We start from the raw sequence: 72089 nt of genomic DNA, 5'->3' as shown, positions 1-72089 counted from the left end.
GTGGATCCCAACCTTTAGCTCAAGGTGATGAGGGATACAAGTGACAAAGTTGGGTTACCTTAGACAATGCTGTGTCAGAGGGATAACTTTGGTGAGATTGGTTGATTGGTAGGATTGATTGGATAGCAAATTTTGGCAGAGTGACAACAACTCTTTAAAAGCTTGGGTGAGATTTTGGATTGGGTTGCTAGTTGGCTGGGGGGGGATGATCTGGATGGACTTTGGATTTGGGATTGTTCTAAGGCAAAGAACTAAGGGAGCTTGGATGATCTTCTAATGAGGCAGTGACTACGCTAAGTATGCCTTGAGTTGGGAGATTTTTGCTTTTTTGAGATTTTGACCAAAGTTGGCAAACATTCATTCAAAGGCTATGAACAAACAAACAGACAAAATTTTGGAGCAAGCATGTCAAACACACCAACATCCTAGGAAGCTTTCTACAGGGATGAAATTTGGTTTAGCTAGGGAGTCCTCGTTATACGCAAGGTACGTGAGGTCCATATCCGTAGATGAAACCAAAAAGATGTCACACAGCCGAGAGGAGCGGTAACCCACTTCTCTTCTTTCACTTCTCAAGGGTATAAAGTTCCTTGAGGCTTAGCCCGAGTGACAAAATCTTGATCCCAAGAGAGGTGTCTTTCGATTCACCTCCTGATCTTTATACTCCGCCGGAACGCTGGAGTTGAGGTCGTCCAAGGGGTGATGAAATCCCTAAGCAGGCCTCCTAAAAAAAAGAAAAACAAGGTTTTGGATCCTAATCTTATGCACCCAAAATGGCCTTGAAAGACAACAAGGGGAGAGAAGACTTGGATGACCTTGGGCTAAAAAGCAGAGTTCTTTTCCAATTGATGATTTAGATTTTGTAAGCTATGATTGAAGACACTCGTGATTATGGCATACAATGTTCATTCCAACTTGACAGCGTTGTCAACATCATGGAAATCGAGAATTCGTCAACATAAGAAAAGCGAGCGTCATTGAGATGCATCAAAACCATGCAATATTCATTGATTGTTAGGCATTCAAGATTGTGTTAGAGTGTTTTAAGCCCAAATTGGAAGTGTGAGATATTGCAATGATTAGTTGATTTTTGGCATTCAAGATTGGATTTGTTGTTTTAAGCATGCATTCCAAGGAAAATTGATTTTAATCGATGGCATTCAAGAGTGTGTTTTGAGCAACATTCATTCAATGGAAAATGCTTAAACATTCAAGTTCATTCCAATGAAAACCTAAGAAACATGATTAAGTTTGTTGCTCCAACCTGCAATAAGACAAAAAAGCAATTTGATTAGTTACCCAAAATCTTCCAAAATGAAAGCTTAACTATGGAAAAAAAAAAATTTAACTTTTTTTGTTGTTTTTCCTACGCGTAAAAATGCTTAAAATGGTCTAAATCCTACGGAACCACTAAAAGTCAATTTTTGATTTATACTCCTTTTTTTTTCTTAGTGATTTTTGGTGTTCTTAAACATACATGTTCATTTGTTAGAGTTTTGAAAGCATGCAAAGACAATGACTTGGACAAGACAACCAAAAACTAGGCGACAAATCCTAGAAAACAATACAACAGGCAAAGACGCCAATCTGCGTAGATGCTAATCTGCGCAGACGCTGATCTACGCAGATGACAGTCTGATGAAGAAAGTAGCTAGCGGCATCGGAGATGACAGTTGGCGGATTGCGGTGACGGAGACGACAGTTTGACAGGCGGAGATGCCAAAATTCGCGGACGACACTTGGGCTTTCAGAGATGGCGGTTGAGCTCACGCAGATGACAGTTGTGCAGGCACAGAAGACGGTTTAACTTGCGGAGATGATGGTTGGGTTTGCGCAGACGACAGTTGAGATGGTGGAGACGACGGTTGAGTTTGCGCAAACGACAGCTGAGATGGCGGAGACGACGGTTGAGTTTGTGCAGACGACATTTTGCAGAGACGATAGGCAGAGACGCCAAACTGCAGAGACGACACTGCGTGAAGTGAACCGACAAACACAAATTTTTTGTTTTCTTGGTTATTTTCGGATTTTAAAAGGTACATCCTTCTCTTTAGTGCATTCTTCAACCTGCAAAAATAAGCAAACACACCTTGCAACAACTCAAACAACAATAAACCATTAGATTGTTAGTTTGTAAAAGCAAATTTTAGATTGAAATAGATGAAAAAATGACCCATAGCGGGGTCCCACCGGGCGTGCCAAAATGTAGAACAAGATCTAGTGTGCAAGGAACATTAGCAATAAGAGAAACATTCACAAACTAAAACTAAATTCACACATAAGCTTAGACAAAGAAAGCAAACAAGAAGTGCAAAACCTCAAAGGAGAAAACACTCCATGCTTCCTTGATTTTGTAGATGTGTCCTTTGATGTGGATGTATGCTCAATTGCCCAATTGCTTCAATGGTGGAGATGGGTAATGACAAATTGGTAGCTTTGTGAGCTCTCAATTTGACATTATAAGGGTAAGATTAATGACTTTGGTTCTCAAAATAGCATGGTAACTTTAGCTCAAAAATTGTTGATGAAATGGCTTGGGATGGGATTCAATTTATAGGCCAAGGGGTAGAGGGATAGAGGGCTTAGATGCAAGGATGGGGAGATGGTTAAGGAGGGCTAAGATGCGCTCAAAGGGGAGCACATGGATTGTGCTTGTTTAGCACCAATGGGAAGGTGACACTTGTCACAAGGAGGATGAGTGTGAAAGGGTAGGGTAAAGGGTTGGTTAAAGGCATGATGAGTGGGGTTGAGTATGTAAGAGGGATGTAAGAGGAATGAGTGTGGAAGAGGGAAGAGTGTGGAAGATGGATGTAAGAGTCATGCGTGGGCTTGTAAGAGTCTTTTATGGTTTGTAAGAGCACTCATGACTTGGTGGTTGGGATTTTTGAGGGGAGACTTTGATTTGGTTTAGGAAAGTCTTAAACTTGTTTAGGGAATGTGATAACATTAGGGAGTGGATTAGGCTTGGGTTTAGGATTAGACTAGGAATGTTAGAGATGTGCAAGTGGATGGCATTAATGAGGGTGGGTGAGTTAGTGGCTAAGCTAGTTTAGTCTGGGTGGATGGGGTGGATTAGGCTAAATGGAGGATTGGGGATAGGTTAGGGGTTTTTGGATTTGAAGATTTTATTTATCAAATAGATTTATTTAATAAATGGGGATTTTTGGAATTAGATAGAAGAATAGGATTTAATTGATAAATAATAGGTTATTTGATTTATCAATTAGGACTATAGATGATTAATTAAATTAATCAACTAGGGATGGAAAAGGAATAATTAAATAAGAATTTAATTAATGATGCCTTTAGAGATAACTAAATAGGATTACCAAAGCGGTGTAATCAGATTTAGGTGTCTACACCCTCAACATCCAATTTTACACTAATCTTAGCTAGTTTAGATGCACACTCTAGTAGAAACCTCTAAGGAAAATCTCAACTTGTGCTCGCAAGCCCACTAAGCAATCTCCTTGTTTTCCAAGCCTCAACTACTAGCCCTTCTCAAAGTTCACTCCTACACTTCATCCTCTTCTCCAAGCTAGATGATCTAATGATTCACTCCTCTGAATGAATGAATGCCTAAAGGCTCCATACGACCCCCTACTTATACCCAACTAAGCCACAAGTCGGCCTAGCCCAATTAAAATAAACCATTACATTAAATGCTTGTGCAAGCCACAAGTTGGTTGCAACACAAATTAAATACCCCTACATAAATTAAATGCCATGGTTGGCTTACACTTTAGACAACTCAGGCACCATAGAGGCCAAAACCAAACCAAGTGCTAGAGAAACTAGGCCGAACATTGGCAACTTCACAAAGCATAATGAAGCCCCTTATTGACTGAGTCAACTCGATCAAAATTGCAACCAAACCATGCAGACCAAACTGAGCTCACTAGTATATGTCGAGTCCCTTCAAAATCGAGCAACTTGGGCAACATTGCATCCAAGCTACACCAAGATCCTAGTGTGTGCTAAGTTCTCGCAAGAATTGTTGAGTTCCTTCGATAACCAAGTTCCCCCAAGCTATGCCAAGCTCCTTTGACAACTGAGCACCTCTAGGATCATTGAGTCCATTCATCCACCAAATTCTCGACTAAGAAATGCTAAGAGATGACTAAGCAACCTTTACCAAGCACCTCTTCATCAACCGAGTATTAGTCCAAGCACGTTCCAAAGAAACTACTAAGCCTCCTTCCATGAACTCCAAAGTAGCCCCCAAGCAAACCCAAGATGCTCCTACATCAAACTGCCTAGATAAATAGAAAAGTGTTTCCCACACTATGGTGCTCAAACAAAGATCAACAACCATATTCATCTTCACCAAAGGTTTCCACTCCAATAGGGACAAGAAAACCAACATGAAAATCATCCACATCTGCATCCATATATGTCAAACACCACGATCTCAACCATCTAATTCACATGCTCACTCCCAGGAACAAATTGAACATAATGCTTCATCAGCAAAATCTCATTCACATCAGCAACTAGTGAATCCACACCAGTAGCAACAAACTCCATATCAACAACAATATGTAGATCCTCATCAATACATACCAAACTCACAACACCAACAATCTTATTGCTCATAGCAAGATGCTTTGTAACACATAACTCATCACCAACAACAACCAGACCATTTGTGACCAAGTGGTCTACAATCTCTATGTCAAAATCAATCGAATGATCATCAAAACCAATCTCAACCTCAACATCAACAAGGTTAGGAATATCCTCAAAAATATCCTCAAGTTGCTCTGCATGTCCTGCATTGGAATCTACAAACTAATCAACAAAAACAATCTCTTCCACCTCGACCCTGCTATGTCATCTTCTCTCATAGACAAGTCTTCTAACTAGCCAAATAAATCTCTTCCAGATTAGTAGACTCTAACTCCACAAACATCTATAGAATGCCTTCCCCATCTCGTCCTTGACTCAATCAGCCAAACTAGCTTCAAACCGAGTAGACACCTCAGAAAGCCTCCTCTCCACCACATCACAGAGATTTGTAATCATCTTAGGGTCTAATCCTCTTGGAGCCATCTTCTAGGATCTTCACAAACTATCTAAAACAAATCAATCTTTCCCAACAAGATCAACCTTCCATCTTCGCATCCATCAATCCATTTGCTAGTCCTCTACAATTGCAAGTCAAAACCATGATCTACCACATCACAACCAAGAGATCTAGGACTCCAAAAAGAACAATCCACCACTAGATCAAGATCTTCTCAGATCAACTCCTCTCAACCCAAGGTCCTGGTGTAAACTACCTCAGGGTAAAAGCACAACCTGTGCCACCCTTTTGTAAAGGAAAAGGCTAACAAAATTATAACTAGTCACCTTCAATGACATAAAATTGCTATGATTATTTTGAATTTGAAAATGAAGTAAACTAATTAAATGTGTAGAAATGGATGAAGTTTAGGATTATAATTTATAATAATTATTTGGAATAAGAATTGATATATTTTTCCTAATTATTATAGATAATATTTTAGTTGTTGAAAAACGCTGAAAATTAGGGGTCTAGTTCCCACCACAAAACTATATGGAAATAAACTTATTTCCCTTTGATCTTAGATTATGTTATAGATAACATATATATCTAGAATAATCAAAAATAAAAATTGGCTTTAGACCTATATTTTCTCTTTTATAATGATTGAAATTTCAATTCACCTGAAATCGATAATTTTCATCTCCCACCACATTTTTCAAAATAAATCTATTCTAACCAGGAGAATAATTATACATTCTAGAAGAGGACTTTCTCCTCTAGAATGTCATATAATTTTTATATTTTTTTGATCTAACTTAATATTTTTTCTTTCTCAAAATTGACATCTTTTCAAGTGTTAAAATATGCTCTTGTAGAAATTTTTTAATTACAATATACTATATCTAATTAAAACACTATAAAATCTATATGAGAATATTCTTGACTCTGAGCTCTATAAAATAGTGTTTATATGTTATTAAAAAAATATCATAAAAATTAGCAAGAGTTATTGAAATGCCACTTTTCTGAAATAATTTTATTTCTTTAGTAATTGGATACAAACTAGTATAAAACATGCATTTAATAGATATTTCCAATCAGAAAAGTGAGACAATATATAACTTATTTACAATGAATTTATATAGATCATATGTTTAAAAAAATGATTTTTAGATAGAAATACTCAAATTTAGTTATTCTGATAAGTCAGCCTAAAAGGTGACACAACTTTGTACTTTTGCTCCTCAACTTTGGCAATCAATCTACACACTCAGGAACAATTATGCTCTGATACCACTTGATGCAACAAGAATCTGAGGGTATCCCTACTAGAGATAATCTAGATCCCTAGAAATAAACACATAGTAGAAACATAACAACAATGCAAGATCTGATACCAATTCTCAATACTTGATTCATATAACAACTGTTTACATGCAATATGCCTGACTATAAAGCCTTATGGGTTAGGGCCAGATACAAAAAAAGTAATTACAAAATAGTTCTACAAGATTCCTCAAGATCCAACTCCACACTAATCCCAACTACTCCAGATCCACACTCTAGTAGAAACCTCCAAGGAAAATATGAACTTGTGCTTGCAAGCCCACCAAGCAATTTCCTTCTTTCTCAAGCCTTAGCTACTAGCTCTTCTCAAGGTTTGCTCCTACACTTTGTCCTCTTCTCCAAGCTAGATGATCTAATGATTCACTACTCTAAATTAATGAATGCCTAAAGAGTCCACAAGACCCCCTACTTATACCCAACTAAGCCACGAGTCGGCCTAGCCCAATTAAAATAAACCCTTACATTAAATGCACGTGCAAGCCACAAGTCAGATACAATACAAATTAAATACCCATACATAAATTAAATGCTAAGGTCAGCTCACACTTTAGACAAATTGGGCACCATAGAGGCAAAGACCAATTCAAGTGCCAAAGAAACCACGTCGAGCATCAACAACTTCACCAAGCATAACCAAGCCCCTTATTGATCAAGCCAACTTGGTCAACATTGTAACCAAACCGTGTAGACTAAACTAAGCTTGCCAGTATATGCCGAGTCCCTTCAATAACCGAGCAACTTGAGAAACACTGCATCCAAGCTATACTAGGCTCCTAGTGTGTCTCGAGTTCCTACAAGCATCGTCGAGTCCCTTTGACAACAAAGTGCCCCCAAGCTATGTCGAGCTCCTTCGACAACTAAGCACCTCCAGGATCGTCGAATCCATTCATCCACCAAATTCTCGACTAAGAACTGCCAAGAGATGACCAAGTAACCTCTACCAAGCACCTCTTCATCAACCAAGTATCAGTCCAAGCACCCTCCAAAGCAACTACTAAGCCTCCTTCCATGAACGCCAAAGTAGCCCCCGAGCAAACCCAAGATACTCCTGCATCAGGATTAAATGATGTTATGGATGTGCAAGAACAACCAGACATGGTATGATGCATGTAGGCACGATGGACACCAGACCGTTCGGTAGGCACTAAAACTTTACTTTGTCAAGTTTGTATTTTACATTTATAGTATTCTCAAAATTTCAAATTTGCAGTCCTGCGAGCATGAGTCTAGCAGGATTGCGATCCTGCAAAAGGGTCGAGGGTAAAAGGTAAAAAAGGGGGCTCGTGGCTATACAGACACAAAAATGCACTCACTTTACATTGTTTTTTCTAACATTTCAAAAAAAATTCTAAGTCCTCTCCTTCGCAAGGAAGTGCATTTTTGTGGTTGTATAGACGTTGCCAAAAAGGGGGGCCAAGATCTTTTTGCAAGAAAGTGAATCCATCTTGTAGGTCATGCAAGATAGTGGTTTTGGTAGCAGGAATGCGTTCTTGCAAAATTTTTCCCTCAAACTCACGGTTGCGAGTTCGTAATTTTTTTTGTTTTTAGGTCTTGTTGTTAGAAAAATGGATAAGATGGCCGGAAGCACGTTGCATGTATTGCGATTGATATACCTACAAACAAGGTTAAAAACCTAATAATCAAAGTAAGAGTCACAATATATTAGATTTTAGATTAGTAAGCATAAGTGCAAATTGATTAGATAATGACTCAAATGCGGGGTCCCACCGAGCGTGCCAAAAATGTATGTAGTAATATCCTAGTGTTTAAAGAACATTAAAATGAATCTAACATTCACAATTAAAGAAATACAACAAACTTTATGAGAGGACAAAGGAGACAACACAAGGAGAAAGCAAACCAAGTATGGTGAGCTCCCCAAGTGTGACCTTGGTACTTTGATGTGTCCAAATGATGTTGGGTGTGTTCTCAATACAATCCGAAGCTTCAAATGATGGATTAAGGTCAATTATGTGGGTGAGTGAAGGTTTTAATAATGGGAACATGGAGGGATTTTGCCATTACAGATAATATTTTGATAGTTTGTGAACTCTCAAAGCAGCATTATAATTGCATGGGAAGTGGATATATTAGAAGAGGGGAAGGGTCCAATTTATAGCATAAGGGGTGGTGAGATGGATGGCTAGAATGCAAGGATGGAAAAAGGATGAGGAATGGCTAGGATATGAGGAAGGGGAAGCACATGGATTGTGCTTCTTCAAACCCATAGCCTTGTGACAAGTGTCACAAGGGGATTGGATGAGGGAAGAGGGTCAAAATGAAGGGTCAGAGGGAGTTAAGAGGGAGAAGGAGTGTGGAAGAGGAATGTAAGAGGCCTTAAAGGCATGTAAGAGCCTTAAAGTCCTTTGGATAGGAATGTAAGAAAGATGGGATAAGACTTTGACTTTGGTTTGGGTTAGAAAGTCTTAACCTTTGTTTAAAGGTTGTGCACATGTTTAGGAGGGGGATTAGGCTTAGCTTAGGAGGAGATTAGGATGCAAGTGGGTTAACATTAATGAGACAGGTTAATTAGCTAACTAAGCAAGGTTAGCATGGGTGAATGGGTTGGATTTGGATAATGATAGGGTTTAGGAATGGTTAGGGGTTGGGAATTGATTTATTTAATAAAAGGGGGTGTGGGATTAAATTAAACAGGTATAGTGAAATTATCTAATTTAATGGAAGAATAGGGATTTAATTAATAATTGACTTTGGATTGTCATTTGATTTTATCAATTGGACTATAGTTAATTAAATAAATTAATTAATTAGGGGCAACAATTAATTAATTAAATATTACATATTTAATCAATAATGTCCTAGAAGATGACTAAATAAGATTACCTAATGATGTAATCAGATTTAGGTGTCTACGCTTCTGTCTTTCCTTCAACTCCTAACATAGTTGGCACAACTCCTAACGGGGTTAGAATCTCCTGACAAGGATTGGTATCTATTGAATGCATTTCATTTAATCCTAACATGGTTCATACTTTTACAAGGAAATTTTTTATTAGCACATCATCTTGTGGACATCATTCCCATAGGGGTTTTTGGTGCAGGAGCACGTCTGCGATAGGAAGTTTGGTGGCGACAGGAAGACAACTTGCAATATGACTAAAACGCAGGGTACAAAGCAAATATCAGAAAGTTTTGATTTTAAAATCTAAAATTTGAAATGTTTGTGTGTGTGAGTTTAGAGTTTTATGTTTTAAAATAATGTCCTATGATGTGGTGGCATAAATGGAGGAGTGAAATGATAAACTCTCCAAATATAGCCACTTAGGACCATGTGTGTTTGTTTTAGTGGAGTTAGTAGTGTGCAATGATTTAAGAATCTAATCATATCCTAAAAAAGGACAGATAGTTGGCAGCAGGAATATTCATAATTTTTGAAATAGTATCCTATTCTTGGATATGGACGTTTCATATTCCTTATTTAGGGAGCCAGTTTTTAGAGAGGAAGAGAGAGGAAGAAGACAAGTTTTTATTTTTGGGTTGAATTCGGTATGTTTGCAGAAATCAGTCTCAGTGCGTTTGTAATATCTCCCAAATGCACTGTTGGATTTTGATGAGCTTTGGATATGTTGTTATAGGCCTAATTATGCCCATTTTCACTAGAGCGATCGAAGAGTTTTGATCTGGTTCAAAAGTTATTCACGTCTGAGTGCAGGTCTATCTAGAGACAGCAAGAAGCAATATTTTGCAAAAAAATGTACTCTGATGCGTGGTCAATATGTCAAGTTTGAACCGTTAGATTTCTCTCAAATTTTTATATGTTGTTTGAAACCTAGTTATGCCAATTCTCAATGGTTGGATTGAGTAAATCTTTTTTGGTTCAAAAGTTATTCATGTTTGAGTGCAGGTCTATCCAGGAGGCAGCAAGAATGTATTTTCTGGGCAATTTGTTTTAAAACTTTTGTTTAATGGATTAAGTGGATGGAAAAGTATATAGAATGGATTTAGAGAGTATATGCATTTTTAATGTGTATGAAGAAACTCAATTAATACATTGTGATGTTGGATTTTAGTGTGTGATCCTGAAGGTTGTAGATGCCCCTTGATGCAACTTAGTTGAGTGTCTGATTCCTCCTGAGCTTTCCAGGGTGTGGCTCTGCATTAGTTTTCCCTCTAATCAAGGGTTTCCCTAGTTAACAGATTTGGTGTTCTTATGTACAGTTATCTTTCTACAGTTGTTGCACTTAATGTTTACATGTATTAGAATAATTCATAAAGCTATTTAAAGTTGTTTTAATTTGATAACTGATTCACTCCCCCCCCCCCCCCTCAATTATCTTGGTGGACTTTACTTTCTAACAATAACAACCTTCACCCCAAGTATATACCCACGACTTCAAATTCATTATTGGTTCTCTCTTAGCAATTTCCTACATAAGCTACCACTAATATGTCTTGCTCATTCCAGATAATTCTCCCTGCAACAACAACACACCTCTAAGCATAACCATCAAAGTTAAGTTTATGCCCAGTGGTGGAAGGGGGATGCCATTTGATACCATGCTTAACAAAAAAATTATAATTATCAAATTTAGAGATTAAATTTAGGAGGGCCCATTATTTTGCCCAAACCCAATCACACTTCGAAGGAGGAGAAGGGGGGTGGGGTGGGGTGGGTTTCCACTTCCAATTAGGACTCACTCCTTGAAAGATTGACCATGACTTGCAAAATGGTCGAAGGGGGAGAGTATTTATCTCTAAAGATATGATTATTACACTCCTTCCATAAGTGCCAATAGATATACAGGGGTATGGCTTTACACAAAGTCCTTATAAGAGGGTGATTCGTCGGGTAGATCTAGTTAAAGATAAATTGTTGGAGGTCATAATTGAAGCCACATGAGAGCCCCAATATGCTCATATTACTTGACCAAACAATATTTGTGTATGGACAGTGAATGAGAAGGTGGCAAATAGTTTCCTCCTCATTATTACATAACACACATTGATTGACAAATTGAAATCCCCTCATTTTAAGGTTGTCAATTGTGAGTATACTTCTATGGAGAGCTGACCACTTAAATAAACACATATTTCCAATAGTCAACATTGTTCCCTAGACCAATGATGGCATAATAGGTTGATTTAACACTAAATTCACTAGAAGAGTTCAAATCCCAAACAATACCATCCTCTTTAGGGAAAGCCATAATATGGATATCCTCAATAATTCCTTGAAGTGCCTTCATCATTTTAGTGACATGCTAGTTTTGACCATCAATGGTTAACATACGCCATTTGCCGTTGGTATCAATATAGTTGCTCACTCTACAACCAAAATGGGTTGTACATATGTTTTTGATCAAACTAAGTTATGTTTGACTAAGAGGATTATCTCCCAACCAATTCTCCTCCCAAAACTTGATTTTGTTCCCATTTGCCATAATCCATCTCACCCCCTTATTCAACATATTCTGGCTCCTAACAATATTGTTCTAGATCCTTGAACCAATAGCGAATTCATTATTATAAAGCTCATAATAGAATGAAACCTCCTTCAGATACTTAGCCCTCACGATTTTGCACCACCCTACTAAATTTTGATTCAATCTCCAACCAACCTTAGCCATGAGGGCCTATTAAGGTCTCCAATTCTACTCAAATTAATCCCCTTGTTCGGTCTACATACCTTATCCCAACTAACCAAGTTCATTTTGGACATCCCTTCTGTTCTTGACCACATGAAGTTACGGTGCACTTTTTCTATAATATCTCTAAATCTGTTAGATATTTTGAATAGAAACAAAAAAATAAATAGATATAACTTGAAGAGAGGCCAAGAGAAGTTGCACCTTACTAACATTGCTAGGAACTTTACCTTTCCAACCTGCAAGTTTCCTCTACATACATTTTATCATAGTGCACCTTGGCAATTAAGTTCACATCTAATCTTATTAAAATACCATAGAATTACTATCATTCATATTTCTAATAAAAATAACATATAGTTTGCTATAATTTCCCACTAATTCGAAATCCATTTTATAAAATAAAGAACCCTAAAATTCTTCGAATTTTTTCACTTTTGTTATCCACTTGCGGAAAAAATCATGCTCGGAACGCTGTGATTTCCGCTTTGATTTAAATTCTACCTAAACCCTAAAACCCGACTCACTGTTGCAGGAGCTCTGTTAATGGCGGCTCGACGGGGTGCATTCTCATTTTCAAGGTCTGCGAGATCTGCATTTAATTCATTTAGAAATAATTCATCTGCTGCGTCACAAACAACCAGAGATCGAAGAACAAGGATTCCGTTTGAAAATGGCAGGCCTAGCATGAATAGGCGAAGACTCGCAGAAACCATGATACCTCTGCACAATGCGGTCGCCTCTGCTAAACTCGTAACGCACCTGAGCGTTAGTTCACGCAGTTGTCGGGCCCTTTCTCCAGGTACTTTCTATTATCTTCTTTCTGTTCTTCATTTTGTCTTCAATTCTTTTCCTTTATAGCTTTTCCTACGGAACAACCATTAGCATACATGCCACGATCTAGATGAACGTCTTGCATCAAATGGTTGGAAACAATTGCTACTTACGACGGCTAAGGATCAATAGGTAATACATAGGAGGTTCTATGGTTGAACCTTAATTTATAAACTGAGTAGTCAAAATGCAGAGTACACCAGCAGCAAATGGCTGAAGTCTTTGGTTAGAGTCCCAGCTTGTCTAAGGACCATTGATATTAGAACTTCTCATTAATGATTTCATCAATCAGGTAGTGCCATTCCTTGAATTCTAACATAATATAAACATCGTATGCGACAACTATAGTTGGAACCTACTTTGCACGCTTAATACACATTGTAGCGTTCTGAAATTAGAAATATAAACTAGAAATATATAAATACCCAAGTAGTTCAATGACCATTCGTGGCCGCAAAGGGGCTAAGTAGCTCAATGAACACTCCCGATCTCAAAGAGGCTAAGTAGCTCGATGAACACTCTTGATCACAAAGAGGATTGTTGGTGTAAATAAATATTTTACTATTTACACTTACTTAAGTTTACTTAGGTTAATGCATTATTTTATTATTTTATTTTGGTGAGACACTTAGGAGTTTGTGTACTCTTATGAGTTACGCAACTCTAATTATGCACATGGTGTCTACAAGATTGGAGTTTGCATCATTCACTGAGTTGTCATGTTAACAACACAGTTATTAGCACTCTTAATTTAGCACATGTTGTCTACACCACTGATTTGCGTGCTATACCATTGCAGGCTTATCCTTACATCATCGCACTTATTTCTGTGCTTAATGGAGGATAACCCATATCTGGTGGACATGTGCCTGGTTGTATGACTTATCATGATTTTGATTTCTATACATTCTAGAAGCTCTCCAAAGGCCTTTATATATAGACACTCCTAGTGTACTCTTGTAATGGCTGTGATGGCTGTATGGCATATTGAATGAATATATTTTCATTCTGATCATACTCTCTCCATTGGTCTACTGTTGTGCTTGTGTTTGAGTTCCTTGGTCTTGGGTGAATTCTGGCCTAAGCCAAATTCTTACAAGGATAAGTAGCTTAGAGACACAACACCCTAGTAGCACGTTAGAGGTCCAGGTTTGAGTTCTAAGTGGTCTATAAGAATTGAACACCAAATTTCTCATAAATTATACAAGGCCTAATCATGTTATGGTATGTCAAACCTAAATTGAACACCTTAGTCCACAACTGGATTTCTAATCTAACTTCGACACTCATGTTTACAATTTTATTCAAATTGTAAGACACTATGTCATACATAGAGTTTTGACCTAATTTGGACAACTTTATGCCAACTAGAGGTTTAACCTAACTAAACACTTTATGCCACACCTAGATCTCAACATATGCCACACCTAGATGCTTAACATATGCATAGGGGTATAAGTGGTCTATAGGAATCAAACACTAAAATTATCATAACTTATATAAGACCTAATCATGTTATGCTATGCCACACCTATCGAACACTTAAGTACACAACTAGAGTTTTAATCCAACTTTAACACTTATCTTTTAACTTTTAATCAAATTTTAACACTATATGTCATGCATAGATCATTACCCTAATTTGAACAACTTTATGCTAATAACCTAAACTGAGGACTTTATGCCACACTTAAAGGCTTAATATATTCATAGGGATTTGAAATTTGAACATGTTGCGTGCTAACAAATGACTTGATTATTCACCAATTAAACTCATAGTGTTTGTCTATATTCATATTTTTTTGTTTAATGATAGTTAAATGTTTTCGATTTAAAGTCATCATCTTCTATTCAACATCCTAGTTTTGATGATTTATCACTTAAAGTGATCCCGTTATGTAGCTTTTATCTTTTCCTTAAGCTGATGGCTTATCATTTATGTTCTTCCTATTTGACTATTGTATCCCTTCACTAACCTCGTTCTAATAACTTATCACATGAGCTCATTCTATTTTGCTATGTTCAATTTTTCTTTAACCTTGTTGTTGGACAAATTTTTCCATTAAGCCCATCCCATTTGATCATTTTGATCTTCTCTTTCATCTCATAGTGAAGACACTTTACCATTTAAGACCATCTTTCTCATAAATATCCATATTTTCTTTGACTGCAGCTTGAATTATTTACCACTTAAGCCGATCCCATTCTGATATATTCATCTCTTTGTTACCACTTATCTTATTTTGTCCATTTTCATCTTGTCATCGATCTTGTAGTTTCAATGATTTACTACGTAAGCTCATCTTGTTCTAATATTTGTTCTTAATATTTTTCAAAGGTGTCTCCATCGGTTTCCCATCTTAAGGTTATCTAGTTTGATTTTTTTCACTTTCAAACAATATTATGCCACTTATACTAATTCCATTTGATTCTTTGAACCTCACAATTTTAATGATGAATGATTAAGCTCATCTAAATTGACTATTTTCATCTCTTACTGAGTTATTTAGATGCACAATACCAAGGAGTTACCACATGATCTCATCCTATTCATCTATTTTCATATTTGCTTAAACCTTGTAGCTGTAATGGCTTCCCACTCAGCCCTGACTATTTTCATCTCTTCTCTTACCCTTGCTCTAGTTTGGATCAATATTGCATCAAAACTGAATAGACATGTCATGTTTGCTAATAATATAAAACAATTGAAATATTTGTATCACATTTGGCTTATTATTGCATTATCATAAGTAGTAAGGCTGTTGAAAATATTTTAAGATGCCATGGAGAAGAATGAAGAAACATACATGTTATTGTGTATGCATCATGTTTGTTTTGATAAAAATCGTATTTAAATGCTGAAAATGTAACATCCGGTTTTCCTGGGTCTAAATTAACAAATACCATACTCAAAGAAATGCAGTTATTACTTTGTTTCATAGGAAGCCAATTATATCATTCATGTTCATGTGAATAAGATTTACCATTAAAATCAGTTAGACAAAATTTCTTAACTTAAAAACTTGAAAAATCATCAAATGAAATTATTACAAAAATTGAAAACTACTTACATCGGGAAAAACGAGATTGAAATCAAATTAGGGATACTTCTGCAACCACCCGAGTTAGTTCACAAATACACTATAACAATTTCACATGAGGACTATCATCTAAAAACTGCTATCTCAAAATCAAATGATGATCACAATTAAATACCACTATATTTAAAATTAGGGCATTGCATACCACTGTGACAATTAGGGCATCATTTACCATCGGTTCATTTAGGGCTTTTGATTCTGCTATATCGCTTAGGGCTTCCGCTACCATGGACTCAATTAAGGCTTCCACTACCATGGATTCAATTAGGGCTTCAGATACCACGGATTCAATTAGAGCTTCCGATACCGCTGTATCACGTAGGGTTCTAACTGTCACTAAATCAATTAGGGCTTTGGATTCCTTTTCTTCCAATTACTTAATTGTGACAGTAACTCAAGATTAGAAAATATACTTATATTCGTTATTCATATAAATGAAAATAAAATGATGGTAACAATGAAATAACTCAATTAAATCTTACCTCATAAATAAAAGTGATATTACCTATTTCCGTTTAACAATTGACTGCATAGCTTATTTCTGTCTGACTCACATTTGACATTTTGGGGAGAGGTGAAACATTGTCAAGGGCTTAACCACCCAACCTCGGACCACAACTTATCCCCACACGATCTCTAGCAAGAAAGGCCATCCCTACCCGGAATAGGCAGGGGTCATCTTGCCATCCACTGGGCTTCCTGGTAATTAACTCATCATACAACTTGGCAATAGGAGATCACAATTTATGCATTAGTTATAAATTAATTCATATTAAAAATGATAAACGTTGTTCGATCATAACTGGTACTGATACATGTTATTGATGGTTCTTTTCTCTCACCTCATCACCCATCTTCTTGGCTACACAGCCAGGTGGATCCCAAGTGATAGGAATTCTCAAAACAACCAGTTCTGTCAATTATACATGCATCCAACATTTCACAAACTGTGATTACATAATTATGTTTTTTAAAGATCTCAAAATTGAATGTCTAATTAATTAATTGCACCTCTTCACCATATTGCCTGGTGAGTTCCATGGTGTTTGGATTCATGATAATATTTTCATCTTTGTATGTTATGAATGAATGTATTACAGTCTAAGCTAAATTTAATTGCTCATAGCTTTCATTGCATTTCTATCTCTTATATGCATGATTGATACACTCTTATGAATAAAGAAACATCTATATAAGAACAGTTTCCAAGAACTAGAAATCTATCATTGTCCACTATGATTCAGTTTGTGATTACATTAGTTCCAGTACATTGGATTTTTTTCATGATATCATATTCATCTCAGGATTGAGCATAAATGGAAGAATTTAGATTCTAAACTTCATTGCACTTCCATTCTTCATATTGAGACGGTTTATGGTTAAAGATTCAAGAACAATCAACAGTATGAACATACTCAGTGAACTAATATCTTGTAATGCCTATCTTAATTCAGTCTATATAATGATGGCTACAATATAGGGTTATATTCATTGGAATAAAGATATAATGTGAACTGAACGTTTTGTTCCCTGTGGCCGGAAACAATGAACTCCCACGCTTCTCTTGCTGTGATCGATGGAAGTTCATATAGTTGCACATTGTTGTCATTACAAGAACAAAGTAAAACCGGCTTTGCCTGATCATCATGCATTCCACATAACGCCAAGATACCGTGACTTCTCTAAATGACTTGAAATACTTGCATTTGGATAATTCCTTGAACTGTGATCCGCGACAAAAGTGATATGAAGGTTTAGGCACATATAATTTCGAATTCTGATCTCTGCTACTTGGGGTTTCAGCGGCAATGGGTATTGAAAGGCCAAATTGCATTATTTGAAAATCAATAGCAGGTGATTGGAAGGGTCACGAAAATGTAGAGAGGAAAGAGTTATTCCCAAAATGATCATTGATACTCTAATTTAATGGTTGGCTTGACTATCTGGCTACCTTCAATTATAAAGAAAGCTATTCAAATTCCCAGGATGACCATTCGAATAGATCAAAAATTCAAATTAAAAGATAAAATAAAAAGGTTGGAGAAAGATTGTAAAACAATTCGAATTGCCAAAATATTAATTGATTAGCTATGCCAAGTGTTATCATTTAAGAGTAAAGAATATTAAATTGAAAAGAATAAAGTTGGAAGGGTGTAATTCGAAAATTATAATAATTTTGAAGTTATTATAATTCGAATATTATTAAAATCTTATATGTACTTATAAACATCACTTTATTAAATTATTTAATTTTAATGGTGCGAAATCATTTAATATTATATGCACGTTCATAAATATTTATTAAAATAATATGATGAAAGATAAATTAAAATCCTTTGAGATATGTTTTACATTTTAACTCAATTATTTTAATTAAATTAATTATTAATAACTCATGCAGTTCCAGAAATGTATTCTGTTTCAAGTCGCTAGATCTTCTACCCATCTGCCCAATGATGGTGATGCTTCTGCCTAATTCTTTTTTGATAATGCTTCCACCCCTTCGACATGCTTCTTGCAAGGAATTTCTCCGTAATTAAATTATAGATTATTTAATCATAAATAATCATAACAGTTAACCTTCATCTCAATTCCATGAATTCATGATTAACGATCAACTAACATGTCTTCTTCACTTGAAATCATAACGACTAATTGTCTTACCATTTCGCCAGATTATAACAAATTAAACTGCCAACTGACTTCATTCAAACCTCAACGGCTATATTTCAAGCTAGGTCAAAAATTGGGATGTAACAGAGAATATCGATGTAATTATTTTTCTCCTCCAAATGTCCACCATGACCTGTCACCTATTACAAAAACATGAAAGGAAAGGTCACATCTTAGTTTTCATCTTAACCAACATGGATCTTGAGTGCAAGTGATTCCCTTTGCATAGATAAGGATTTTTCATATTAATTTACAAATGTTTGTCAAAGTTCTGCGCCTCCTATGTTTTGAGCTCATTACTAGGTTCTAGAGAAAATCAAACCTTGCAAGGTTTGATTTGCACTTAAAAACTGCACGTTGATGCTAACTTTCTTCTCAAAGCACATTTTGATCTTTAAGTAGAATGGAAAAGATGGTAGCATATATATGTTGGGATTGAAACTTTATGATTGTCAAGGGGCTTTATAGCAGAGATTTTTGAACTGATCAAAACATATTATGATTTCACTGCAGTAAAATCTGGGATTTGTTACTTTGAAAGTTGCGGAAGGTGAATATTGGAACTGGGAATGGGTAAATGCCCCTTTCAAAATTTTCTTGGTTTGCTCTGAATATAATAATCCATAACTCACAATTATAACAATTTGCACGACTAATATAAGTGTAATATTGATTAAGAACTTATTGCTTAATTAATTATATAAATCGGATTCAATACTCAGACAATATTTTCAGAATGATCAAATGGATAAATAGTTGGTAAAACATTCCCCCTCATATTTTTGCTGCGGTTTGCCTTCAAACTAATGCCTTATAATGTCTCCTAATCTGCCTTAATCAGGATTTTCATCCATTAACACAGTAATGGAAATTAAGTGAATTTTGTTCTCTAAATCTTGATCTTGAGTGGTTTTCTCTTTAGATTGCTAAGCCACAGTACATGTTCTGTTAGAAAAATTCAAAAACAGTGTCTCAACCTCGCAATAAATAAAATTTACCACTGATAAAAGGGTTACTGTTGATACGTGAGCATATGAGAATGAATGTGGGATTCCCTTGTTATGGCCATTGATAGTATTTCTGTTATTTTGAAGACTAAAGATGTGGCGGGGTCTTTGCTTTTTGGAGAGATGAGGAGGACGATATCTATTGGCACCAAGGAGGCCCTAATTGTTTATGGAAGACCCAAGGAAAAGACAAGATGTAATTTCCCCATGCAAGTTTAACTAATACAAGTCTAAGGGGAGATTCATAATTTCCTAGAAAGTCCATAAGCATTTGCTGGAATTGCAGTAAGCTTGGACACATTCGAAAGGACTGCAAAGATGTACTAACCAACCCTGTTTGCTATAACTTTTTGTTATCCCAACTCTGATATATTTGTCAAACAATTTGCTTTATTTCATCTATGTGAAAACTGAATAAGTTTTGTGCATTCAACTTGAATCTTAGGATTTATTTCAGCAGTGTGCACAAGCTCTGTCCTTTGCCAAATGAATGGTTTTAGGAGTGTACTAGTTCTGTTATTTCCACGTTTTCTCTTGTGGAATGCATTTGATTGTCTAAAACAACAACAAAGAGTAATTCTGAAACTAGTAGCAAATGATTCCTGTAGTATTGTTGGACAATCTAATACTACAGTTAAAGTACGAGAATTCAAAACTTACAGTTTGCTCCTTATTCACCAAGTTTAGGAGCAGTAGCCAATGGTCTGATACCGTGTCTTTGTAATTCCGCTCAATACATTTCATCAAACATTTGACACGTGGTGTTGCATATTTATAATTGCTGATTGCAAATTGAGTGTTCTGAAAGATCTTCAACTTATCCTACTTATTATTTCAGGCTTACATATGCTGCATTACGTATCCTCGTTCAAAATGTGAATTGAATCTCAATCTGATGACAATTGATATATTAAAGTTCAATATTGAAATAACTACCATTATTCAAAAATACATATATCAGAGAGTTTACAAAGATGATATCATACACAGCTATAGATCACGATCAGAAAAGAATATATGATACTTCAAAGCAAAATATCCTTATATTTATAAGAAATTTTACATAGCTATTTTCAATATTCTTTCTTTTTTTTTGTTTCAATCAAAATTGTTCTAAGCATAATAAATGCAAATGTATTCTGATACAAAAAAAACTGTTAAACTTTGAACCAGAAAAATAGAAAAAATGTTCATTTCTCAGAAAGATAAAAACATCAAATCCAGATTTACTCTGGGAAAACCCGGCTACTTGAGGGGAAAACCCAGCCACACACAAAAAATATTCTTCATCGAATAATGTATGAGTCTGAATACAACTCTCAAGTCCCCACACACTTCAAGATTACATAGTACTCTCTTTACAATAGTAATGAATCTGCAACTGGAATACACACATAATAAACTCTACATGCAGCTTACTGGGAATAAAAAATCTCTGAATAACACCTAACTACCCACACCAAAACAGAGCTCAACTCGCATTCTTTTCTTCATGAAAAACTGGCAGCAATATATGTGTACTCACCCAAAGAGATAAACTGGCCAATGAAAAACACGAAGATGATTTTTTCAAATGCTGAAAGTTTCTTCCTATCTCCAAATGGGTGGAAGCAAGAATGCATCAACGGATAGAGAGAGAAGGAAATGAAGAGTCATTTGATGACATTGAAAAGACACCAACCTTAATGGAGCCAACACAAGAGAACTGCTGAGAGACATTCAAACATAGTATAATAAAAACACAAATCTGAGAAACCAATCAGCCTCCAGCCAAAAAAGGTGAAAAAGGTGGATGACTCTACAAAATATATTTGAAGCTTGCAGTTTAGACACAATACTGAATTCCAAATCACTGTCGCAATGCAATGAAGGCCTTTTCATATTCTATTGAAGTGGCACTTCAAGTACGACAATTATTGTTCAAATGTTGTCGTTTCAATTGCTGAGCCACCACTCATTATACAAAGTTATAACAAAGTAATGATATTAACCTCCGCAACACATAGAAGCGTCAATGATGACAATAAAGATTATATACACACACACACACACTGCATATATATATATATATATATATATATATATAGACACACAGTGTGTGTGTGTGTGAGAGAGAGAGAGAGAGAGAGAGCATAGCAAAGATCACAATCTTTATGCTGAATTATTCATCTTAGGAACATGTCTCTTGAGCTCACACGTCAGACACAAAACCGAATTCCAAATCACTGTCTCATGTAATGAAGGCCTTTTCATATTCTTTTGAACTGGCTCTTCAAGGACGGCATTTCTTCTTCAAATGTTGCCGTTTCATATTCTAGAGCCACCACACTTTATAAAAAGTTATAACAAAGTAATGATATTAATCTCCGCAACACATAAAATTATCAATGATGACAATAGAGAAGAAGGAAAGCAAAACTTTATCACAGAGCTTCTCAATGTGATGACATCATGGAGTCATTCAATGTGATGTTCACCATAGCTACTTGTAATGTTCCTCCAACGGAACGACTATTATCCTTTTAAAGGAAGCAAGCGTAATAACTAATTATTTTTATATAAAATAATTAATTATATTAGAGAAGCATAAATAAAGAAATGTTAATTAACATTATGTATTCTTAATTTCAAAAGTAGTTTTGGAAGTTTGACACATGGGAAAGTTACCAGATTCCTTTATTATAAATTGGCCCGGATGTATGGAAGAGGGGGAGTATGAGATTGCATTGATTATCCAAGGGTGACTGAAGAACACTTGTTAAGTTGTAGAGAGAACTGTATATTCCTTTCGTCAGGCAATTCCTGACCTAGTGGCGAAGACAATTATCAGAAGTGGTTCATAACCTTCGGTGAAGTCATAAACGCTGGCAACATCTTGTGTTGACGTGTATCGGGAAAAGAAAAGTCGATATTTGTCTCTATACGATGGCAGAATACAAGCAGGACTCTCTCCAGTTTTCGGTAGGAAAGACACGAGACTGTTAATAATTATAGAAAAAGTCTCTGACACATCAAAAACCATTTTGAAGACAGAAGTAAGGTAGAAGCCATATGAAGGAAAAGAGGACATAGTATCCCTAGAACAAGTTCCAGGGTCAGAACCATTCGGATGAAGACAAGGGAGCATCATGCCAGCGTGGAACAACTCCCAGAACTCCTTGCTTTCATTCCATAGTCATTCTGAACATCAATGGCTGGCCTGGAAGAAATTATAGAGTTGTAATTACAAGCCAGAATTAAGAAGCATTCCAGACATATCTCAGAATTAAAAGAGTAAGACAGACATATCCCAAGTGCACATTTATTTTAATTATCAGGATATGTAAAATAAATTCAAACATATACTGTGTTCACATATTGGTTTTCAATTGAATCAAATCTGTGTCCAAATTTTATAAATGTGTCTGGATAAATTCTGGAAATTACATACAGAATTGGATTATATAAATCTGGGATTTTACACTACTCCCATGTGTGAAATAAACACAAGCTCACATCATGGAGTCATTCAATGTGATGTTTTCATGAAGTCTCTCAACATGACATCCACCATAGCTACTCTTAGAGAGTGGTCATCATGACTACTCCCATGTATGGAAATGCAAATGAGCACAAATGCCCATCACTGAATCACTCAATATGATGTCATCATCTCATCATGATTTTCACGATGGCTACTCCCAAAGGGTGGAACAAGGGCTTTTACCTCAAATTTTTATCCAAAATAGAAGAATGCATTAACAAGGGATTGCATCTCAAACTTTTGTTTCACAGAGAAGAATGCATTAATAAGGGCTTGTACCTCAAACTTCTCTTTTATAGAGAAGAATGCATTAAGAAGGACTTGTGCCTCAAACTTCTCTCTCACAAAGAAGAATGCATTAACAATGACTTGCACCTCAAACTTGTGTCACATAGAGAATAATGCATTAACAAGGACTTCACCTCAAACTTCTCTCTCACATAGAAGAATGCATTAACAAGGGCTTGCACCTCAAACTTCTCTCACACAGAGAATGCATTCCAACACATAATAGAGCAACTAAATGCGAAGACTCCCTCCCAACAATGGCTTCCTCTCAGCAGGGGCAACATTCTCACAGCTTTGATTATCACGATAAATATAGTTGACTCTAATGTTTGACCAAACAATGAGCTTTTGAAGCCATGTTGCATCTTGAGCTTGTTGATCCTCTGCAAAGGACTTTGCACTCTCCCTCTGTCACTCAAGCTCCTTGTGGATCTTCAAGCACTTGCATCAACCTCCTGATATCTTTGTTCAAAGATTGCTCACAATGCTTGCCTTAGAGGAACTGTATTCAGCAAACACTTCCAAAACTTCTGACATGCTGAATTCTAGGTCTGTCCTCGATCTCATTCTAGATTACTCTGTTTTGAATAAGATTGTGGAGCTACCAAGATCAAATCCAGATTGATTGTGCAATTCTGTTCTCTACATCTTTAGCATCTGTCCTGCAACAGTGCAACTCATTTAGCTTATATTTTTCACTTCTTCTCAAAAAACAAATTCCTCTGAATGACATTTCCTCCTCTTAGAACTAGCTTGTCATGTGCCGTCAACTTAGATTCATGACTGCAAGCTAAATCTTAATGAATCTTCATTTCTATAGCTGGCATAACTTTCCCACTGGATGTCTTAAGCTCTTCCTCCTTTCAATTCCTTATGCAATTTTGGATCATTAAACCATCATCCTTTTGCTCTCTGATTCATCTTGCATTTTAGAGAGATTAGTAATTGTTCATAGAATCAAACTAACCTGACAAGAAATACTCAAGGACTGGATCTTGGCACCAAACCATAATGATCAAAGTCAAATCATGAACCTAAACCAATGCTAAAAGCACACATAATTCACTCTTCCCAATATTATTGCGTGAAATATTTATGAATATTATTCAAAGATACAAACCTAATATACAAACCTAAATACTTATCTCTTTATTGCCTAAACTTCCTCACAGTCCACCAACTGTTCTTTCTTGATCTTTGCACCTAAAGATTCAGATCTGCACAGCTGCTATTCTAATAGACATGAATGCCAAATGTGCCAGCATAGGCGGGCATGACAACAATCTCCCTCTTGATGTCAATGGAAACTTTGATCAAGGTTGTAGGAAAAACCTCAATAGCTGAGATTGTAACACTTGCAGAAAATACCTATCTATAGATCATAGTAGTAGACAAATACCCTTCCAGGTAAGAAGCATCTTCTGAGATTGTACCCTCCAAGGCTTTTTAACTACAAGTTCTCATAAGAATCCCTTATTTCTTCTGTTTTTCTCGTTACACATCATAATCTCTTAAAGTATCCAATTGTCCTATTCTGGTTCTGGATCTTGGATCTTTACATAAACCGGCTTTGATACCATGTTAAATTTTGAACCCAAAAAAATATAAAAAATGTTCAAATTACAGAAAAATAACATATAAACATCAGACATAGATTTACTCTGGGAAATCCCTCCTACTTGTGGGAAAAACCTAGCCACGTGCAAAAATTATTCTTTATTGAATAATATACGAGTCTGAATACAACTGTCGTAGGTAAATATTGTGTAGCCAACGGGTCCCTTTGGGAAGTTTCTTGTTATGTAGCCGACGGGTCCCTTTGGGAAGGTTCTTTTTATGTAGTTGTCGGACCTTTCAGTAATTGTCATGTAGCCGACATACCCCTTCAGGAAGGTTCTTCGGAAAGTATTTATACACCCTCTTGGGTCATTGTAAATCATCATCAGAAGTTTAATGTAATATCTTTGGCATATGCGAATAAAACAAGGAGTTCTGCGGTTCTTATCTATTGCCTGTATGCATTAATTTCTTTGCCCAGTACGGTAAACATTTGGCGCCGTTGCCCCATGAACTTGGAAGGAGGGAGGAATGAATATTAATGCCAAATCAGCTTAACAAGGATCAAAATAAGATAAAGTGAAAAGATGGAATACGTACTGCAGAAGAAAATCTAATTATGGCACAACAAGCCGAACGTAGAAGGAGGTTTCAAAAGATTGTTGATGGACACAGAAGCGCGGAGGAATTGTTGGAGGAGACTCGACAGCGGGTGGAGTTGGTGGAAGAAGCAAGGGAGGAGTTCTGAATTTGTATTCGCTAAGGGAAGAGAATCTAGACGGAAGAGAATCGACTCGCACGGCTCGGAGTGCCGAGGGAGCAAGAGCGTGGAGTTAACTCTTCGCTTGAGATATACTTTCAGAACGGACAGCTTTAGTTGACGAAAACCCTTCTTCACCAAATAGCATGACTGTTGGGAGTAGCGCAGGTGTTTAGAACAACGCGGGTGTGCAGAACAGCGCGAGAGTGCAAAACAACGCAGGTACACAACAAACCCCTCAACTTCGAGTAGTAATGGCAGGACCAAAGGAGAAGTTGCCTAAATTTGATGATGGAGTAGCCGATCATATCCGAAATTGTAAAACTTGCGAAACGATTTGGAGGACAAATGGCATAATAGATACGAACGAATGGATCCGACAGTTTTCGGCCACCCTACGGGGTGTGGCAATTGATTGGTTCACCAATACAGATCCCCAGAAGTTAAACAGTTGGGTTGACATTAAAAAGGAGTTTATTGTAGAATTTCAACTCTTGCGCGACGATAATGAGATTGTAGTAGAGATATTCAATACTAAGCAGGGGAAGAATGAAAAAACTCTGAGTCTTCACCAGGAAGTTGAAGGGCTTGATCAATAAAATGGAGAATAAGCCGACTGATGGGCTACAGAAAAGATGGTTAATTGAAGGCCTTCACCAGAAGCTGCGAAAGGAGATGAAGACCGTGCCGCCATCGTCATACACTGAAGCGTACAATCGGGTAATGAACCTCAAAAGTGAGTAGAAGACAAAGAAGAAGAAGAAGAGTAGCTCGTCCGATTCAGATGACGACGGGCCTTCAGGAGAAGATAGCAGCGATGATGAAGGCAGCAGCAAGAAGGTCCGCGCCCTCCAAAAGGACATGATTCAGATGATGAAGGAGTTCAAGAACATGCACAAGGAGACCAAGGGCAATGAGCTATGATGCATTGAGTGCAAGAAAGAAGGCCATACGAAGGGATCCTGCCCGAAAGACCAATTTTACGAGATTTGTTAGATCATGGGACATTCCACAAAGGAATGCCCTTTCAATTTGAAAACACAAGGTCCTCAGCAAGTGTTTCTGACACAGGAGGCTTCTGCATCAGGAGTGAGCGGGAACACCAGTACGGAAGGTGCCACGTCGGGAGGGTACAAAAACAATCGGCAAGGACAAAACAACAACATTGGCAACAATAACAATGGTAGCCGAAGTCGAATTCAGTACGATGCGAATGGCTGACCCATAGTTCAATGCCGAGCATGTAATTTGTGGGGCCAGTTTGTCCGAGATTGTACAATGGCGAACACACCGAAATTATTGTGTAGATGGTGCGGACCCGGCGATCACAAAGATGCCAAGTGCTCGAAGTCAGGAGTAAATTTGATCACTGTCGGGACGGACAAAGAGGAGGTTCTGGCCATCACACGGAAGCAAGCAAAACTGTACCCCGATCCGACGGAAGAAAAGAAGAGATTGGAGGAAGCACAGGCAGAGATTCAGAAGGCAACGTAGGCAGAGAAAGCACACCTGAAGGACACTGCCGGTACTTCAGCAAGGAATTGTGCGGAACAGAACATTGTACGACAGATATTACAAATCGAAGTACCAGTCAAGATAAATGATTTGCTGCTCACAATGCCTCAGCTCTGATCGACACTCATAAACATCGTTCTCGCTGCTAAACTACCAGGAGAACATGGAAGGGAGTAGGAAAGTGGAGCAAGTATAGCGGACAAAAGGGAGAAGGAAAGTGGTGCAAGTGTAGAGAATCTAATGCTGCTAGCCCTATCATCCAAACGGCATCCGACAGTCGTTGAAATGGGAATTCTCGGGATTGTTTTGACGGACACGATTGTGGACGGAGGGTCCGGTGTCAATGTGTTACCAGAGGATACTTGGAAAAGGTTGGGATAGCCGACATTGTGGCCACCTACATTCTAGGTGCTAACAGCCAACCAACACGGAATCAAACCGTTGGGAGTCCTGACGGCACAACCAGTGACGATTGGAACACAACCATTCCTGCTTGACTTTGTTGTGATCTCGTTGAAGAGAAAAGGATACGATGCCATTCTGGGCCAGGGGTGGCTGATACAGGCTAGAGTTAAGCACGACTGGAAGAAAAATACTTTATCACTTGAAAGCAAAGGGTGGAAATACGTCATCGATTTAGAAACCCAAATGGTGGGGGAAGAAGCTCTGTCATCAGATTCTAAAGAAGAAGATGAAGGGAGGCAGCGTATGGAACCAGATTAGGAGGGAGTCTTGCGGTTGGAAGGAGGATCAACGGATGACAATCTGGATTCGGTGAACAGTCTTTACCACTGGTAGATAGAGGACTACGAACTCTTTCCGAGCTGTAATATGTTAAGGGTGGACGAAGGTGAGAAAGAAGAGGAAAATGAATGTCCGAAGGAATACAAAGAAGCGAAAGAAGGAAAGGCGGTTACAGCTGAAGTTGAGGGTAAGAACATATAGTACGAACCCAAAAAAAGGAAAGATCCCATTGTACGACTGGGCAAAAAGAAAATGTTACATTGAACCATAGATATAATAGAAAGGTGCCAACAGCACGAAAGACGCATCATACGGTCTGCACAGGAAACAAAGAGGAATGGTTTAATAAAAGTTGTAGTAGTACAGAGTGGAGGTGTTATTGACGGCAAGAAGGGGCAGCTGACGGAGTCCATAGTACCGAGCTTCGGGAACAAACTGGGCGATATGGAAAACTGGATGGAGAGATCGTGTACCTTAAAAAAACTTGCTGAGTGACAATTGCAAGCACAAGGGTCCACGGAGGTGACACAGAACAGGTGCAAAGCATGGCATAATAGACACTTGAAATTGAACAAGTTCAACTGGGATAGTTGGTGTTGAAGTATGACAGACGAAACAAGATCAAACTAGGCAAGTTTCAAGTGAAATGGGTCGGGCCGCACCAGATTCGGGAAGTGGGTGATAACGGAGCAATAAAACTATTGATGCTAGACGGAAAGGAAGTGGCCGATGCAGTGCATAGATCGATGTTGAATGTCTACCATGAAAGAAATAACGCATCTCCGTGGACGAACAACTGAGAAAAGAATAACTGTAAATACTGTATATATGTAATTATTGTACATATGTAAGATCAGTAAGGACAATAAAAAAAAAAAAAAAGAGATTGAAAAGCTATAGTACGGCTTTCAAAGTTACTTGCAAGACACCATACGACTTTTACTTTGCAAAGCACTAAGCACAGATGCAGCGTACAAATTTCAAGCAAAGCTTCCAATTAGTGATGTTCTCTCATAGCGTACGGATTTTGGGAATCAATTGCTTTAAGTCGTACAGCTTTTTGAAACCTTCTCTGATGGTATTGTACGGATTCCTGCATGAATGAGATTCGGTGTATGGATTTGAGAGGATATTGTCTGTTCCCTTGTAAGACCTTAAGTTTCTTCTATCTAGCACCGTATGGCTTTTAAAGCTTCATTCACCGTATAGTGACTATGATGCACTTGTTATGCACAGTATAGAAGTCTTACCTCCCCTTCACCGTATGAATTTTTTTGAAGGCTGAATTCTCTATTGGATGCCGTACGAACTTTGAGATAGTTGCCCCTGAATCACCTCTAGATCACCGTACAGATTTACAGGATTACACTTGGTGTACGGATTTCTTTCCCATCACTTGGCGTATGAACTTTGGGGTTGTTTTCATCGTATGGATTTTGAAGGACACTATATGTTGCCGCCGTACAAATTTTTTGAGTTTATCACCGTATGGATTTTTGAATAGAATTTGCTGTACGGATTTCCAGTATACAGTTGGGTGTACGGATCTGCCGTCCAGATGTGGCGTACTGGTGTATAGATTTCAAAGTTTTCATTATATGCCGTACAGATTCTATGAATATAAATTGTTGTACGGGATTGAGATTGTTTTTGACAATAACCTTCAGCGTACGGATTTTGTATTGGTTTTAGCTTCCAGTTTGATGGCGTACAGATTTAAGGAACCAAGTGCATGATCACCACCATACGGAATTGAAGATTCAGTTCTTTGAGAACGTACAAATTGGAAGGATTCGCCTGTTTGCAACCGTACGGAATTGGAGGGTACAATTGCTGGTTGCCGCCGTACAGATTCTGTATGAAGTTGGAAGTTGCTGTATGAAGTTGGAGGTTGTTGTATGAAGTTGGAGGTTATTTTTACGCACTGACTTAGCTTGGCGTACAGATTTGGCTGGAGGTTTTACAGACAGTTTCCAGTTGAAGAGAAGGCAGCGAGAAGTAGTCAAAAGGGAAAAGTTTTCTTAAAAAAAAAAAAAAAAAATGATGACAGATTGAAACAATTCGGAATGAGTAACGCATGATGCCAAAAGGAAGGGTAGACATAAGCAGTTGCCAGAAATAGTGTGTTCCATGCAATTTTGTGTGGGTTTCAGAGTGCTAATTTGGTCTCGCGCCCGAGGCACTACCCCAGGACCGCGCGGGGGCGCTGCCCCTCGTCCCCTGTGCGGATATCAGTCATGGGAAGTGTGACCAGTTGATGAGACCTGTAGTTGCTGCGAGCATGGAGTGTCTGTGTACCAAAGGCACTTGGAGTAGGTGTTGGACGTGAGGCTATCTTGGTGGATGCATAGAGAGCTCGGGAGGAGCTGATCATCCAGTTGGAGGCAGTACAGCGACACTTGGCTCAGGGCACTCAAGAGTTGGAAACAGAGAAAGAGGCACGGGTGGCTATCAAGGTCAGCTAAGGAGACAGTATTATGTTAGCAGAGGTTGCAGATGCAACATGGTTTGGAGACCAGTTTGGTGCAGGCATGAGACAAATGTGAAAATGATGTGATAGAAGCAGATTTATCTTGTTGTAGTTAGTCAGTTAATGTATTCCATTTTGTTAATTTGTTTAAGATATTTTGTAATTGTGGTTCGGAGACGACTTTTTCTTGTGAGGGGGATGATGTCGTAGGTAAATATTGTGTAGCCAACGGGTCCCTTCGAGAAGGTTCTTATTATGTAGCCGACGGGTCCCTTCAGGAAGGTTCTTTTTATGTAGCTGTCGGGCCCTTCGGTAATTGTCATGTAGCCGAAAGACCCCTTCGGGAAGGTTCTTCGGAAAGTATTTATACACCCTCTTGGGTCATTGTAAATCATCATCAAAAGTATAATGTAATATCTTTGGCATAGTTCTGCTGTTCTTATCTATTGCATGTATGCATTAATTTATTTACCCAGTACGGTCAACAACAACTCTTTAAGTTTACAATAATAATGAATCTGCAACTGGAAGAATACACACATAATTAAATCTACATGCAGCTTACTGAGAATAAAAAATCTCAGAATAACACTAACAACCCACACCAAGTCAGAGTTCAACTTGCATTCTTTATTTAATGAAAAATTGGCAGCAATATATGCTCACTCATCCAAAGAGATAAACTGGCCAATGAAAACCAAGAATTTGAATTTTTCAAATGCTGAAAGTCTCTTCAGATCTCCAAATGAGCTGAAACAGGAATGCATCAACAGATACCAAGAGGACTCTTCATTATCTTTTACAATGAAGAGTCATCTGATGACAATGAAAAGACACAACCTCTAGAGAACCAACACAAGAGAATGGCTAAGAAGAGACATTTGAACGCAGCAGAATAAAAACACAATCTGAGAAACCGATATCCTCTACCAAAAAATTATGAAAAAGGTAGATGACTCCAACAAATATATTCAAAGCACTGAACACCGTTTCACAAACAATAGGTCCTCTTGGAACTGTCCTCAAGCTCGCACTATAGACACAGTACTGGATTCCAAATCACTGTGGCATGTAATTAAAGCCTTTTCATATTCTGTTGGCATGGCACTTCAAGGGCAACAGTTATTTTTCAATTCAAATGTTGCCATTTCATATCTCAGAGCCCACCACACTTCATACAAATTTATAATAAAGTAAAGATTATAATCTCTGCAACACATAAAAATAGCAGTGACGACAGCAGAGAATGAATATATATTGTATAGCAAAGATCATGACCTGTATGCTAAAGTATAAATCTCAGGTATGACAAAATGTCTCCTGCAGCTACAAACATTAACAAAGACAAATCAATCAATCAAAATATGATAGGTTCTTTCCTTGTCACAGTACAAAATCAGACTTCACGATTTCCTGTTGTTAAATCTGCAATTTATTATGAATTGATTATTGCAGAAGCCTTTAGCACTGATTACAACATTATTTCATACCTGCGTCTAGCAAGCCGAGCGATACCACCTTCAGGAGGATAGTTTACAGGGATACTACAGGCTGCTTATGACAATCAGGTTGTCAACTCCTCCATCGACAGTGTTAGCTTCACCTTTATGCTGCAATAATGTCTGTGATTGCTGTTCTTAGCTCTTGTAGCTGAATCTGAATGCATGCAATAGACTTTTAGGGAGATAATCTGGTCTTCTGTCCAGAATATATGAAATCCAACAGAGTTGGCATCATATGGATGAGACAACACCTGTGTTTGATGCTTGAGATAATCAATAACACGAATGAACATTTTTTAAATCTCTTTCACTGTCCTTCAAAGCCCCTTATATAGCCTTCTTCAAAAAGCCATCGACTTATTCATTCAATTGTTTGAAAGGTGCGACATAGGCATTTAATGTTATGCCTAACATTAATCAGTTTACCCACCATGATTGGCCTCGTAATAATAATATCATAACCTAAGTGGCCCATTTTTAATGAATGAAAGTGAATAATTAGATACAATTGAATCAGGTCTAAAGATTCTTGGCCTCTATTTAAGTATCCTCATTATTCCCTTATAAAACTACATCTAGCTCTAGCCTTCGGAAATAAGAAAGGCTGTTAAAATTGTTAATGATTGAGCTAGGGGGTAGGGAAAATTGCAGTCCTCCTTTCTTGGGATTGCTTGTCCTTAAGCAAAAACAAACAATACGTTACTCCACTTCAATATAAATCCCCAAACACCACAAACCATGTAGCAAGCAATAGGGTGCATATGTGACAGTGCATACAACAAACCAATATCCGGATCCCACACTAAAATATTAAACCTGTCGTATGGGGTGAGGTAGTAGTATGTCATCAAGTCACCTAGATTTGACCAAACATCTAATGCCTGTAAAAACAAACCATCATCCCAAGTATTGTCACCCAGCCGCAAGCCAAAAACAACAGCTGCAGACCCTTCTCCATGAAGAACAATAATCAGGTGTGATCCCACCTTAGTATTCATAAAAGTCAGATATCAAATGGTGGTACAATTCTTTTGCTACTAAAAAGTAGTTTGAATGTATATTAAATTCCATTGCTGAGCATGAGTTTTCATCACTCGAAGATTTTATGTCGCTGTTAGTACTGTCTACCAAGACTGCCATATCATGAGTATAAGGAGATTTGTAGCTTCTGTCATAATTGGAATAACAGTTCCCAAATTCAGACTTGGCAACGATTCAAAATGACTTGGAAATGATAGAACCCTTGACATTATATATATATATATATATATATACACACACACACCATATTCCATGACTTGAGCTGATTCATAAAAACTCGACAAAGGTCTGCTCGACCCGGTGACTCAGACTACCCGCATGACTCGCAGAGAGTCATGGAACTCTGATTGGAATAATACGATCTATTCCCATGCCCCCCAACAGAGTTTCATCACCAAGGTAAGCCTTCAACACAATTCGTTTACTTCCATAAGTAAACTCAAGCTCAATGCTGTTGAAATTTTTGTTGCATCTTTTGAGGGACATCAACCATGGTATTCTTAGTACTATTTTGGTTGGTCCCATTAATACCAACTATGTAGTATTCATCATCAAATGTATAATCATCTAATTATATGCCCAACCTTGGTATTTTTCTTGTGCTACTATTTTGGATCCATCTGCCAGCATGATGCTGAATCTGGGAAAGGCCTCTACTTGTTGTCCTTCCTTGACTACAAAGTCCTCATCAATAGAGTTATGTCTAGCACCGCTGCTCACCAAACACATAACTACTTGCCCTTTAACAATCCCTTTTAGTGCAAAACGATGATTTCTAGAACCATTGGACAGAGACACAAGGGTACTTTGTTCGTTGTTGTCATGATCACTGTCCTCATTGCTGTCCACATCAGAAATCACCTCAATAAGATTAGCCTTACCCTTATCAAGACACCTATGTTCTGGTTCCCAAGGTCCTTTGCAAGAAAAATAAAGGTTCCTTCTTAAATCTTTTCCGGACTCTTATTTACGTCAGGAGATGCAACCTTAGCTGATTAGGAGCCTTCACATCTGATTGATCTCCTAATTTCTGATTCCTGAAGTTATTCTTGTGTGGCTGAGAAGGTGTGACCTCAAGATTAAGAGCTACCTCAATGGCATCATCTAGTGTACTAGTCCTTTGAGCTTTGACCAGTCCCTTTAGACTGTCACTCATCCTTCTACAAAAAGCATCATGACTCCATAACTGAAATCTTCTGGAACTCATTAATGTATGATTCCATGTGTCCCACCTGTTTCACTTGAACCAATTCCTCACAATATACTTCAATATCTTTCCTGTCAAAATGAGTCGTTGGCTTATTAACAAATTCTTCATAAGAGTGTATCATGTCATGATCTTGGGTTACTAATCCACAACACCACGAGTCATACTCCACTCCCTCAAAGTGCAGCGTGGCAAACTGTATAGCCTTATCTTCCTTCTGTTGAAGTCTGTAGCTGCGATAGAGATCTTTATCTCTAATTTTATGAGATAGAAATATGTTTCTTATGACCCTTATGGTTATCTTCAGCTGAAAGAGATGTAAGTGATTATATTTATGTACATCAGTGGAAGTGCTCTGTATCTCATTGATGACTTAGATAATGTCTTTGCTGTATATTTGTTTTGAAACCGTTTGAAGAGGGAGCTGCAAAGGAGGTAATTTTCTTCTCCAGAGTTTTGAAGGTTGAATCACTGGTGAGTAGACAATTCCATCTCTGCATTATCTTGTTTTAATTTTCCCTCCGTGGTAGTTAGAAAGTTTTAGCTCTGGTTTCTTTCATTTTCTCTACTTTCTAGCTTTCTGAGCGAAGTTCTGTAAATTTTCCATAGCTCCCCCACAACCCAAAATGCCACGAGAAAAAGTCCACACTCATAACCAGTTACCTCCCAGAGCTGGGTGACACTACCTTAATTGATGTGAAAATAGAAGATGTAGTAGCAATGTTCAGTAATGCGGTCCTCGGGTACATGGCAGATAAAATCTCGAAGAGCGGTTTAATTCAAGCTGTCGGATTCACGAAAGCGGTAATGTGTTCGGAGTTAGTGTTGGAATGCAAAGATAAGTATGATGCAGAGGGGAGGTTTATCCGTACTGTTATTGGGGAACCTCTGGGTAGGATTTGCAGACGAACCATCATGGGAGCTCTTAGGATCCCTCTAATGGAAACCTATGAAGAATGGACTATAAGCCTCTCCTACAGTAAGTTTTCTTTTAAGCAGAAGGACTACAATAGTGTGATTGCCAAAAATTGGTTATTGAAGCCTGAAAAGGGTGGTTCCTGATTGCCTAAAACATTGACCAGAGGACACTTGACTGACGAAGTGAAGAATCTTGTTATTTTCCTGAATAGAGTCAAGGGTAATAAACATGCATTCCTGTGGGAGAATTGGATGTATTTTTTCATTCATGCAATCATAGGAGAGAACAAGTACATTGATTGGGCTAAGATAATAGCTGACTGGCTACATGAGGAACTGGCTCAAGCCACTGGTATGGTCGAGTGTTACATGTCTTCCTATTTATTTTATGTTCTAGCTTGTTGTAGAGAGTGGGAAGGGATACCTCATGAACCTTGGACCGAAACAATGGCCATTTATCAATACTACCCTTCACTGCAAGAAAAGAGAGATGCCGGGAATTTCAGAAGGGTGCAAGATGCATTCTTGGCCAAATTGGTATTCGAGCTGCAGGGAAAAGAGAACCAAAGAATGTCAAAGGAAGCAGAGCAATTGGTGGTAAGCTACAGAAGTTTCTTTATCCAATTTCCTAAGTTGAGTTATATAAGGATAGGAGGATTCGAAGGCAAGCCTCTGAAACTGCCAAGATGTTGCTTGGACAAGTATGTATTGATAGAAATTTGTAGACAAGTAGTGCAAGTAGAGAAAAAGATGAAAGCTAAGAAAGGTTCTGGGCATGTTTTCCCCATAGAGCTTGGTTACTATTGCTTCAAGTCTACTCAAGGTGCTTTGAACCTCAGAACTGAACTAAAGTTGAACCTAAAGCCATATCAAGCCAAACCTAAGTTTGATAGCAAATTGTTTGTGCGATCCAATTTTGAGGTTGGTTCAAGCTTCAAGCATGAACGTCACTTAGAAGATTAATGGGCCGATTGCACTAATGAGTTTGAGGTGAGATGGAGATTGTGGTCATGGTTCACTTCGGAACAAATTATCACCCTTAAGTTGCGAATTGATAGCACAAGAATTGAAGAAGAGGGTGAAGAAATAACCAATCCAAAATATACAGAACAGATTGAAGGCCTTCCCATTCCAACAATTGATTGGAACAAGAAAGACGACTTGATGATTAGGAGTTTCATTGTGATCAGAAGGACTGAAAAGTGGCTTCAAGAAAAGAGAGCCAAAAGATCGCGTGAAGTGGGGTTAAAGAATCAGAAGGAGGTGGCAACCTCAAGTTCAGAACTCTCACCATGCCTTACTGACCAATTTGTGCAATGTTCTACTGCAGGTACGACTGTGCTTGAGGCAACCCCACCTTCACCCAAAGAAGCCCCGGTTCAAGTGCTTGCATCAACAAGAATTACCTGCTCCAGAAGCTGAAGAACAATAAAAAGTGAAAGTGTGATCCTGTTGTGGTTGATTTGGATAGCACCGAAGCTTCCCAAGAACCAGAAAAAGCAGTACACATGGAAAGTTCAGTAGATGTTGAAAGTCTGTCGGAAAAGCCAATGGAAAGTGGCAACATTTCACTTGATGCAATGTCAATGGGAAAAATAGCTGTCTTCAAACACCTCAAAACAAGAGTACCCCTGCTGCCCCTTCTTGGTTTGACTTGTCTGTCAACAAAAAGTAAAGTAATGCTCTAATCACAGTGCCAATGGATGATATGGTCAGCAAGTGCCTAGGACGAACCTCAAAGAATAAGAAGCCTAAGGTCGAGGCGATGCTGGATGTTGACGAGGAAATATGGCATTGGATGGCTGAAATGTATAAGCCAGTTGCAGATAAAGATAGAGAAGAGCTTACATTACAAGATCTCACTGCAGAGAAAACAAATTTGGGAATGGCTACCAGAGCTGCGGATATGAAGATTTTCAACTCAAGCAATAAGAGGATATCACAGTGCATCTGGAAGTATTGGAAAGATAAGAGAGAACTCAAACAATCTCTCAAATTAATGGCAGAATACATCTGCACAATTCAAAACCCTGAAGGCATGCTATTGACTACCATCCCTGAAAGTGTGTAGATGTTGGGTCTTCTGCTCATCAGAAGTTCCTTGATCAAGTTCAAATGGACAGAGTCATAGCCAAAATATTTAAAATGGGTAGAAAATGTGATCAACGACAGAGTGTGGTATGTGATTAATCTCGCTGAAGCCAAGCTGCGAGTTGATGCAATTATCGTTGAACTGGAAAATGAACTTGAGAACAAGGGAAAAGAGAAGTTGAAATGGGATGATGAAATTGTTAGTATTGGTGAAGTTCGAGAATACAGGGTTATCAGGTTTTTGTTAGAGAAGCCTGTGCCTAGACTAGATGACCAATTGCTGTATGTGGCAAGGGCAAATGTGGAATGGAGGAATGCGGTGATAGAATAAGGGATGGACAAATGTGCCGAGCTCTTAAAAGAATTGTCATGCATTAGAGATTTATAGATTAATGACCCCAAATGCATTGATATTAGACTTATGGACAATGAAGAAACCCCCAAGAGGAAAACTAAACATATTATAGAGTCCTTTAAGGAAAAAAGAACCTCATGAAGGACCTGAAAGACATTGCTGTCAAGGATGTGACAAGAATTTCCAGGGTTGATTCCATGCTCATTATCTGTATAGAGCATTTGGAGATGCATGAGAGGAAAACAGAACAAATTCGCGGTGAAAAGGAAATCTGGAAACAAAGGATCAGACATATCAAAGTGCCACAATCACCAAGCACTGGTGGATTTCGTGGTGACATTTAAGGATTGGAAGAAAACAGGTGGAGCCGCTGAAGGACAAGCCTCTATTCCTTCTGCCACGGGCACCAGTTAGGACATGCTTAATCAATGGCTCAGCCAATAGTGCTATCTATTTAGTTCCTTTCTTTAGTTGATTAAGACAGTTTCTGTTTAGTTTTGACTCCTGTGAGAGTCATTTTAAAACTAATTTTACTTTGCTGGAAAACTATTTAAGTAGGTGGAAATGACCTGAACACGATGGTGACTGTGGTTTCAAAAATTGATATTTTGATATTTTTGCATTGGATATGTTAGATACAATATAATGCAATATATATGAAATCATGTGCTTTTATACATGTGATTATCTGGACATTGAATCCAGTGGTTCATAGATACATGTTGCTTATTTTCATGTGGGAATGAACAGTATGTGATGGTAATCTTTATTACACTATAAGAAAGATTAATATCTAGAGTGACAAAGAGAAGCCAATTGTGTGTGTGTTTATTCCATAATCACTGTGATAATAGGTCGTGTGACTTGCTGTTATAGTGAAATTGAACGATACTTTGATTTGCACATTCTTTTCATATTGATGAACTGAATGTTAATGCCTTAAGCTTTCTGGTTAAAGTGCGATTTAAAACATTCTTTTACAATAAGATTTAATTAAATAATCTGTCAAGTAAGGGAGCTGCACCTTTTAAATGTAGAGAGCTTGCTAAGAAAGAAGCTCAAATGTTAGTCTGTAGGTTTTTTCTTGAGAGAAAGGGACAGATTCTGTGGATTGATTAAGATTTTAGGAGGAAAAACTGCTTACTAACATAGTGAAAAGAGTTGTCAGATATTTGAAGGGCACCTCAATGTTTTCTCTATGTTATCACGGTAATTTGATAGAAGATCAGATCTCCCTAGTGTAACACCAGTATGGGGTACATTGGGACGAGTTTCCAAGACGGGGGGGCTATAGAGGGCCTCAATTTTGGGATGGTGGGGGGACGACAGGTGGGTTGGGGGGGAGGGCAGGAGGAGTTGTGTACTATACATCTAGAACTTGAAATTCTAGTTATAAAATGATGTTTTAGTATGACATACCAAATTGAAATAGCTGAAGATAGCAAGATCGCAACACTAACCAGAACCATTGAACATTTAACATATTAAATAGTACATACCCAATAGTAACATTCAATCATCAAAATTCAAATAAAAATCCAACTATTTGTCCCAGCAGCGATGTGGTTATAGAATGGCGGAGGTGGGGTTCTCGGGTAGGTAAGTACCCGATGTGGGGACGTCTTGGGGAAGGGTACTTCGAGGTTTGGGGGGGGGGGGTGCGAGTCCCCGTGTTTCCTGGGATTTCCTTTAAATTGATGTAGATTCAAACTGGGTAGGTGATATTGATAGCAAAATATCCACTGCTGCTTGTGTTTCCTTTCTTTGGTGGTGCAATCAATGGGATGAGTAAGCAATAAGTTGTGGTTGCTTTGTCCACTAAAGTAAGAGTATATGGCAGCTACTCAGAAAAAGCCATTTGGCTTAAGAGACCTTGTTTATATATTGGAATAAAACAAGATGATGTGATAGTTAATTGTAACAGTCAGAGTGCAATCTGCCTAGTTAAGAATCCAACATTTCATGCTTAGACCAAGAACATTGATGTTCAATAACATTTTGTCAGAGATATGGTTGAGGAGGCGTGGTTAAGGTAGAAGCTTTGATGAAGTTGCAAATTCATTAACTAAGGTTGAGCACAAAGAAGTTCAGGCACAAAGAATTTCAGACGTGTTCAAAGTCTGTGGGTCCCTAGATATTAAACAATGATGTTGGTACCCCTCCCCTTGCTCTTGCAAGGTGTTTGACAAGTGGGAGATATGTTAGTAAAATGTTATCTCAAGCTTGCAATAAATAAAACATTTTGTCTGGCTTTAATCCACTAACCAGTTGGTGGCCAAGTGCAGTACACCCCAACAAAATTTTTCAGGAGCAGTTCCCCTGAAACAAAATTTCACATATATTTTACCATTTTGAATCTTGATCATATATCGTTAGGTCATAGGTCCAACAATAGATATCTGTGCGTCATTTTATGGGTGGTTTTAGCCCATGGTTTTGTATTACTATGTATGAGATGCATTGTGAGAGTCTGATAGCGACTGAGTTGCCTATGGATCTCTCTTGTTCATACTCTTGCAAGAAGCTTGCTCAGCAAGTATATTGTAATCTACTATTGATTTTGTTACAATATATTGGGCAGCTTTTGGCTTATAGGGTTTTTCCCTTGAAGGGTTTTCCCCACATAAATCATTGTGTTGTGGTATGCATGTTTATTATGTTTATTTGTGTTAAGTTTCTGTAATTGTTGTAAAGATCTGAGATTTTTTTTGCATAATCTTCCTCTCGAGTTTAGTGTAGGAAGTTGTTCCACTACTTCAGCTTCCTTACACGTTCCACAAGGAATAATAAGTATTCACAAAATCTATCCAGTGATGATTCTTCCTTGTTCTTTTTGGATTCCTAATATGCCTTTTTCAATAGTCATAACACTTCATATGCCAACTTCTAAAGGTTATATTTTGAGTTAATTTTAGTTTATTATCATTTAATCCCTTTTTAAGAAATTGCTGGTACTCAACATATCATAAATATTTATTATTGATTTTGTGAATCAGCACTCATCGATTTCTCAAGACTCATGGGAATATTAGTTCTGACTTTTAAGTTTTATGTAGGGGCATTATAGTCCACTCTTACCAAGATTGCTTGTCCTCAAGCAATCATAAATTAAGATGGTTAAGAACTTTGATACCTTTTTCATATAGCATCCTCTTCAAAAAGATCTTTCTATTGAATCAAATGTTTTGTTATTGTTTTGTGGTTAGCTTTTTTTCTCCTAAATATATAATAGACTTAGGTATTAGAATCATTCTCACTTTACCATCTAGTGAGGGTAGCTCCAATGAAGGAATAGTTGACTTCCTAATGCTCTTTTTAAACTAGAGAGATGAAATACATTATCTTTATGTTCTTGGCCGTTCAAATGTTCTGCAATGAACCCTTTTCCAATTTTACAACTGTGCGGAGTAGTCATTGTTTAGGAAGCATATACATTAATTGAAGATGAATAATTCTCTGTAAAAGAAGAATAAGAGCTTGAGGTAGGGTAGGAGGACCACACTTCTAACACAACGTTGAAGTCATCTTGAGGAGAAGCTTCTCTGTGAACATGCAAATCATTCCTTGAAGATCTTGGGGGGCATAACCATTAGTGCTCAAGACATTTCGACTGTTGGAAGTAAGAATTCCTTATAAAGATAGACCACTATTACAACTCAAGAAAGTTTTTGCAAAAACTAAATATCATAGAAGAGGTTTCCTTAATCCTTTCATATTCCAGTTGGTGTTTACTACTGCGTGTCTAGAAGTGAGTTTATTTTGATACTTCATACAATTCAGAAACCCAAGAATTTGCATATATCAATATTGAGTATGCCCAAGGTACTGCCTGGGCATACCCAGGGGTGGACTTGCACCAAACCAGTTCTAGAACCGAACCCACATGTAAATCTAGGTGAAAATAGGAAAATGGTAACATAGTCTGAAAGAATGGGCTTCATAACCATGGGTTTGATGTCAAACAAAATTTCCCACTTGAAAATTAAGAGCCTTTGGCAAGGGATTAGGTAAATCCAGTTCAATTTAGATATGGGCGTAACTAGAGATTTTTTCTCTGGAAATCTGTGAAGTAACTAAATAAGCACCCAAAGAATCTAACAATTTTTTTTAGCATTAATTTTTCTAGAGAATCAGTAGCAAAGTGAATAAACGAATCTAGATGAGAACTTTGGATGGAGGTTCCACTGTTGGAATAAACCATAGATGCCAAAGTTTCATGAGAAATCCAACATGCTTGAAGAAATAAGGGCCTTAAAAAGTTTGGATGCAATCAACAAAGTTATTGAAGGAAACAAAAGAATAATCACTAAGCAACTAGGGCAATCTCCATGTCTCCTACAACCAGCCAAGCTCTACGTGTCCACTCCTCTAGTATAGATAGATTTAATGGCCTAATGAACTTACATGAGAACACGCCTTGGGTAAAATATTCTTCTTCTATTTTGGTATTAGGACTACGAATAATGTAAATCCTTTTATTTATAAAACATAGGTATTTTACAAAAAAAACATATATATAAGGAAGCGATGTTGTTCAATCCACTTTTGTTTACTTCACCTGGATGGTCCTCTAAATTGCATCGCAATTTGTTCTAACTCAGGTAGCTGAATCATTCTTGAGGATGATTTAACTGGCAGTCTTCAATTTATGGAATACAAAAAATAGCTTCTGGGTCACAGCTAATCAATCATGAAGGCTGACAGTTCTGCACAGGATCTGGAATGTTCATTATATTAAAATGAGATTTAAACATGGAGCATTCTACCATCTATACAGACATGCAATAAATATCCCTGAATTGGCTTTCATCTGTCGCTGCAGTTGTAATTCAGTGGACCCTATTGTCTTCCAATTATGACACTCTAGCAGAATATTTTTCAAGAAATGCTTTACTTTATTACGACAATCCAATCTCATAAAATTATAATTTTTTCAGGAGCTCTAATGCTCTTGTGGATGCCTTCAATTAATTCAAGCTTTGCTATTTTCAAGGTTGCAAATCTCTGTGCATCAAGTGTTTTATGACTGGTGCCTTCAGGAGCATATAAAATTTCCAGAGCAAATACTTTTAGAACTAATTGGTGATTTTTCATTTTTGGCAATTTATTGGATCTATTCAATTATAGGGACAAATACTTTTATATATCTAATATTTGTAAAATTCTTACTCATGGCATGGGTTTTGCTTGGAATAGATAATCTGCATTACTGTCGCAGTTTAGACTGTTTTCCTTCCGCATCAGCAATTCCCATTTTGTATCATAGATTCATAAGCACTGAAGCTCAAGTATATATTTTTGATACACTATGGTTGTATGCAGGTCTCCAGGGTTATTTTTACGCTTCTTTTCAGTTATCTACGCTTCATAGGAGTTGATGATACTATGAGAGGCACATGGGAGTTCAAGGCAAGGCATGTCCTGGTCCCATTTGATGATAGTTATCAATGTTCCTTAGACATTTTGATAATGCCCATGTCCATTGTATTAAATTTTATTTAAAATGAAAATAATAATGTTCTCTTGGATTTCTAAGTCCATAATTTGCTTTTTATAGTGAAAGTCAATATTGATAAAATAAGAACATTGTTGATTTTAAATATATTTTCTTATCAAATTTTGTTACACTTTTGTCTCTTGATTTTTTGATCTGCTTATAGTGCATCTGTCATTTCATTTGGATATGGTATATTGCAAAGGAAATCATACTTCGTAGTCATCATGAACAATTTTTTTGGTAGAGGAATAATCATTTTGCAGGGAGCTCTGAATGATCATATATTGACTGATGATGTACTTTTAGTTACCTTATTCTTCTATTTTAATATGTCAACTGATTATTTGACTGGATAATAGATGGAAAGTTCCAAGTATTAGATATAATGTTTTTTGTAAACTTTGCACATAGGTATTGCTTATGTTATTGACTAAGTTGCTGATTTGGAAGCGGATTCAGGATTCGGATGTGGGATGTGGATTTTTTTCCCTGGATACGGATGTGTTTGAAAACGTCTATATATATAATATTAAATATATGCAAAGAATTTAAGAAACTTATAAATACAAGAACTTAGAGTTAGAAACTTATAAATATTCAAACATACATCATTTGATGGCATCATATAATACTTGACCATTGATCAAGATTCAAGATTCAAGATATTTCATATATCAATTAAATAGTTCAAACTTCAAATTAAAACTTCATAGGCACAAATATTCACATTGAAATTTACTCAAGTTCTAGACTCCAACTACAAAATCAAAAAGATAGTTCATGATTCAATGTTCACTAATCAGAATCATAGGGATTTTCAAAAAAATCTGCACCCTCATCTCCAACAGCTGCAAGGTCAACATCATTTGAACAAAGAATGTTTCCACTTGTGCTAGATGTACCATGTGCCATCGACCTATCATTACCATCATCTATTATCATAGTAAGATCATGAGTGTTGCATACAAGTTTACACACTCAGGGGCTACATCCCAAACTTTTTCTTCCCCATCTATGTATTCATCATCCTTATGTGACAAAAGACGCAAGTTGGTATGAATGTAGACCAAATCCTTAGCTTTCTTTGACCCCAACTAGTTGCCCTTCACTTAATGGATATAGGAGCACATACTCCAATTCCTTTCAGCAGCAAAAGAACTTGCAACCTTGATTTTGTTCACAAAATTAGTTTTTAAACATACAAATGAAAAGCAAATGGCAAGATGTTAATTACTAGATTGTAGAATACAAGTTGTAATCTAAAAACAAAAGTCGAAGCTTACTTGTGAGAGGATTTTGATTGCAAGAGGTTGTAGATGCTTGTACCACCATGTGATTGCTCCCATTTTATTTTGGTCCTTAATTGCATATGTAGTAAGCTTTGTTCCGGAAGCTAATAAGCCGAACTCTAGCGTCACCTTTTCAGGGATGTCATCATCTTGGAAGATTCTTGCAAAAGCTTTGAAGTGACCATTAGCAACTTTCCATCAACATATGGTGCAATTTTATCCGGCATAGACAGTACTACCTCACTATAATACCTCGGAGATAAAGCATATGTAGGGACGTGCAATGGGATAGTCATATTCTCCCAATGATGACGAACTATTGCTTCCACTTTACTGCATGAGGCTTGACATTTTGTAGGGTCACTCGTGTGCTTGTATAGAATGTTTTACCTTCTCAACCACGTTGTCCATACCATCATACACATCTCCCAATCAAGGTGTATCTGTATCGACAAAGCGAAGCATAATCATGATGGGCTCGGTGAAATCCAATACAAATTGCACACGAGCCCATCAACTATCATCCAAGAGCAAAGCCTTGACCTTTTGGGCTCTTTTTGTATTTGAAGCCTTCCACATACCCCATTGAGGAGAAATGACCATTTGGCTCAAAGCATCTTGCACCTTAAGAAGTCATCTCATAACAATAGTGTGAGATGCAAAACGGGTCCCAACAACCTAAGCAAGTTAACAATATGTCAATTGACAATAAAATCATAAATATTAACTAAATTACAAATCCATGAAATTTACTAATTACAACAATTTAATTTACCTTCAGCAACTCCAATTTTGAGTATGTTTTAAAAATGGATTGTGACATGTTGTGGTTAGTGACAAACATTTGTATGTCCTCTACCTCTTGGTATATTTGCTTCATCCAATCCATTTTAGTGTCAATGTGTTGCATGGCCAAGTTGAGGGAGTCTATAGTGCATGGTGTCCAAAACATATGGTCATACTGACCCTCAATCAAAGGACCAACTCCCTTGCAATTTTTGCCACTGTCTGAAACAACCCGGACCACATTCTCACTACCCACCATAGCTATGGCCTTAATGAGAATTCTAGAGATGAATTGCGAATCCCTCCCCTTCACAAGCAACTACCTTTATAAACATCGCCCCATTGGGGGACACCACAATCTCTTTAATTAATGGCTTGTTTTTTGTATCTTTCCAACCACCATATATAATAGTCACACTTGGAGTTTTCCAAAAATTTCTATTGGGTTGAAGTGCTTTCTCTATAGAAACTCTCCTTTTACAAGAGTGTGGTACGCAACTTTTCATACCTAGGACTTGTGTAACTAGATGGCGCTTCTTTGATGGCTGCTACCATTTCCTTCCAATATGGTGATCTTACAAGGTTGAAAGGAGGCCATCAGCGTAGAGGCAACATGCAATGGCTTCATCATCACGATCGCTTGCCTCCATTTTTAATGAAGAGTGCAATGGGCCTCTTGTTTGGGCTGATGCTATATTTTCTACTTATTCCTCTTATCCTGGTAAATGTACGTGCATGAATGGGTGTTTAGAAGATTCAATTGGTTCCCTTTCAATGGGTGTTTGCATTTTGTTCTTTGAGGAAGGAGGTTGATAATAATAATTTTTGATCTTCTAACCAAATGATCAGTAGCTTCTTGTTCTTTTACAAGCAGCTATATGTGCATCAGATAACCCCTTCCCATCCACACCTTTGCATATTCCAAAACCTTTACCAATAGGGCCCATGAAATGAAGTTTTTCCTAGGAATAAGAGCTATTCAAAGGTTTTCCTTCGTTACTTTGACACTAATTACAACTCCAAATATAGGAGCCACCACCTGAAACATGTGCAAATCTTGTTGTATGTGTCCATAGAGGAGATCCTAAATTAATTTTGAAATTATCCCCTCCTTGCCCTCCCACTGAACTCTGACCATTGGTGGCGGCCATTCTTGCACAATACAATGTAGTTTCTTTCTATAATAAGAAATTAAATAAATTTAAATCAATAAAAAAAAACTATGAATATCAAGCATACAAGTAAAAAACAATTATACAAAACCATTCAAATAGACACCTAAACTTGTTTCTTTATTTCTTTAAAAAAAAAACTTGAAAATTTTCTTCATAAAATTGGAAAAATTCATCAAAATCTCTAAAAGTTTCATTAAAACACTCAAGAATGGGATCAAATGCTTACCTCTGAGGTTAAAACTCCTTTGTGGAAGCCAACTCTCCCCTACGATTGATCTTCGTCGAAAAAATTCAAGTTGCTTTCAAAATGCCAAAATGGAAGCCAAATGTGAAGAGTAAACCCAACTACAAACAAAACAGAGATTGAATAGTTGAAGGCCCTCTATTAGTGCTATTTTAAGGGTTGGCACAAAAATTATATTAAAATGTGCAAATTAACACGTCATTTTGGTGTTTTAAGTGAAAGAAGACATTTTTTTGTCTTTAACTGGGCGTTGGCTGTGGATGCGCCTGGGTGCCTTGTGTGTGCCACCCATAGGCACTCAAATGCATCCGGGTGCTTGTGGGTGGCACCCACAGGGCATCCATCTGCCTCTAGGTACCCACACATATCCGCTTCGGCCTCCACTATCTGAGCATAAGTATCACTATCTAAGATTATTGATGTCAGAATGCGACATCTATTTTCCAAAAGACAACTTACACCGATAACTTCCAAAAAACCTCTTACAATAATAAATGCAAGCAAATGCAAACTGGACTGTGTGTCATACAATTCTCTCGAACTTTGTTGATTCATTCTTCTGACATTTGTTGAAGAGTAAGGAAGCTATAGGTAGGGGTATGCTAAGGAAATTGTCAATTAGGAAATTGTTGAATGAAACTAGAGGGATAATGCTATCAAAGGATTGCCAACAAAATTTGATGATTTTGATTGAGAATGAAGGAAAGATGGGGATAAAATATTGAAAACAACAACAAACTGAGATGCCAGATCCCTCTGAAAAGCATCGGATCCCAATTCTGCTACGATTTGGATCCCTCTTGAAATCCAGATCCCATTCTAGAATTCTACTGGGATCCAAGAGGAATATGGGAGGATCCATGGGAATCTATATATTTGGGCAAGGAATAAGGGGGCCAATTTGACTTTTTAAATATATATTTTTAAATTGAAGTGAAACTCAACCCTAAAATCACCAATCTAAACTTTAATTTGACCAATAAGGGTTGCCTAAAGTCATTTGATGGCCATTCATTCATCTCTCAAGCATTTTTCACCATTTTGGTTTTGTTCTACAACTGTATCATTTTTATTCGGAAGTGAACACTCTGGAGGATAAAGACTTGCATTATTTTATCATTTAATTGGAAGCACACTTCTAACTTATTATTATCATTATATGTTTGAACTTTGAAGTTTTGAACTAATGATATGTAACGCCCCGCTCGGGAACCCAAGAGAAATAAACCTAACATGTTACAATGTTTACTGAACTATTTTTTTTTTTGAAGTTTAAACAACATCAAGATAACATTAATGCGGAAGCAATATGAACATACACAACAAATACACATTTGCAATTACAGATATAGTTTCAATTCCTCAAAGGTTCCTTTACGTTGAGTCACATTTAATAATTTTAAATTAATTAGTTTAAGTTTCAAGTACAATGTCACATGATCATAAAGAAATAACAGATACATAATCGCATAAGCAAAGCATAAGTATATCTAATACAATGAAAGTACATCCACTAAATAACATCCACTGCACATGTCGCAGGGTATGTGAGAATATATATAATACATCAGAATACATGATAACATACATACATCATCTGAAAAGAAGTCTCTAAGATAAGAAATAAGAATGATAAAGGTACATCTTCTACAACGAACATCCAACAGCTAGCAATGTGAAGGGGGACCCAAATGGTAAGAAGGCACTACCTCCCGACCGCGTGGTTACCTAGTCAAGCTTCCACTCCCACGGTGTAGGGAAGATAATGAACGATCCACATACGGCTAATCAAACATAAAACATTCCTAGGCAAGGTACCCCTAATAGCCAAAACTACCTCAAAGGTAACACATGCTACTCAAGAAGATAAAATAATCCAAAAGTAAGAACACTCAATCCAATACTGACACCACATAACCAAACATCATACACGAACCAAGTATAACCCAAATACCAAGATCATAAGATAAAGTCAACGAAAGATAATCCTCCTCAAGTCAATAACCACATGTCAAAAGTACAACATCACGAATCAACAATCATCATCAATAAAAGTAAGTAACCACAATAAACACAATCAATAAGTACACCACCAGAGATACACAAAATCTACAGAGGAGACTCAGGCTACATACTAGGGAGTGTCATCACATGGCTGCTTGAGTTACCCTAGACTGATCTCTTAAGAGACCCCGGACCCTCAAGCGTTGAGTTACCCTGGACTGGTTACTATGAACCCCGGACCCTCAACATCACACATATGGAAACTAGAAAGCCCTCTCAAGAAGACGAGGCACTCATCTCATTCCCATCCTTAGTCTATACAAGCATTAAAGGCATGGGTAGATCAAATATCTCTAACTTATCTTTTTAGTGTATTTTCCCCCCCATAAATTTTAGTTACTAGATTATCACTTATTACATAACTTGCATTAGGTTACCCTGGTACTGACCACTTTGGGTCCCGGACCCCTATGCAAGCCACTCCCAAGTCACATACCTAGACAACCTCTCCTAAGCACATAAAAACATAGTTGTGTCCCATACCACAACACCCATAAAGATCAAACTCGGTTCCTTAACAGGCAACGTGATAATAAGATGGATCAAACTAAATCCAAATACACATAAATGCTCACAAAACAAATCTCATAAGTATAAACTCCAATTTGAATCACAAGAATCATCATACATTTAGCCACATAATTGGTATAAAAGAATTCTCACAACCTCTGGTGTACTCCCTAGACTGGTCGACATCTAAATAACACCAAAATCCAAAGCATAGGAAGTACAAGTAAAACAGTCCAATTCATAGTTTGTGTTTGGATTGAAAAGACACAATAGGGTTAAAAGTAAAGTTTCAGTTTTGTGTTCAATGTATGTTTCAAGTGAATGAATTCTCAGTTTATTCCACAAGTCAACTCTATAAAATTACCCCCATTTATTTATTTGACTTAAATATGTAAAATTACCTTCATAATAATAGTCATTTTCCCAAAAGCATTATCTGAAGATAATCGATTATTTATTTAAGTTATAAAAAAATAACAATTGCTAAATTTAATAAAATCATTACAATCTTATTAAATTTACACATTTAATAAAATTATACATTGTTATATAATTTTCGTATTAATCATTCCTAATTAAATCAAAATTTAATTAGCTTAATTAATAATCACTTACTATATCTGACTCATTAATAATCCTTAATTAGATCCAATTTAATTAAGTCAATTATTAATTTTTTTTTAATTATTATTTTTTTAAAACATCTTTTAGTTATTAATAATTAATTTAGTTACTAATAAAAAAGTTAATGATAATATAATTTTAAAATTTAATAATTAAAGTTTTATATAATTTGAATTTAATAACTTAAAAATAAATTTAACACAATTTAAATTTATTAAATTATAATTAAATTACAATTTTAAAAAATGCATAAATTAAAAAAGGACGTTTAAAGCCCGTCGGCTTTTGGCCGCAGCCTTTGCTGAGCCGGCGGCAGCTCTGCCGTAGCAGACTGCTGCCGCAGTAGCAGTCACTGCTGCGACAGCAACAGACTGCCGCCTACGGAGGACACGGGGGTACGGGGTGGGTAAAACCCGCCCCTCCCCAAATTTTTTTTCTTATAATAATTAAATCGCCAACTTACAGCGATAAATCCTTTCAAATTATTATATTTGAAAAATTTAACAACTATTTTTAGAATTTGATAATTTCCTATTTCATTAAAATTTATGATATCCATTTCAAACAAACTTTACAATAAAATTATTTAAAAGAAATATATATATATATATATATATATATATATATATATATATATATATATATATATATATATATATATATATATATATATATATATATATATATATATATATATATATATATATATATATATATATATATATATATAATAACATTTACATTATTAATCTGATAGGAAAACTAAGTTTGACCATTCAAATTTCTAATTTAAATCTTTCTTTTCCTTCAAACCCTACGCGATTTAATTAATTTCCTCTATGATTCTTCTGTATAAACAATGAGAAACTAATTTTAACCAATCAGATCTTGAAACAATCAAGATGATAAACATAATTTCAATCACCCAACAATCACGAAGCAAACAGATATTTCCAATTAAAATTGCATTCACAGGATTTCAAAACCCTACCTCGTACTGATGCTAAAATTCTAATAGCTGGATGAAAATTTCTACTGCAAGCAATATCCTTTAAGCTACGAAAAATTCCTTCTTCTCCAAACCCTCTGAATTGCTCTCAAAAACCTGTGTGTGTTCTCAAACTTGTCTCCCAAAAATCCCCCTTGAAAAATGAACCCTCAAATTGATAAGGAGTTCTCTTCCTACAATCGGGGCACTAATTGTGCGTTTACCTGAGAGGTCTCTTGATCAATCTTGTTAACTCTAAAATCAACCTTTATTTATCTTATCTTTCATATTTTCATGCATGTTAAATGGATTATTAAATCTCTTTATTTAATTTCCACTCAACTTCTATTTTAATCAATTTATAACTTATAAATCTCATGCGCACTTAATGCGATTAAATATCTTTATTAATTTCACATGTTTAATCTTTTTAATTAATTTCTTTTATTTTCAACTCATGCATAATTCATGTGAACTATAATCTTTATGATAATTAAATATCTTTTTCACTTTTGATTTCATTTTTAGAAACTTAATTGATAAAATATTTATTAACTTAAATAACAATAATATTTAGCATTTATTTAAAAATGCACTCTAAATATATTATTATTAAATTAAATAAATATAATCAATTACGTTCTAAATTTAAACTTTAACTTTTATCTCCAATATTTAATTCTCTCTTATTTAATTAATTCATTCATGCACAATTAATTTCCTTTTTAAATTAAAATATTCTTTTATTATTCCTTCATGCACTTTAAGTGAATTATTAAATTACTTTATTTAACTTTCCACTTTACTTTACTTTAAATTAATTTAATAACCTTTTAAAATCTCATGCACACTTTCTTAGAATATCTTTATTAAGTTCACATGTTTTTTTTATCTTTTAAATTAATCTCTTATATTTAAAACTCATTCATGCGAACTTAAATCTTTTCCATAAATTAATATCTTTTTCCTTTTTAATATATTTTTGAACGTTTAAATTGATAAATATTTATTAACTTAAATAACAATAATATTTAGCATTTATTTAAAAATGAACTCTAAATATATTATTATTAAATTAAATAAATATTATCATGTTCTAAATTTAATCTTATAGCTTTTATCTTCCAATTCAATTCTTTATATTTAATTAATTTCTCAATTAATTAAATATAATTAAATATTCAAAAAGTCATAATAATTATCCATTAAATTAAATTATTAATTTAATCTATTAATTAGACTTAATTAATAGAAATTCATCAAAGACTCACAAAACAACATACGCACAAAATACTCACGGGTTTAAAAAGGGTAGACAGTCTGTTACGAGTCCTTCTTGTAGGACAAGTATTATAGGCTTATGGCTAGGATTGGACCTGATCATTATCTTCCCATTCTCACCATTTGAGTATTTGTAATAGGGCACGCTCATCCTAGCAATTCAGGGAAGTCGATGCCCAGTACCTGCATCCTGCATAAAAGACGATCATGTACATGTATATAATTATATCTAAACTAAACAGACAATGGCGGGGAGTGGTTCATCGCGTAGATCCCGACTAGCAGGTGACTACAACTCCCTCCCTTAACCACATCAAACACGTCAGACAGAAAGATAAAATAAACACACACACCATACACATGCAAGTATGGGGTAAGTATTGTAAAAATCACAAGTCTAACATCAAATGCGTACATATAATAATGCATCTCTATCAATACAACATAATCATCATTAAAGACATCATGTTAACATTTTTATAAAAGAAACTACATTTACTAACTAGGATCATTAAGATATCGTTAACAACACATGAATGAAATGAAATCAACAAGTATATATGTAATCCAAAACATGAAATAATATCATACTATTGTAAATCCAGTATCTCTAAAACTAATCAATACATATAATCAGCTTAAAAGAATTTGACAATGATAACAGAAATGTGAACTAGGGGCAGGCACTACATGATAAACAAGCATTGACATGTTACATGTATAGAATCTATAAACACAACACACACACACACACACACACACATGTGAAAATGTCAATTTATATATACCTGCAAAATTGGATTCTGACTCAATTTATTTTTTGCCGAATCTCTAAATTCAAACTAGAGTCAAGATTGACTAAATAGACAACAAACAATTGAAGGGTTGAATTGGGGGCAATCAAAGAAAGCATGTTGCACAAAGTAGGTGTTCTGTGGATAGAACAAGAGGGATATGGATAGAGAAGAGCACAAAAGAAAGCAAATTATATAGTATGCAAACTAAATTGATAACACAAAAGGAAGGCTCTGCAATTTGAAATGAGAATTGTGCTTGTGAATTTTGAAACTAGGAATCTATCTGCCCCAAATACATCCCATTTGTATTGCCACATTCTCCAATTCAGGGAGATATTTCTTAATGTTTTGGGTAGTTGCAAGAGAAACCATTATTACCTACAAAGTTTTGTGTTGGTTCTATTTTATCTGTATGGATTTTATTATACCTTTTTGGTGTCAAGCTATACAAATTTGAGTATTGTATATATTATGCTCGGTGTTGAGTGGATGCTGACTTGGAAACATGTGTATGTCATCAATTATGCTGGCAATTTTTATTTGTAGACGTTCATTCCTTTATGAAGGTGTCCATTCATATTAACTATTGTTGTGTATGTTGCATGACAATCATCGTTTGGTATTCTCCACAATCAACTTCAATTTTGTGCAATATGCCTATTTATTCACTCTATATCAAGATTAATAGGAGCATGTGTGGCTTTTGTTCTGAAAATAGTGTTATCGATGATTAAAGTGTTGCATTCACTCTATACATAAGTCACTTTTTGTTAGAAATTTTAACAAATGATAGGAGCAGCTGAGCTGTTCAGCAGTAGAAGATGTTGAGCCACTCGGTCGGCAAAGGGGTAACTCGACAAGGTAAGGCCGAGTTACTCGGTCATCAAAAGAAATGCTCGACAGGGGTAATGGTCAAATCACTTGGTAGTACTATGGCCGAGTTGCTCAGTCAATATCACTCGAAAACAAAGACTGAGCAAAAGACTAACACTCGACAATGGAGTGTTTTAACCTATGTGAGAAAGAAGAACAACATTCCAAAAGTTGTTGATTGGTTTTTCCAAACCACTCAGTGCACAACAGAATATATAAAAGGAGACAATATCATAAACACAATATATTGGAGATGGGCAAGTTTTCTTGCTTGCTTGCTTTCCATTAATTGATTCAAACTATTACAAATTTGGAGAATGAACTACAAACCCAAAAGAACAAAATATCTAAATACTAAACAAACTTACAAGAGCGTATGGTTGCATACAATAAGCTTGGAGCAATCACTGCTCATATAGGACAAACTATCACTTTCCACAAAACTCAAAAAATACATTCGTTCGTGTTGTTGCACTCTAATAAAACCTTCTTCTGTTGAACTCTTCTGAATCACTTAGAATGACTGGGATAAGATCTTAGAATGACCAACATTCCCCCGTTTTGTCTCTTGTTGTCCACACAAAAAATGTCCCTCTCATTTTCAAATTCAAACTTACCTACTGCATTTAATGTTTTTGATGGAGCTGCAGTGTTAGAGGAGACTTGGGGAACTCAACTTTTGAAAGGTAGGTGAATGACAGGCTCTAGGGACAAACTGAGTCAATTCAAAAATCCAACACTCCCCTTTTGTCTCGAGCCAACAATACAAGGATCACTGCTGATCCAAATCAATTATGCCTTGACATCTTTTTAGGTGCACAAAACTTGCAATGCGTAATGGCGTAGTGAATATGTCTGCTAGCTGCTGCTCGGACGTACAATACTCCATCGTAATTTTGCTATTCTCAACCAACTCTCTAATAAAATGATACCTTATTTCAATGTGCTTGCTTCTTCCATGAAACACTGGATTCTTTGTCAATGCTATTGAGGAAATGTTGTCACAATAGATTGTGGTTCCATCCTCTTGTTTTTCCTTCAAATCTGCCAAAATTCTTCTCAGCCAAATAGCTTGACATGCTCTTGCATTTGCTACTAGATATTCATCCTCTGCTGTAGGTTGAGCAACAATTGGTTGCTTCTTGGATGCCCATGAAATTACACTTGAACCTATATGGAATACATAACTAGAAGTGCTCTTACGATCATCCAAACTTCTAGTGCAATCACTATCTGTATAAGCAACCAACTCAAACTTGTTTTCAGCAGTATACAAAATACCAAATCCTTTGGTGTCATTGACATACCTCAAGATCCTCTTTCCCACTTGCCATTGAGAATCTTTTGGAGTTTCCATAAATTTGGAAATTAGTTTTATTGCATGCATCATATTAGGCTGAGTTGCTATCAAATATATCAAACTTCCAACCATACTTTTATACAATGTTGGATTCACATTGTTGCTACAATCTTCCTTGCTCAACTTTAGACCTACTGTTGTTGGTGTTGGGGCTGCCTTACTATTTTGTATTATAAATCTCTTAAAGATCTGATCTTCTTTCTCTTGAGAGATAAAGATGCCATCATGCATTTGTTTTACTTTTATGACTAGAAAGTACTTCAAGAGACACAAATTTGTTATCTCAAACTCACTCTTTATGGCCTCTTTGAAATCATCGATTAGGAAATTATCATTTCCAACAAAAATTAAATCATCTACACACAAGACAACAATTTAAACTTTACTATCTGCTGCCTTGATGTAGAGAGTGGGATCACCATCGCTTTTGCTAAAGCCATTGCTCATCAAATACGAGTCAATCCTACTATACCATGCCCGCGGAGCTTGTTTTAGCCCATAAAGAGCTCTTTTTGACCTATACACCTTGTGTTCTTCACCAAGAACTTCATAACTAGGTGGTTGCTCCACATACACATCTTCTTTCAACACTCCAGTCAAGAAGGAAAACTTCACATCCATTTGAAACACCTTCCATTTATGCTTAACTGCAATTGCAATGATGACACACACCGTTTCTATTCTTGCAATCGAGGCATAGGTCTCATCATAATCTCTACAATACTATTGTTTGTACCCTTTGACCACCAATCGTGCCTTATGCCTATCTATTTTTCCATCAACATTGCACTTGGTCTTATAGACCCATTTTACTCCAATAACTTGTTTCTTGGGAGGCAAGGCATTTAGCTCCCATGTCATTTCTTTATTGCATCTATTTCCTCAACCATGGCCTTGAACCATTTGTTTTCTTTCACAGCTTCAACATAAATTGGATCACTACAAGAAAATAATGCAAAGTTAACACTCTCATCAAACTCTTCATCATACCTTTCATCTTAGTATATCTCCCTTAAACTCTTGTTCTTTCTTGGCAATAGGGAGGCGAGACTAGGGTCTGAAATTTTATTACTCCTACTAATACTATTCTGTACCTGCTGTACACCAATCCAGAGCTATCTAGAGCTACTTGGAGTTGAGTCTCTTGTTGTCTGTGGCTGCTTTCCTTTTTGCTTGTTTCTATTAGGGGCAATCAGGAACTGTCTAGCTATTTGTATTTGTTGTTGCTTCATTATGTTGATCACCAACTTCATCTTCTTCATCAAGTAATGACACTTTGTTTGAAATGCTTATTGATTTATCCACCGAGCCATCCATGATTAGTTTTCAATTTACTCTCCATCTCTTTAAATGACGATCTTCTTGGTGATAGGGTCATACAATCAGTATGCCTTTGATTGTGAACTCTAACCAGTGAAGATGCACTTCACGCTCTTGTCATCCAACTTTTGCCTTTGCTCCTTTGGCACATGTGCATATGCTACACACTGGAACACCCTCAAGTGCTCAACCGTCCATCTATGTCTTTCCCATGCCTCAAGAGGAATCTTGTCACAGATTGCCTTTGTGGGACACCTATTTATCAAATATATTGTTGTTGCTACACCCTCTCCCCAATATTCATTTAGGAGTCCCTTTGCTTTCATCATGCTCCTTGCCTTCTCAACAATGGTCCTATTCTTCCTCTTAACCACTCCATTTTGTTGCGGAGTATAGCTAGTCATGAGCTTCTTGATGCCATTTTTCCTATAAAAATTTACAAAAGAATTGGAGGTATACTCCCTCCCTCTATTTGACCTTAGGACTTTTACATAATGTCCACATTCTTTTTCAGTCTGGGCTTTAAATTCTACAAACTTATCAGATTTATGTGTCAAAAAATATACCCATATCCTACGATTGAAATCATCTATGAACGTCATAAAATATGTACTCCCTCCAATAGAAGTGGTTTTCATTAGGCCAACTACGTCAGTATGCACCAGTTCTAATGGTGCCCTTTCCCTTCTAGAGTTACCAGAATTAAAGGGAAGCCTATGTTGCTTACCCAAAATACAAGCCTCACACTTGTCACATGACTCTACACTATTAGGAAAACCATCTACCATTCTTTTTTTGGACAATAAATTCGAACCAACATAACCAAGATGTCCATACTTGAGATGCCATAGCTTGAGGGGTCTTCAATCACATTCTTTAGAGTTGATTGTTGATGCATTGCTGTACATGCATACTTGGAAGGTGCAACAACAACTTGAGAAGAGAAACATGTCTATATCCTCAAGGGGAACATCTAGTTCCTTGTCATTTGGACTGTTGCAAGAATTTTCTTACTCCCATCTTTCTCATGAAAGACACACTTGTCATTTCCCATTAGCACTTTGTAACCATTTGAATGGGTTGTCCAACACCATCAAATTGTGCCTCATGCCCGGGGCAAAATAGATATTTTGAATCTCTTTCTTCTCACCTTGCTTGGTGCAGACGATAATAGATCCTTTGCCCACAATGGGAATGGTTCCATTGTTTCCCATTTTGATTTCAGATTTGAAATTATTATCAATAAATGAAAATAAGTTTTCATTACCACTCATGTGGTTGCTGCAACCACTGTCCAAATACCATACCTCAGGGCTGCCTTCTTCACCAATGTTGCACATGGTGAAGGCTGTGGAATTGTTTGCTTCACCCATATCCACATCAACCACATTTGCACTCTGCCTTGACTGATCACCTTGTTATTTTCTAGCATTCACTTGCGTAATGCCCGAATTTGTGGCAGTAATAACACTCTACATTACTCTTGTTAGAGTTGTATTTCTTCTTACCTCCTCTAGAGCTATTTTGAGAGTTGCTTGCTCCCTCTTGGTTGCCTACTCATCCTAAGATTTCTCCTCTAACATTTCTTTCTCTAGAGTTGCCACAATCTCTGCCTCTAGAGCCTCTACCATAGCCATTTCTTCCTCTCCCCTGCCTCTTGTATTGATATGAGCTTTAAAAGCTTTCTTTTGGGATGATGTTGGTGATCTATTGATTTAGTGCTCATGGGTTTGGAAAGTACCCATCAATTCATCCATTGTCAAAGTAGTAAGGTCCTTTGCCTCTTCAATGGTCATCACAAGATTATCATACTTTGGATGTATATTTCTCAATATCTTTTCCACTATTTTCTACTCCTCATAATCTTCTCCATTTGACTTCAATTGGTTTATCAAACTAGAGATCCTTGAGCTAAAGCCTATAGTCAACTCATTGTCCTTCATTTGAAGGTTCTCAAACTCCATTTGAATCATCTATAGCTTTACCAGAGTACCTTGTGTCAACCAATATAGGAAATTAGATGATGGATGCACATGCAAATAAAAAAATTGTAGATGAATTGGGATTGATATTCATCATCACTTTTTCTCTATCAAAATTATTAAGTAGTACACCCATTTGTCATCTAATCTCATTGGGCACATTAGGACATGCCTTAACTTCTAGACATCCAACCAAGGTGCTATTATAATTTGTTGATTCCTTTTGTGATAAGATGCTAGCAAAATTTACAATTGACCTTGCCCTTGGCATGTTTTATTGTGCTAGATTTTCATTAGGGCTTTCCCTATGTTATCTATCATTTAACTTGTCATTGTTGATTTGGCCTAGAAAAGAAAAATATTAGCTTTTTGAAAATAAATTTTCATGGAAAAATAATTAGCCGATAGGCTTTTGTATCTTCTTGAAGAAACCCACCTAGATTCAATGTCTAGCGCCAGGTTTTTTTCACTAATGCTAGAAAAGGTGAAAAAATCTTGCACGAATAGGACTTTGGTTCAAATCTCACCACCGCTAACCCTCTGCCCATGAATGGCTTCATACAAAATGCTCTTAGCATTTCCAAAAATCTCTCAAAAACTATCATGAATGGCCTCAAACTCAAACTAAGTCCTGCCTACATTGAGCTTGTCAAGAATTTACCAACACACCCTGATAGGTTTGCTTATTAGGGCACTTCACATAGGGCTACCAATCACATTTCCAAGCAATTGGCAATTGGACATCCACAAAAAACCATATTTGATTCTCCTCATGAGTTCGACCTTTCATTCAACATGTATATTTGGAACATTCTAGCCATTATTCTACAAAAATCTTAGGAAGCTATCTTACCTGCTATAATGTAGATTTCATTTTCATCATCCATTTTTATCCACCAGACAAGAAAAACTAGGCTGTTAAACTTGTAAGATCATATTCATCTAGTTAGAAAGAATTTGGAGTTTCATTTCTGGGCAATGATTTTCTCATTCTGTTTTCTTGCCTTAGCCAACACTGCATTTGCAGAGGAGATTTAGTCGGGTTCGATCTTGTGACTCCTCGATGAGTTGTGGTCCTCACAATCTAGCAATTTCAGCATGGGATTTCACAACACAATGAACAATGATAGTGATTACATGAGTGGTGTTAACTTTGGCCTCATAGAAGAGCTGCCATTTGCCTGAATAGTGGGCACATTGCCACTTCTGTATTAATTGGAGATTTTTGAAATGTATTTGGACATTCGTGAAATGGGAACTTACAAAGTGCAATCTTTAGGTTTTGAGTTTTTGAGTGCCCATAGTAGTGATTGTACTAATGTCAAAATCACTATCAAGAGATTGACATATTGGACTCAGATGGGAACTTGAGGGTGTATGGATGACGTGAAGATAGTTAGACATGTGAAGTGGGATAGAGTGTCATGGAAGATCACCACAACGTTTGTGGTTTATGTGGGGACATGTACTATGACGTAAGGCCACATTGTGTGTACCTTGCTTTGGATTTTGTTGCGATGGATCCTAAGGTTTTGAGGAAAGTATGTAGAAGATTGAAGGATATTAATTCATATCCCAATAATTGAAGCATGGTTTGGATGAATCATAATGAGTTCTTGTCTTATCCCCCAAAATTCAACCACTATAATAGAAAGGGGTTAGCTAATCCTACCCTAGGAAAAATGACTTGGTTTGACTGAAATAATCAGCCATTGTACAATCCAATTGTTCAACAATCACCCACAAAAGTGAGATTAAAACCTAACACATAGCTATACAATGTATACTTTGGTAGATTTGTATAGAAACTGTGGAATCGTAATTTGTTTGACAAAATGCCTCAAAGAGATGTTATCTTGTGGAATACAATATTTGTAGGATATACACAAAATGGATTTGCTGAAAAGTTTACAAAATTTTCAAGCAATGTAGTTGGCAATTGTGAAGCCAAATTTGACAACCTTTTTCAGCATCCATCATGTCACTGCCAAAATGGGAACTTTGAAACATGATATTAACATCCAACAAATGATAGAGGAAAGGTGTTTTAAAAAATGTATCCAAAACTTGGAAGGATAGAAAATGCATATGGACCACTTCACAGATGCCCTAAAGAGATACCATCTCATGGAAGACGATTGAAGGAAACACACAAATAAGACTTGTTGAATGTGCATTCTCAAACTACTTGCAAATTGAAAGACTCGAAAATTCCATTATCCCCAAAATGTGAGGAATCTAAAAATTTCAATTTACAATGACGACAACAATTCCTCTAATAGGCCTATTCTAATTGAATAGGAGTGTAATTTCCAACAAACCACCTCAACCATTCAAAGATCAGAGTGTGTTTTTCAAGTCTAGCCATTTAAAGAAATATCAAATGTGACGTTTTATGGTGTGAAAAATTTGATTTAACTATTGAATCAAAATATATCAATGAAAATACACTAATGAAATTAAATCTATCCCATATTTTTGGAAAGACTGATAGCCATTCATATGAAGCAGTTCCTTTTAAAACAATGATTTTCTCTCTGTATAAAGGCATTTCCTAGTGCAATTAGTGCCGTGGACAACTATTGTCATCCCAATATCATGTTAAACATGATGTTATGTTAAACTCAATCTTGCTTTGATTACCACGTTATGGCAATTGCATGTAGATTGTTCAAAGATGGGACTAAACATTTAGTCAATTATATAGTTGATGTTTCTAAAAGAGATCATTGATGTTTGTAAAAGAAACCATTTATAATTGAAAGCTATAACTTACCAAAAATACATTATTGACCATTAATGAGAAGATGTGTCAATATTAATAATAATAGGATTTGCCAATATACTTCTCTTACTATTGTGGTGAATGGGTTACAAATTCATATATACAATAGAGATCCTTTTGCCAATGTCTTGTCTCATCTTTTGGTGCTCTACACAGTTAATTCAAGATGTATTCATTTTGTTACTCTAGTCTCAAGCTTCTATGTGCATTTAGATCTCTCAATTGACTACATAACTATTGGGGCTACAAATTCATACATATAATAAAGATCCTTCTGCCGATGTCTTGTCTCACCTTTTGGTGGTATGTTCTATGTGATATTGTTAATTTGAGATTTATTCATTTTATCGCTCCAATCTTTAGCGTCTATGTGCATTTAGATCTCTCAATGGACTACAGATCAAAATTGGCTTCAACTATAGATTCAATTCCCAATGCTTCACAAGTGATGTGTCTTTACTATCCAGACTTCATAGCTTCGATGATGAAATGTTAGAATTGTTCTCTTAAATTTAGTTATTCTAAATGAAAATAGTTTAGGGAACAAACTAGCTAAATAGTATTTGGATAATTCTAGAATACATTGTTTGATTGGTATGCATTGAGATAAAGGCTAGGAGGAAAAATTGTTTGGGGAATCAATCAATAAACTTGAAGTATAAGATTTTTAAAACAAATTGGGAAAAAATAATGAAAAAAATAATAAGTTGTAAAGAAAGAAAGAAAAACAATTTTTATAAACTTTAAGGGCATTTTCACAACATAGAGATATAGTTTACAAACAAAAAATAGATTTTGTCATTTAGATTCATATTATTGATTGGATAGCCAAATATTTAGTTAACTTCTTAAGAGGACAATCACCAAATAGTTGCGTAAGTCTAAGATCAAATATTAGCCATGTCTATGAACTAACTGAGATCAAAATGAATTATTTTTATTATTATTATCAATTTATTTATATTGGTAATACATAGGCATATATTTAGTTAACTTTTTAAGAGGGCAGTCACAAATAGTTGTCTAAGTTTATTAGCCAAGCCTACAAAGTAGCTGAGATCAAAATAAATTGTAGAAAATAGATTTTGTTGATTATATTCATATTGCAGATTACATAGGCCCATATTAAGTTGATGTTTTAAGAGGCTAATCATTAAATAGTTGCCCAATTTTGAGATCAAATATTAGGTAAGTCTATGAAGTAATTGTTGGACATGTAAGAGTAGTAGCTAAGAGGGGAGGGGTGAATCAGTTATTCCAAAAAAAAATCCTTGTCCCTTAGATGTCAATTCAAACTTCCACTTATCATACAATACTAAATAGCTTAGTTAGCACTTGTATATAACTGATGGTCGGTTAACAAAGCAATCTTAAGATGTATTAACCTGTGTTATCCTTAGTAACTTATTTGCAGAAATATAAAGCATAAGTAAATAGCATGAACACATGTGACACCAAGGTTTAAGGTGGAAACCCAATTTGGGAAAAACTACCTTGCAACTAGTCACAATAATTTTCACTCTTCTGCAGTGACCCCTATTAGGAGCCAACCATGTTAAAGGTTACAAAACATATTGTTAAGTATGATGCAGTTAGAGGATTTAGTTCTCCCTATTAGGAGTAGTCTGGTTAGAGGTCTTAAAACACTTCAATCTTGAAATGTCACCTTGTTAGAGGATTTACAAAATGATTGTTAAGTCAACTCTATTAAGAGATTTCTTTATTGCTACAATGGTTAGAAAGCAACAACAATTTGACCTGATTTATGAAGCAACTTTCTTTGCTGACTCAGATCTCTATTCTGGCTTGACCTCTGGATCCTTCTTGATCAGATGTTTTTTTGCAGCTTATCTTGCACATTTTCTTGCTCTTCTTTACCTTTGCTCACATACCTATCTATTTCATATTCCTCTTTTTACATCTTATCCTCACAACTTGACCTTTCTTATATATCATAAGCTAGGAAAAGTCGGCTTGAAAACTCTTTCAAAATATCAATAAACATCCAAATAGCTGACCTCAAATTATAGGATATTTTTCAATTTCAATTTGTTGTCACTCGGTCAACACTGGAACCGAACACTCGGGTGACTATTAGTTCTTCGTTTCCTGACCATTCGATCAATACTGAACTCCTTTGATGCCTGACCACTCGGTCAATACTAAAATCAAGAATCCTTTCATTAACCAATTGCTTGATTAACACTGGAAAGTCTTCATTACTCAATTGCTCGGTTAATACTAAGATATACAAGGTTAATACTACAAACTCTATATTGCTAAGTTAATACTGGCATTTGTGTAAGCATCAATGACAATATAAAATTGGATAATTGTTTCCAATAGTAACTCGTATCAACACTTATTAGACTTTTTGAGAGGACAATGACCAAAAATTTGTTTAAGCCTAAGATCAAATATTAGCTAAGTTTATTAAGTAATTTATATATAAAAAACTCAGACAACAAACTAGCTATTGTTAGGAATTCATACAAAATGGAGACCATTTTTAAGTGATCAAAGACTTTCATTGTGATTGAGGCAAGGAGTTTTGGAGGGGTAGTTTAATATTTCAGAAAGCGTATCAAATCATATTCCATAATTGTAATGCTTTACATTCCATATTGATAATTGGGAAGCCCTTTATATGGGGTAGAATTCATCAAAATACATTTAGTTGATGTAAAAAATTATCAAACCATTGGCTTTGGTAACAACTATTTTAGGTGGAGATCAATGTTTTCATTTAAAGAAAAAACATGTGTTGAAAGGACCCTGAAACCCTTTACAAAATATACACTAAAGATATTTAATGAAGGTCCTCAACAAGAAACAAGTCTAGACTAGAACGAGGTTTTTCACTATAGGCTCCCACAACCTAGAACAGACATTGCATGAATGAAACATCATGCAACCAAAGGCAAGAGCAAGGATCCAAGATCTTTTCCAATAGAACTAAAATCATCAAAAATTAAGATTTTCCTTTGGCCCCATTCTTGTGGGACCTAAGAGTAATATCAAAGGAGGGTGACAATCTCTAGGATGTTTACCTTTTACCATGATTCAAACCTCTTCCACCTTTCCAACATCATCTTTCCAATCCATAAATCAAACTCTAAAACTCTAACACCTATGGGTGGGGGGTGTGGACAAAAGCAATTACTTGAGAAGTAAGACCAATCATTGCCAAGAGACAACACCAATTGCAAAATCACTAAAATGAGAAGCATGACCAACCTTTGCCAGAGAGACAACACCAATCACACAATCACTAAAATGAGAAGAATGAACAACAATAGTCAAAGGGACAACGTTGACATAAATCTCACGAGTAGGATCCCTAACACAACTAGGGGTTGTAGCATCCTGAGACAAACTAGAGTTAGGGAAAATAAATGCAAGAGACACAATCCCACCCAACTGCAATACAACATCAATGAGTGTATTGTTGGATGAACCATAATGCCATTCTTATCACCAACAATGGAAGAACGTGAAGCATGAAAAACCCCTCAATAGTGCCCATGGAAGTAGCTATAACCAACGGGCACAAATCTTAATAGAATCGCCATCATAAGTTAGGCCAATAATAGGAGAAGGTCCAGGGTAGTCTTGCCCAACCATTTCAGAGAAGCTCCACTGGGAACAAAACTTCTCCAACATATAATTCTACAAAGAAGAGCCATTCCACCATGAAGCAAACCTTATTTTTTTCTAAAGCTCACAATTTTTTTTTTCACATTACTAGTTTTGAAACATCTTCTAAACTTGAAGGGAATCCCTTCATAATCTAATCATTGGATCCAACTAGCCTTAGGAGATATAAGTTTAATCTTCACTGGTAGCCCCTTAGATACATTATCTTCCACCAAGGTGTCAGAAAATGTGGAATGAAACATGCCCAAAGAGTCCACATCCACCAACACAATTTTCCCAATAGTGTTACCTACGATCTCTAGAAGAGGCTCAACCCAAAGATGAAGAGGGAGATTGACCCAAATAGAAATTTTATTGAAAGATTTAGAAGGGAAAAAATCAGAATGCCAAGGTTTCATCATTAACATGAAGTGTTTATCCCAACTAAAACAATGATCACAAAAAGTTGATTTTCTATCTGTATCATTTTCAAATTTAGCTACAAAGAATCCCTTATCCATAGGAAAGATATAGACTCTACCAATGATAATGGGGTCCCAATGTTGGGAGACCAAGAGTGAAGCTTTGGTAAGCCAGGCCAAAACCCTCTAAATCTGCAAATCATGCCATGGGAAGAGAAAATAGAAGCAACAACTTCAAATTTAGCAACTGTCTAATTTAAATCCACAACTATATCATTTTTGACATGAACACACCACATACTTCTTAGATGTTGAACCCAGAGTCCAGTCACCATCACCATCAAGCATCAAAGATTAAGGACTAACCCTAAAAGATTGTAAAGAAGCAACCGTATTAGATCCTAACAAAATGGCCACCACAAGAGAAGTGAACAATGATATAGAAAGGCCAAACCTACCAAGGACTCTCATGGGGGAAGAAGCCCCAACTGACAAAGCCCAAGGCCACCGCTACACTATGTAGTGGACTCGAGGCTAGAGTTATAGAAATCATTGTGAACGTTTTGAAATTAGAGGGTGGGAGAGAACGACAACAACAAAATATATATTGTGAGATGTTTTTAGGTGGAGACCAATGCTAATGATAGAATTAAACATATATTTTAAATTTGAATATATACATTATAAAATTTTACATTATTTTTAATTTATTATATAACAAGCAATATATATATATATATATATATATATATATATATAAACACTTCATAATATGAATTATAAATTATAGGGGTTTGGTACTTCTTGGTTAATGTTCCATCTATCATATTGTAATGTTAATTATATATTTGATCACATTAAAATCCATGGGGCGAGGCATGCAAATAACTCGGGTCATATTGAAACTTATGATTTAGAGCAAATATATTAGCCACTTCAACACCATTTCATATGCTTCCACAATTTAGGATGATTGAGGCCCTTTTGAATCAAATTGTTGATTGCCATCGCTCCCTTGCACCTTTGTTTAGGGTTTTCTAGAGGTAGGAAAGAAAACTAAAGGGACAAAATAACAAATTGTTTCCACAAGTTGGATTTTATCATATGCTTGATTTTGAATGGCTTTATAAGGCCAATGACTCCATTGTTTCCAGCCATGGAAATAATTTGAATTAGTTAGCTTGAATGTCATTTCCCAATTTGGGATCTAGTATAAGAACTTCCCAAGGTTTTAACTCTGACCAGTGCTACTGAAATGCCTTTGTTTTGCAATGTTTTTTTTTTTGAGTTTTTTCAAAATATGTTTTTGTATTTAAATAAAAAAGTTTGAAATTTGAATACCAAAATCATAATTGTGCACCATAAGTTTTATGCACTATTAAACTATATGCAATTTTTTTACATTACAAGGAATATGCTATAATAGTTATTTTAAACTTATTGAACCTGAATCTCTGAACTTCAAAGCCATGGAATTTTTCTAAGAAATCATAGCTTCCTAACAAATGCAAAGTCTTCAATGTTGTTCCTAGTAATGAATTCATTAACACCTTTAAATGAAAATGATGTTCAACAACAAAAACAAGCTCTCCAAATGGCATTGCAGCTCTATTAAAGTCTAATGTTGCCTTCAAAATACAACTCACACCCCTATTATAATGGCCACTACCTAGAGATGTAGTGCAATTTCTTGAAAGAATCAATTTGCAAATCATAAAAGTTAAAAGAGCTCATACAAGGTTTGTTAAGTAGAACAAATTTGACCTTAAACATGAATGATTTGTGAAATGATTGTGGAAACTATTACTATGTTGAAGAAGGTTTGAACCCTAAATTGCAGTGTTGAAGGATGTTGTAGCCTTAAGGCCATTATCTCAAAGAAGATTGTTTCTCATGTAATTTAAAATGAGTTAATTAAAAGGATGAAGGCTAAGATGGATTAAGGTTAAATTATCCATTTCTTCTTACAAATTTAGTTTAGATAAAATACTTGGATGCTCCGTATGAAGTTTGAGAAATTGTATTTTCTTCTTCTTTATGCTATATTTATGAAGAATGCTTATATTTTGTTTTGATGTTGAGGAGATAGAGTCCCCAAGTCCCTGGTGTGTCCCTATCTCCAAGATGTGAGGCAAAAGGAGGGGGACAAGTCCATGTTACTATTATTTTTCATCAACTTGTCATCTTTGAAATAAATTTCACCATGCCCTTGATAGTTATGAAGTGTATAACCAAGTAGATTATGAGACTTCAATTGGGAGTTGACATAACACACATGTTAGATTATGTTGTCACTTGTGTATAAACTAGTAATATTTGTCAACCAGTTGAGTCCATCAATCTTTCAAAGTTGGTTGCCTGTCAGATAGAGCTCCCTCATCGACGCACAATTTTTTAGTCTTGTCAAATCAATTTTATTGTGAAAGATATATAAAACTAATATCTTTAAATATGATTTTGATGGGTAGTTGTAGTTTGTTTTAAAAGTTTACCGTAGCCAATGCACGATAATCAATTGTAACTAAGGTCAAGCATGCACAATCATGGAATTTTTTGAGTGCTTGAAATTTTGTTCCTTAACAAGTTCGGAGAATTCAATCTTTGGGAGTGATACCTCACATATATTCTTTGCAATTTCAACATGAATGTTTAATTATGTAGGAAATAATTTTTTACAACTGTTCACAAATTTTAGTTTAAATAATAAATATTGAATTTTGACTTATTTAGGTGGTTTATTAGATATTATACTAATTGTATTAAAATTTTAAAATGAAGATCTATAATTGATTTTTGTTGTCTTTTTGTTCCTAGTCTATTTTCAGTTAATCAATTAGTAAAAATAAATAGTCAAGATCTTTTTCGGGGTTAGCTAAAATTAAATATTTAAAATATAATTAATCATATTAATTTTAACAATTGATTTGATTATAGCCGAATCTATTTTTTTTCTATAAACAAGCCTTTACTATTAGTTTAAAATATTAACATACAATTTAAAAATTATCATCAAATTATTAATAAAGATTTCTTTTATATTTTAAAAAATAGATTAGAAGGTTACTTTTCTAGAAAACATGGATGATAGTTGCAAATTCATTCCTTAAATCTAATCCCTTTTGGTGAAGGGCAACTCATGTCAATAAAGGTTATAGTCATGTATGGAGAATAACAACTCATGCAAGTATACTTTTGTATCATGTTGATGAGTTGGTGGAAAGGACAAAGCCAGGAAGGATAGATGGCTAGGAGTGAAGGAGATGGTACTGGCAATAATAAATTTGCATGGCCCAAAAAAGAAAGATCTTTGGAGTTTGATAGGAAAGTTTTTTTAATAATTTTCCTATGCCTGTGCTTGTACGTTGGGGAGAAAAAAGGTTCAAGTTTTAAATGGTTTGTGTGTTTCGGGAATGATGGAAGAGATTGAGCAGAAGATGGTGGCATTTGACACATGACTCTAACTTATACTAAGGATGCTCATACTATTACTGATAATAATAGCCATTATTGTAGCCTAAGGGATTTTCGGCTCAAGTGTGGTGTCTTAGCAAGTGTTTCAAGGTCCTAAAGAAAGTGAAAGTTTTAGGGAAATTTGTAGAGATGGGTGGCGACCTTATGCGCATTGAGCCATCCACTATTGAGGAGACTGCGAGGAAGCCACTGGTGTGGTCTATGCTAAAGGAAGACGGGTTGGTGCCTTTTATGGAGGTTCTTAATGGGCATGATGAAAATTGTTCCATACAATTTGTCAATTCCTACGAGGATTGTAGAGTCATGATAAATGGCATATCATTCCATATCTCTGAGGAAGTCATTGCTCTGGCGACAGGCTTGGCCATTAAGGGAAGGAAGTGGCAGAAGGTGACAAGGGTAGCCGATGAAGTGAATCTGCAACACTTCTTTTTGGATGGGGAGGAACCTATTCGGCACAGAGGTGGTTTTATGCAGGAGAAGCTCCCTGAGCCATGGAATGAGGTTTGTTTGATGTTAATGAAGTACCTAACACTAGAAGGGAGGTACGATTCCTATTATTACTACCACTTTCCCCTCCTAAACCATTTTCGCCATTGTGATTTAATTTCCATTCTTTTTTTTCTATTGCATGATTTAGAAGATATGGTTACTGATGTAAAAGAAAAAGTGAGAAAAGGGGTAAATTTTACTATTTTACATCAAGGGTTAATTTTTCGCTTGTATTAGTTCCACCTTGCCCTGGTCCCCCCTAGGATAGTGGAGGTTGATATTCCATTTCATCCCAACCCCTGTCCCCAACTGGTTCCCCTTAGGATCACGGGACCCAGAGCCTCGACCCCACAACCTTTGCCTAGCAGGTCCCCTGTGGAATTAAAGCCCACTCCTCTTGGGAAAAAAGGGAGACATTATAAAGGGAAAGGGAAAGAACCAGTGGAGTCAAAGGAGGAGGGAGGAGGGGGGAAGGAGGAGGTTAGGAAGGTTAGCAAAATCTAATGCTAAAAGCAAATTGAAAGAAGGGGCCTCACAAGAGGAGACAGACTCGAAAGACATAGACTGCCCCAAATGGGGAATGAAGGAGAAGGCTTCGACCTTTAGAGAAGGGAGAATGGAGGAGGAGGAAGAGGAGATCTTGGATTCTTCTTGGTTTGGCTCAGATGAGGGGTTGAAGCAGAAAAAAGAGGTGTCACATGTTTCGGCAACAATCAGGCAGGGATGTGTGGACTTAACGAGGGACCAGTTCCCTGATACGATGGATAGAGCTCCCTCCCCAATAACTATTTCCTCCCTTATAAAGGCCTTTTCCAAGGATAATGCTAACCCTCCAATTATCTAGGAAGTGTAGGCGGATGGTTTTCCTAGTGACATACAGGAGGTTAATGAGGAGGTCATGAAGAAGGTTGGCAGTGAGGTCTGGGAGAGAATTCATACACTGGAGGAGAGACTATGCCAACTGAAAAAGTTCACTGTTAAAGTGACACATGTGACTGCCACCACACTGAACCTGCTCAAGGACTCAAAGGTGGACTTGCCCAAGGAGGACACAAAAATGCTGTTTGACTTCCTTGCGGAAGATTGGGCTAACATCCTCATGGGGAAGAAAGAGGCTAAGAAGCTTTAATGGTTTTTTCTTTTCTACTTTTATGCTGTTAATCTGCTGGTCTTTGAACTTGATGGGGTTTAAGGTTGTCAAGCCTTTGTTTATATATTATTGTTTCTTTTATGATTTTTACAGAGGTAGTATGTATGGTAGGCCTGATGATACTCTTTTAATTATGGTTCAAAACCTTGTTTTTGTTTTATTAAGTGGTAGGGGGTAGTTTTTGTTGATGGTTATTTGCTAGTTATTTGTTGATGGTTATTTGTCAAAATAAATAAAATTGATTTATAAGTAGAAACAAGTTTGAAGTAATTAATAGTTAAAAGTAAGTTTATTGATGTAATGGATAATTAAAAAAATTAAATTTAAATTGAGATTATATGTAAATTAAAATTTTAAAATATAATTCATATATTAAACAATATTAAACTAAATTGAAAAATGAAATCAATATTAAATAGTTAAAAATTATCAATTAAATATTCTCAATTACACAATATGACACGATTATTGATTGATAATTATATTTTATATGTAATATATATAATCATAGATTGACAAATTATTAACATTAATATCTAATTCATATTAAACAATTCCCCAAAATTAGATGGATGTGTATACATTATGACCATATTGCTCTATTATCCTTTTAAAAAAAAAACCAAATTAAATAATATAGCCAGACGATTATGTTAGAATCATGAAATTCTCATAGTTTATAATGTTTTATTTCAATTTTATGTAGATTTAAGTGTGATTGTGTCGATGTTTCACATCAAATTTTATTTTGATTTAAAAAATAAATTAAATTGTTATAATGTTAATGTTTCATTATCAGAAGTCTTTAGAAACTCTACATCTCTCACAAAATAGAAGTTAAGAAAATGTCTTTATGTCTCTCTTTTAAATAAACTATAATAATGAACTTGATCTGCTTGATATTAGATCATGCTGTCCTTAGCTATCAAAGTGGATATCATTGTCCTCAGTAGTCATCACAACATAAAATCTTCAAACATTTTCTTAGATAACATATTCACACCAAAAGTCACTGACTTTGGTATTTAGCGGCCAGGCCCTACAGAAGATAGGCAATTGAGTACTATCCCTTCATCAGGCACTCCAGGTTATGTGGATCCTCATGAGTTCGTGATGAGCAACCAATTTATAGACAAGAGTGATGTTTTCAGCTTTGGTGTAGTTCCAGTGTGGTGCAAGAGCACCCACATAAAGTTATTTTGGACGTGATTTCTACACAAGCTGACTGGAGGAATTTATCCCAATTTCATCATTAGGATAAGATCTTTTCTTGGGATTTGTTTAGACCATTGTGGGGCATTCTTCCCTATTCTATATTGATCTAGAATATTTTGTAAGCCATTTTGGTGGGAAGTCTCTTTGGGTCAGTTTTCTTATTTTGTAATAATCTAGAATGTTTCGTAGACCATCCTAGCAAGTATAAATAGAGTTTTTAGGTTTAGGTTTAGTAAAGTTTTTAGATACAAAGTTATGGGACGAAGAAATCTATAGGAGAGCAAGTGTATATACTATTCATTTGATGAATCAATTCGAAGAATATTATTATCTATCTCTTTCTGGTGCTGGTTCCTTTTGTTTTTGCTTCTGTTGAGTTTATCTCTGCATCATTTTTGGTATTAGAGCTTGGAGAAAGCTCCTGAGACAATTAGATTTTATGTCTAGATCAGAGTCAGAAGCTGAAACATCAAACATGGTCACCAATGCTAAACTAGCAAAGAAGATGCAAGAACATGAGAAAACCAATAAGTGGTTATTGGATGAATTTGAGAAGCTGAAGGACCGGATGGAAAAGA

At 36.1% G+C, this 72089-nt stretch overlaps 1 protein-coding gene and 1 pseudogene across 3 annotated transcripts; one reads left to right on the top strand and one right to left on the bottom strand.

Moving 5' to 3' along the window:
- Positions 1 to 12304: 12304 nt before the first annotated feature.
- LOC149564295 (uncharacterized) lies at positions 12305 to 43177 on the top strand. 3 transcript variants are annotated; one of them, XM_089827361.1, is made up of 3 exons: positions 12393 to 12766; positions 19086 to 19145; positions 42873 to 43177. In XM_089827361.1, the coding sequence occupies exons 1-2, from the start codon at positions 12511 to 12513 to the stop codon at positions 19124 to 19126; spliced, it is 297 nt and encodes a 98-aa protein (XP_089683487.1). In that variant the 5' UTR covers positions 12393 to 12510; the 3' UTR covers positions 19127 to 19145; positions 42873 to 43177. The 3 variants fall into 3 exon arrangements, with proteins under 3 accessions (XP_089683486.1, XP_089683485.1, XP_089683487.1); XM_089827360.1 differs by lacking the exon at positions 19086 to 19145 and having other exon boundaries at positions 12305 to 12766; XM_089827359.1 differs by lacking the exons at positions 19086 to 19145; positions 42873 to 43177 and adding an exon at positions 36435 to 38268 and having other exon boundaries at positions 12392 to 12766.
- An 11273-nt stretch (positions 43178 to 54450) lies between these two features.
- On the bottom strand, positions 54451 to 55110 carry LOC149564294 (secreted RxLR effector protein 161 pseudogene; annotated as a pseudogene).
- Between the last annotated feature and the right edge of the window lie 16979 nt (positions 55111 to 72089).

This window comes from Cupressus sempervirens, chromosome 4 (assembly GCF_028749045.1).
Source record: "Cupressus sempervirens isolate cs-2001-9-10 chromosome 4, ASM2874904v1, whole genome shotgun sequence".
Lineage (NCBI taxonomy): Eukaryota > Viridiplantae > Streptophyta > Pinopsida > Cupressales > Cupressaceae > Cupressus > Cupressus sempervirens.
This window is presented reverse-complemented; position numbering and strand designations above follow the sequence as displayed.

What these genes read in the sequence shown, in the direction of transcription:
- LOC149564295 (XM_089827359.1), top strand. Translation starts at nt 12,511, where the DNA reads ATGGCGGCTCGACGGGGTGCATTCTCATTTTCAAGGTCTGCGAGATCT. An exon ending in TTGTCGGGCCCTTTCTCCAG is followed by an intron (nt 12,767 to 36,434) that starts GTACTTTCTATT and finishes GTTCTACTGCAG; the next exon opens with GTACGACTGTGCTTGAGGCA.